The sequence below is a fragment of the Nycticebus coucang genome, chromosome 12 (genome assembly GCF_027406575.1).
Source record: "Nycticebus coucang isolate mNycCou1 chromosome 12, mNycCou1.pri, whole genome shotgun sequence".
Taxonomy (NCBI): Eukaryota; Metazoa; Chordata; class Mammalia; order Primates; family Lorisidae; genus Nycticebus; species Nycticebus coucang.
The window spans coordinates 54,883,648-54,955,459 of NC_069791.1; the positions used below are offsets into that span (position 1 = coordinate 54,883,648).

Below are 71,812 nucleotides of genomic sequence, written 5' to 3' on the forward strand. Positions count from 1 at the left end.
ATGATGGAGCCAGTGGATATATCTGCACTCCAAGGAAAAACCATTCAAACGACTGACCAGAATGAGGGTGACGTGTACCACGGGCTCTCATAAAAATAACTGATCCATATAACATCCGAACTCAAACCCTTGATATCATTAGACCATAGTCTTTCCAACAAAGCATCTCTTTGTGCATGAATTGATTCATTTATTAAGCATTTGACCTCATACTGCGTGCCAGACCACATCCTCAGGACTGTGGATACAAAATCGGATGGAAGAGGCACTGCCATGGAGTCACAAATAGTGCAAACAACCCCTCTTATGAAGGTGCATGTGTGCACAGCACTCTATGTAGGCGTGATTACCAGGACCCAGATGGAAGGAGGATGCAGGAGAGGCCTCAGGGAAGAGATTCTGTCAGGTAGGACAGAATCCTGGAAGGACACAGGACACACTGGAAAAGAGTGACTTCACAAAGAAGGGAAATGAAGCCGGAGGAGACCAGAGGGCAGGAGACCAATTATGTCATTGCAGTCACTGCAGAAAGAGAGGGGAAGACCTGAACCCTAGAGGGGAGTGGAACTTCTAGAGCTAGAAGATGGACCTCTGCATGAGGGAAGACACCTCTGCAGCCTGAAAACCACAAAACTGGGACCACAGAAGGGAAGCCATCGGCATGCCAGTCCTGTTAGCATCATTGCACAGCTCTCTGGCTGTAAACCAGACATTTCAATTCCCCTGCAAAACAGTTGGGAGAATAATGTTGGCATTGTCCACCCGACTGAGTTACTTCCATGCTCCAATAGCAAAAGGACTTGGTAAGAATAAAAAGCAAGACAAAGGAAAAGTGTCATTGAGGTCATTGTCATGGTTAAGGAAACCTCTGTAAAGTGCTCTCACAGTTCTGTAAGGACACTTCCATAGCACCGTTAAGTCATAAAAAGAAACAAGTCAACTCCTCCTTTGTGTGTACAGAGAACAGCAGCCCTTTCAGGGACTGGTGAGGTGGGTGATTCACACTGAACACATCCTTCCTACTCTTCCCAGAACTCTTTCTATGTCATCTGAATTTTCTGAGCTCAGGTAGCTGAAACACATTTGTCAATTGGTGGGTCTAATGACCTGACTGGCGGGTTACTTCCAGGGTTACCAGCGGGTGACAGTAACAAGTGAGCACTGAATAGCGCGTGCTCTTTTCTGCAGGAGAAATGCTTGCAATATGGCTTATTCCCGCCAGGTGGCACGCAAGGCTTGTGTTTGAGATTCAGCCCCGCCCTCCACCCTTTGATGGAAATTTTTCCTCCTCAAAAGCCTAAGACAATAAAATAAATAAATAAAAGCTGAATAGTAAAAATTAAAAAATAAAATAAAATAAACTATGCTACTATTTTAAAAAAAGAAAACCAAAGACAATACTATAAGCTTTGCAACTAATTTTCTAGAGGGTACAATCTATGATGGAACCAGGGCAGAGGGCCTAAAACTACGTCCATTGTGTTGGATGGAAATGAGGTGGCGAAAAGAGCATTCCAGGATTAAAAAGTGCTTGCCAGCTCAATGGAGACCTCCGTCTTGAGAGGGCTGGCCTCTTTGAGGATGGCCTCTTAAGCCTATCTGGAGACGAGCCATGGGGAAGCCAGTCTCTCCAGAAATCCATCATTGCTTCCAACACAGGAGCATACTTTCAAGCACGTGAAGGGTGGTTTTATTCTTGTAATTTTAGGGTCTATCTTCTAGCTCTGAAAGTTCTTTTCACCTGTGACGACCTGGCTTAGGAGCTTTAGAAAAGATGAGACAGAATGTGAATAGAAAAAAAAAAAAATTGACCCTGTGCACTGCCCTCCTTTCATCTAACGATTATAGTTGAATTTGGTTGAGCACTTAGTATGTGCACAAAGCAGTTCATGGGAACAAGCTGATACAATCATCACAGCAACCTAGTGGGGCTGAGTCTTATTCCCATACGGATGGGAACTGAGGCTCAGAGTGGTTAACTTCACTGAGTCCCACACAAATAAGCAGCAGAGCTATGACTCCTACCCAGTTAGAGTCCAAAGTTCAGCTTTACACTCAGGACTCTGGGGAGGGTCCAGGCTGTGTGCTCTGCTAGGTGTGGGGCTTGTGCCAGGAGTGGCAGAAAGGGACTGATGGGATATAGTTCCCAACAGTGATGGAACACGGGGGAGAGGGCCAACACGAAGGGGATGCAGTGTGCCAGGTGTTAATACTGTAATGCACAGTGCTCTAACAGCCCAGAGGGCTGCCGCTGAACGGCCTGGGAGGTCATCAAGGAAGGTTTTGACAATGTGAAAGGCATTCCAGGCACAGAAAAGGGACTGTACCAGGACACCAAGGCACCAACTTGCACAGGGTCTAGAGAGGTGAGCACAGGAATCATGAGGACAAGAAGGAGACGAAGTTTAAAACATTGGTTAGGCCGGGTGTGGTGGCTCACACCTGTAACCCTAGCACTCTGGGAGACTGCGGCGGGAGTATGAGATCGGCCTGCACTAGAGCGAGACTCCATCTCTACAAAAAATAAAACTATTAGCCAGGCATGGTGGCAGGTGCCTGTAGTCCCAGCTATTCAGGAGGCTGAGGCCGAAGTATCCATCGAACCTAAGAATTCAAGGCTGCTGTGAGCTGTGACCAGGCCACTGCCGTCTAGCCTGGAGGACAAAGCAAAGCCCTGTCTCTAAAAGCATTTGTCAGAGCTGACACTGAAAACCCATGGTTTGGCTGAGATTCCATAATGAGAGAAAAGAAATATGAAAAGAGAAAAGAAAAAGTGCAGAACCATGGTCATCCAATCTGGAGGTTGGATGTTTAAAAAACAAGGCCTAAGGTGGTGTTTTGGAGGACTGGGAAGAGGGCTTTGCTGGGGGTCGGCGGCATTCTTCTCCATTGGCTTCCTGGTCTTGAGTGATTTTCCACATTCCCAAGGTAGACTTGGGACACCCTTGATCTCATAGGGCTAAAGGGAAAGGACGGCTTCCTTTGTTAAAATGAATCAAGAAGATACCAAAAATGTGAGTGCCACTTTGGAAACTGATGGGGAAATCTGGCTTATCTGTCCAGGCTCATAGATGAACTTTCTTGAAATACAGATAATAATGGTCCCATAATAGTAAATATGTGACCACTAAAGAAAATTGCAGGGGTGCAGTGCTGGCACTATGGGTTTTAGGGACACACCATAGAAGCTTCTTCCCTTGTTTCCTTAGGGGCAAAAAGCCACATCCTGAGGGTTAGGGACTGGAGTTCTCAGCTCATATTGTCATCACTCAACTTCAGCAGGCATCTCGCCTGCCCTGGAACGTTCTTCCTGTTCACAGAAATGGCACCTGGGCTAACACATCTTTTGTCTTTTATTTTTTCTAGACTATTTATTCACTTAAGAACTCCAACATAGGGCGGCGCCTGTGGCTCAGTGAGTAGGGCGCCGGCCCCATATGCCGAGGGTGGCGGGTTCAAACCCAGCCCCGGCCAAACTGCAAAAATAAAAAAAAAAAAAAAAAAAAAAAAAAGAACTCCAACACAGGGCCTTAAAATAGATAGAAAGACCAATTACTGAATGTGAGGGGGCAGGGGACCCAAAGGAAATACAGTAACAACACTCTTTTCTTTCATTTCCTTCCCTGTTCTCTAGGTAAGAATTTCTTACACTCCAAATAGTCTTCCTGCCCATGCTATTAGTGACCCTCAAACAAACCATGTGCCCCAGCCTGACCCTTTAACATGCACTCGACCGTCTTCTCTGGCTCCCACGCTCTCTGCGGCAGAGCAGGGAGAATCTTATCTGGCTGCTGTCCCGCCAGGCTGTCGCAGCAGAGTGAGCTTGTCCACGGCCTCCATGGCTTTATCTTGCTTAAGAAGATAGATTTGGCAAAGCTAGAAATCAAAACATTTCTCTGTCCAGACCTGGCTGGCCAAGACACAATTATCTCTGACCTCTTGGACACATTTCTATGATTTTTCATATCATAGAAATAATTGCAAGCCCATAATCTTAAAAAATATTTGCATTACAGAAAGGCATGAAATGAGAAAATTTTCCCTCCTCTGCTCTCCAGAGATAAGCATGATTCCTGGTTTCTGGTTCTCATTCTTCTGAGGGGACAGATGAGGAATTTATTGAATTCTACAACCTCACACTTCTCTTCTCCCATCCATTTCTTGATTTTTGTTAAGCTAATTTTATTTTTTCCCTAGGAGTTATCGTTGGGACATTAAATAACATACTTAAAATTAGTCTAAACATAAAATATACTTAGAATTTTAAGATTAGCATTTACTCTTAGTTATGAATAGTATCTGTTAACTTCTTTCTATGGAAGATGAGGAACTCAACGTGTTAACCCTTCCTTCCCCCCAAAATCCTACCTGATGGTGTGCTTTTTTTTTTTCAGGTCAAGATGACAACTATCATATTCCACTCCAAAACACACCTTCTACCTGAAATATTTACATTAATAAGACTCTGGTTTATCTTTTTCAATGTAAGGGATAAGGATATTAAAAACAGGTCTGTAAGGGCAAATACCCTCAAATTAGCTGACACCTCCTCCTTTCTTTTCTTCAACACCTGGACCTCCACTTCAACTGTGCAGTATCACATAAAATTTCTGGATCTATCTTCTAACACCATAGAAAACTAAAAGTAGGATAAGCCATTTCTGTAGCTGTACAAGAGGAAAGGGCTTTGCCAGCCCTTAGGTATCCTCAAAAAGTCACCAATCAACACTGTCCCTCTGCCCTGCTGCGTCACCACATAGGGTTATGGTCAGGGACCCCTTGTCAAGCCAGTGGAGAACTATGATAAAAGACCCAAACACCTTCCCAGGCTAGGGAGGAGGGACAGAGGAGTACCAAGGAGGTGAGGCTTCACCATCAATGCTTGATGGTGGAGCATCTTAACAAGAAAGCACCTGGGAGGCTCGGCTAGGTCTCCCTCTCACCTTAGAGCAGATACACAGAGAAAATAAGTATGTGGGGTCTCTAGCTTTTGGTTCTGCATTGGTAGAACTCCGTGGGAAAGTCTGGGATGATGACAAAAGATTCTGTCCACAAATCCAATAAATGACTTCCTTTCTAGAAAAGAATAGTAAAACATGACATCATCTGGGGTTTACAGATGTCAGGATATACTGGGGTAAGTTAATGCAAGCTTCCACTTCAGCACATAAAAATAAGTTTAAAAATTAATATGTGGTTGGGCTTGCAAGAAAGAAAGAAAAATCCATCCACATCTGAAATAATGTTGGAAGTGAGGGCCAGAATAGTGGCATTGTCTAACTGCAGCGGTCCTGAAAGAGAGCAGGGTGAGGACAGGGCCTGAAATCAGAGCCAGAGGCTCCATCAGCGCAGACGCAGAGCAGGAGAGGAGACCCTAGGACGCGGGCTCTGGGAGCCCTATGCTGTGCTCTTTTGTAAAAAAGAAACTACAAAATAACTCATTTGCAAGGGCAGTAACCTTAACCCAACATGACTATAAAATCCTCCACCCCCTGGCCCAGGCAGCAGGCAAGCAAGTCTGTTTCCACTTGGAGTTGTGGCTGGGAGAAGGCTCCCATGAGAAAACAAAAGACTTCAGGGCCATGTTGAACAAGAGTTGAGTGTCCAAAAATACACTCTGCTCGTGATGAAGGAGGACATCCATAGAGAAATTGGTCCTGGGCCACAATACTCACACAGATGCCGCTCGTAGAAGCCAAAGTTCATGCTGCTCAGCGGTGACCCTACGGCCACATGGCCAGGATTCCCACTGAAGTGGCGAGGAAGTGAAGCTTCAGCATCAGCATCTGGTAATGGAGCATCTCAGTTCCAGGATAGATGCGCTCACCATAACACACGATGCACCACGCGGGAAACAGGGTGAGAGAGAGCCCGAAACATGTGAAACGCTAACATAACCATTTACAGGATACAAGAAATTAGGAGAGTTGCCTCATCCATGCCCAATTTCTCTAAGCACGGCTGTCCCCAAACCATCCCAGGAGAAAAGTCAGAAAGTAGAAAGGGGCCAGACACCTTGTGACACAGCAGTACCCCTGGTTGGACAGATGAGGATTCAGAATCCCAGGATGTGGCTCAAGGCTGTGTGAGGTAGTGACGGCACAGGAGCAGAGCTCGGGCTTCTGAGACTACAGATCAGCTCTTAATGTTTTAAAATTGGAGTGGGGTGGCAGCGACGGGGGTACAACTGGGGCTCCAAGAGAACCGGGGAATCACAGGACCCATGTCCATAGCTTCAGACTCCACATTAAAAAGCCTCTGTGTTAAGAACCCGTGTGGTGGAGGGATTCTGGAGGGCTGGCTGGAGCCCACTTTGTAAGGGTCAGACGCCACATTCCATTGACGGGCTCACCACCAAGCTGCCTGACCCTCCCTCCCCATCTTTCCAGCTCCTGTGATGAGGAGATGTGCATCTTCCACATTACATATTCGGAGTCTCTGCTAAAAGTGGGAATGAGAGGGACCTTGAGGCAACTATTTTTGCTGAGACCCAAGGTGGAGCACCTGGTGGTATTCTGGCTGCATTTTCCTTGGTTCCATTCAGTCCATTCTCCTTGCTTTTTGAATTACCTTTAAACTAAAAGTATCCCCTAAATCAACATTGAGTGTACACTCAAATCATCTATAAGGCTCTAAAGCACCGATTGCTGGACTCTACCCCTGGAATTTCTAATTTGGCAGGTCTGGGTGGGGCCTAAGTATGAACTTTTGGCAAGTTTCCAGGTGGCATTGATGCTGCTGGGCCATGACACTACACTTTGAGAACTGCTGGACCAAAGCAGTACTTCTCCAACTTGGGTAGGCATAGTAGGTCTGAGGTGAAGCCCAAGGGTCTACATTTCCCAACAAGCCCAAAGGCTGCTGATACTGCTGCTCCAAGGACTGTATTTTGAGTGGCAATGCTCGAAATGCTATTTTCCTGTCATTCTCCTTCCTGTGACCTGTACCTATCATAGCTCGATGTGGGAGAAAGGAAGGAGCCACTGTGACCCTTCTTGAGGGCTCTTTTCCTTCCAGAGAAGCTGTCCACACCTCCCTTCTGTCACTTATAATAATGGTGAGCCATTCAGGGAAGGCAGCCCTGAGCCCATCACATCAGTCCAGGAAGCCAAAGACATGGATGGAGTGAACCAATTGCTACTCCTGCCCTTTGGCCAGGAGATACTGAGAGAAGGTGTAGATCGAGAGATGGGGAGCTGAGACCTGGGATGGCAGGAATGGTCTGGGGACAGGGTCTAAGATGGCTCAGGTGTATCTTAGCATGAGGCTGGTACAGAATGTCCTAAGAGCTCACTAATTAATGAGAGAGAGAGAAAAAAAGAGAGGAATGGGAGGGAGGAAGGGAGAGAAGAAAGAAAGAAGAAAGGAAGGAAAGGAAGGGAAGAAAGAAGGAAGGGAAGGAGGAGGGAGGGAGAGATAGAAAAGAAGGAAGGAAGGAGGGAGGGAAGAAAGGAAGGAAGGACAGAAAGAAAGAGAGAGAGAAAGGGAAGAAGGAAGGGAGGGAGGGAGGGAAGGAAGGAAAGAAAAGAAAAAAGGAAAGAAAAGAAAGGAAAAGAAAAAAGAAAAGAGAAAGAAAGAAAGTTAGTCCTAAAATTGGTCCTTCTTTTTCTTGGGAAAGTCAGATTCTTTCCCATCCTCCACTATCTGAGGAAGGCTGGCTGGACACATCACCTTCTGTGATGGATGACTTTCCCTTGGGGGTTCGCTGTAAGCCAGCCTTCTGAGCCTTGGCCCAGGCCCAGACTGTCTGGGAGCCTGGACAGCTCCGTCTGACAGGGCGGGCACCAGGAACCAGCTCCTCTGGTGGGTTCCCAGCACCAGCTCTGGCTTTCTAATTATAACAGTCTCTTGCTCTTAGGGTGTGCACACACTTCTCAGAGCACTTGGTTCACCCATTCGTCCCTCTTAGCAACAAATATTTACTGGGTCCCTGTGATGTGCACAGCTCCTGAGGAAGGAGCTGGGGACATAAAGAGCTCTAAAAAGCTCTAGTGGCCATTCAACTACAAGAACGAGGCCATTCTTGGTACTGCCCTGCTACTCAGTCACCCTAGTACTTGGCGGCCCGGGTACTCAGGCTGTCCTGGTACCCGGCTGCCCTGGTGCTCAGCTATCCTGGTACTCAGCTGTCCTGGTACATGGCTGCTCTGGTACTCAGCTACCCTGGTACTCCGAAACAGTGGTACCTGACTTCCCTGGTGCTTGGCTGCCCTGGTACTTGGATGCCCTGGTGGTTGGATGCCCTGGTTCTAGGCTGCCCTGGTGCTCGGCTATCCTGGTACTCAGCTGCCCTGGTACTCAGGCTGTCCTGGTACTCGGCTGCCCTGTGCTCAGGCTGCCCAGGTACTCAAGCTATCCTGGTACTCAGCTGCCCGGGTACTCAGCTGCCCTGGTACTCGGCTGCCCTGGTACTCAGCTGCCCTGGTACTCAGGCTGCCCTGGTACTCGGCTGCCCTGGTGCTCGGCTATCCTGGTATTCAGCTGCCCTGGTACTCAGGCTGCCCTGGTACTCAGGCTCTCCTGGTACTCGGCGGCCTGGGTACTCAGGCTGTCCTGGTACTCGGCTGCCCTGGTACTCAGCCTGTCCTGGTATTCGGCTGCCCTGGTACTTGGCGGCCAGGATACTCAGGCTGTCCTGGTACTCAGGCTGCCCTGGTACACGGCTGCCCTGGTACACGGCTGCCCTGGTGCTTGGCTATCCTGGTACTCGGCTGCCCTGGTACTCGCCTGCCCTGGTACTCAGGCTGTCCTGGTACTCAGCTACCCTGGTACTCAGTGGCCCTGATACTCAGGCTGTCCAGGTACTCGGCTGCCCTGGTGCTCGTCTATCCTGGTACTCAGCTGCCCTAATACTCAGGCTATCCAGGTACTCGGCTGCCCTGGTGCTCGTCTATCCTGATACTAAGCTGCCCTGGTACTCGGCTGCCCTGGTACTTGGCGGCCCTGGTACTCAGGCTGCCCTGGTACTCCGCTGCCCTGGTGCTCGGCTATCCTGGTACTCAGTCTGTCCTGGTACTCAGCTGCCTTGGTACTCGGCTTCCCTGGTACTCGGCTGCCCTGGTGCTCAGCTATCCTGGTACTCAGGCTGTCTTGGTACTCAGGCTGTCCTGGTACTCAGCTGCTCTGGTGCTCGGCTATCCTGGTACTCAGGCTGTCTTGGTACTTGGCTGCCCTGGTGCTCAGCCATCCTGGTACTCAGCTGCCCTTGTACTCGGCTGCCCTGGTGCTTGGCTATCCTGGTACTCAGCTGCCCTGGTACTTGCCTGCCCTGGTGCTTGGCTATTCTGGTACTCAGCTGCCCTGGTACTCAGGCTTCCCTGGTACTCGGTGGCCTGGGTACTCAGGCTATCCTGGTACTCGGCTGCCCTGGTGCTCGGCTATCCTGGTACTCAGCTGCCCTGGTACTCAGGCTGTCCTGGTACTCAGGCTGCCCTGGTACACGGCTGCCCTGGTATTCGGCTGCCCTGGTGCTCGGCTATCCTGGTACTCAGGTGCCCTGGTACTCGCCTGCCCTGGTACTCAGGCTGTCCTGGTACTCAGCTGCCCTGGTACTCGGTGGCCCAGGTACTCAGGCTGTCCTGGTACTCGGCTGTCCTGGTACTCAGCTGCCCTGATACTCAGGCTGTCCAGGTACTCGCTGCCCTGGTGCTCATCTATCCTGGTACTCAGCTGCCCTGGTGCTCGTCTATCCTGGTACTAAGCTGCCCTGGTACTCGGCTGCCCTGGTACTCGGCGGCCCTGGTACTCAGGCTGCCCTGGTACTCCGCTGCCCTGGTGCTCGGCTATCCTGGTACTCAGTCTGTCCTGGTACTCAGTCTGTCCTGGTACTCAGTCTGCCCTGGTACTCAGGCTATCCTGGTACTCGGCTTCCCTGGTACTCGGCTGCCCTGGTGCTCAGCTATCCTGGTACTCAGGCTGTCTTGGTACTCAGGCTGTCCTGGTACTCAGCTGCTCTGGTGCTCAGCTATCCTGGTACTCAGGCTATCTTGGTACTCGGCTGCCCTGGTGCTCGGCTATCCTGGTACTCAGCTGCCCTTGTACTCGGCTGCCCTGGTGCTTGGCTATCCTGGTACTCAGCTGCCCGGGTACTCGGCTGCCCTGGTACTCAGGCTCTCCTGGTACTCAGCTGCCCTAGTGCTCGGCTATCCTTGTACTCAGCTGCCCTGGTACTCGGCTGCCCTGGTACTCAGCTACCCTGGTTCTCAGGCTGCCCTGGTACTTGCCTGCCCTGGTGCTTGGCTATTCTGGTACTCAGCTGCCCTGGTACTCAGGCTGCCCTGGTACTTGCCTGCCCTGGTGCTTGGCTATTCTGGTACTCGGCTGCCCTGGTAGCCCTGGTACTCAGCTGCCCTGGTGCTCGGCTATTCTGGTACTCAGCTGCCCTGGTATTCAGGCTGCCCTGGTACTCAGCTGCCCTGGTTCTCGGCTATCCTGGTACTCAGCTGTCCTGGTACTCAGCTGCCCTGGTTTTTGGCTATCCTGGTACTCAGCTGCCCTGGTACTCAGGCTGCCCTGGTACTCAGCTGCCCTGGTGCTCTGCTATCCTGGTACTCAGCTGCCCTGGTACTCAGGCTGTCCTGGTACTCAGCTGCCCTGGTACTCATGTTGTCCTGGTACTCGGCGGCCCGGGTACTCAGGCTGCCCTGGTACTCAGGGTGCCCCGGTGCTCAGCTGCCCTGGTGCTCAGGCTGCTCTGGTGCTCGGCTGCCCTGGTACTCAGGCTGCCCTGGTACTCAGGCTGTCCTGGTACTCGGCTGCCCCGGTGCTCGGCTGCCTTGGTACTCGGCTGCCCTTATGCTCAGCTGCCCTGGTACTCGGCTGTCCTGCTGTATTCTTTCCTCTTGACATCTATACATGTAGGAAGGCCCGAGTGAAGTGCCTTTTTCTTTCCTCAGAGGAGCACCCTGATCACAAGACATCAACAGAGAGCCCCCGACCCGGCACTGCAAAGCAGGCTCTCCCCATCAGTGTGCCGGTGCGGGTCCTGGGGTGCTCCCCCTGCTGTTAGACCTCAACAAGAGCAAGCACACATAAGAGGAGCTCCAAGGTCTGAAATGAAACAGAATACAAAGCACTCTAGTGAGGGCTGGGCACCCCAGCAGGTCCACAGGGACACTGCAGGCAGGACCACCAGTGCAGGGTAGCTCTCCCTGTGCCATGCGCAGGGTGCCTACGAGAGCGTCCACTCAGGCAGAACCAGTGAGATGGCTTCAGGTTTGTGTCCAGCCTTGTGACCTCAGCTTTTCTGACTGCCAATGTCATCAATATGCCACCACTGGGGTCCCCCACACTGCAGGTTCTATCTTCTTCTAGCAGGAAAATGACCCAGAAGCACAGTTTCTGACCCAGGAGCAGAAGGACACCCCGGCTGACACTGATGCAGGAGCTTGCTGAGGGATCTGCTGTGTGGACTCCACAGTCAGGGGAGCAGAGCAGCTGTTCTTATGGGATCTGTGCTGACCATGGCGGGTCAGTGTCACCATGGGCAGCATGATCTGAAATTCTCACTTGAGTCTGAGTGGGGCCCAGGCCTCCCAGCTGCCTCTGACCTGCAGTCAGAACAGACTACAGGGCACTGAGGAATGGTGTGGAGGCAGCTCTCCTGTCACCCGCCCCTTCCTCCAGCCCTAGTTTCAGCATATTGTGGAATTTTCAAATAATCTGAATATAATCCTTGTGTCCACTGCCAAAATTTAACAGATGTGTTTGCACCATGACACATTTGTCCAGGTACTTTTGTTACAGGCAGCTCTATAGCCTCCCTGCAGGCCCCATCTTGCTCTGGGCCCTTCCTCCCAAGAGAAAATCCATCTCTTGAAGTCAGTACCCACCCTTCTCAGGCATGGGTTCTACTTTTCTACAAATGCGTGTGCCAGTTTAAAAAGTTTGCATGGATAATATTGTAGGGCATTTTGTATTTTCCACTCAACATTATGACTTGCAAGAATATTAACATTAATTTCTACATAGTTTGTTTTTGCCATAACTGCTGTGAGAGAGATTGCCAAGCCCAGGGCTTGCTGCACTGGCTGGGCTCTGGGTTAGAAGCTTGCCTCATTACCCTGGAACTTTCCCTGAGAGTTTGAATTAGAAGCCTGGATAAGGTGTTAGTGGACTCCCGGTTTCCAGGGCTGGGTTGGAGTTGGCCCACAGCCAGGGCTGCCCAGTGGGGCACGTTGGGAGAGCAGCTTGCCCTGCTGCTGTCCTGGGAAACTGGATTCCCTATAGGGTAAGGAGAAAACTGTGGGCCTTGTTTCCTTTCCAAAACCTTGAGAAAGATGCCACCATCTAGATCAGTTGGATCCAGGGAGCTGGCAGCAGATGATCCTTGTTCCTGTTGCTGTGAAATGTTCATTCTACCTCTTCGTTTTTCTGGAGAGCAAGGATCAGACATGCAGAGCTCCCTGTTAACTCCAGAAACCCTTTAGAAGGAACAAAGATCAAGCAAAGAAAGGCCCTGAGTTTGTAACGTACCCACAGATTGCAGCATCTTGGGGCAGAGGAAACCTAATGTGTCTATTATACCTGATTTAACTTTTGGGTTTTCCATCTCTGTATCACCTTCCCCTCAGCAAAGCTGTGAATTCCCTGAGACAGGGACCTCAGGTCTTCACTATAATTGTCACCTTATGTATATATTAAATGCCTGTCCTTTGTAAAGCACATGTAGGCATATGTCTGGAGTGGAGGTGGCAAGGACTACAAATAATAGTAAAGACCCAGCCTCTCTCAGCTCACCCCAGGAGTACCCACACCTGTACCCACACTCTGATAGCCGGCAGACTCTGATGAGTGACAAGAGAATCTTATAGGGTCAAGGGTGGGAACCTAGGGACTCCAGAGGAATGTGACTGAGGGGATCCAGAGAGCTTCTCGGAGAAAGTGAGCTTAGCTAGCTATAGCCCAACTTAACCTGGAGGGTTTAATCCACTCATTTCCTGGAGTAGACTTACTCTTTGCTACACCAAGTAGAATGGCCCTTGACATTTGCAGGAGGGACCGCAGAGGGAACACTGGTGGCCAGGAACACAAATGAGAGTGCACGGCCTTCAATAGAGATTCCTGAGAAGCACTTTCAGCCACTGTTATGAGCAAGGAGGAAGGAAAATGAAGGAGTAATAAACAGGCCAGGAGGGTAGAAGCCCATACTCACTCTTTACACCTTTTGACAGAGGCTGAGTGTGCGCCCCTCCATGTGAGGAGGGCAGCAGAGGCAGCGGCCCTCAGAGGTAGGACCCAGCATGAACCACAACTGCCGCCATGTTGCCAGTCACAGAACAGCCCCAGACCGCGCTGTTCACAGGCCTGGATGGAGTGTGAGGAGCTGAGGGATTCACATAACATGCTGGAGCAGACACCCTCTCTGAGGTCAGCATGTGGCAAGTTCATGGGCAAAAGTTGTTCTAGGACTAGGGGAAGGGGTCTTCTGCTTTTCCCTAGGAGCACCCCATAAAAATGGAAGATTTGTAGATACTTGAAATCTTGGTAATAATGACAGTATTTTATAATTTACCTTGTATCTTTTCCAATGTGAACTCATTAGGTTTAAAAAAAAAATCCATGTACGGGGCGGCGCCTGTGGCTCAGTGAGTAGGGCACCAGCCCCATATGCTAAGGGTGGTGGGTTCAAAACCCAGCCCCGGCCAAACTGCAACAACAAAAAAATAGCCAGGCGTTGTGGCGGGCGCCTGTAGTCCCAGCTGCTCAGGAGGCTGAGGCAAGAGAATCACATAAGCCCAAGAGCTGGAGGTTGCTGTGAGCCATGTGACGCCACGGCACTCTACCGAGGGCAGTAAAGTGAGACTCTGTCTCTACAAAAAAAAAAAAAAAAAAATTCATGCAATTGCTATCATTTTTTTTTTTTATAGAAACTGATGAATGGAAATAAATCATCCACAGCCAGCTCACTGATAAGCTAGGGCTCCAGTCCCAGTCTTCCGATTCCCAGTCCAGTGGGATCTCTGGGATCTCCACTGTGTCGTCCCATCTCACTTGCACAGGCTATGTAATACAGAACACAATGGCCGTGAGGTCAGAGGGAACAGACTTGGGGTCCAACATGCGTGTCTCCTTAGCTTGTAAAATAGCATTCCAATAATTATGCAAAAGGATGAGGAAAGGGACATATGGAACACCCTTAAGCATAGAGAAACAACACCTCGTTTAGTTGTATTTTCACAAAGTAACAGAGCTCTAAAAGAATCATGTGACAATGAACAATTCCAGTGTTCTTGGAAGGAAAGCTAAGTCTGAGGATATTAGGAGAAGGAACTGAAATTGCCTCATTTTGAAGAAATGCCTGGGGCTTCCACATCATTAAACCTAAATCTAAACTAAGTCACACCTTCTTTAAACTTTGTCCCCTAGCCTGTCATACACTCTGATCATCCTCGGTCTCAACTGCTGATGTTGGCCAGAGTCCTGGAAGCCACGCGTCTCTCAGGGAAGCAGGTATATTCTGATCAATGTGTATGCATTTTAGGGGCATTTGGGGGTGCTCTTTTTTTGAATGGTATCTGTTTCTGTCTTAAAATCTTTCCCTAAGTAGGAAAGTAACTTCATTTATATTCTAAATGTCGCCACCTTCTTGACTTCAGGGAATAAAAAAAATGATAGGATTTGCATGTGGACTGCTTTGATGTCCTAAAACTGACCCAAAGGCCCACAAGCCTTTTACAGATTGTAGAATTAAGGCACAAAGGGAATCCCAGGTGGCCCTGCCCATCTTCTGCTTTCTGCACCTTCCTCTGCTCCTTGCTGAAGGATGTAGCAAACTAAGTGCACAGTTAAGTAAGCCTCTTGCCCCCGGGTCAGCTGTGGCTCCACCTGTCCTCCCCCTGATGCCCCATCCCACCTTCAAGGGAGCTGATGCATGAGCTCATAGGAGGGGAGCTCACGGGAGGCAGGCTGAGAAGGCAGCACCTCAGAGGTGTCACTGGAGGTTGTCACTGGGGTGAGGCAAAGCTGAGCACAGGCCACAAGGGGATGCAGCCTCTCTGCACCACGAGTCATCGAGGCTCTCGGGGAAAGTGAGTCTGCCTGATCATGCAGACTTGTAAAAATGAGAAGAGAGAGGTGCCAGGAAAGGAGGCGGGATTATAGCATGGTCGTCCCCCACCTGGACTGGAGAGAGTCCTCAGACAGAATCACTCTTCTCATTCCCAGAATGAAGTCTTGGGAGTATATGGGTGGGGGTGGGGGAGACATAGAATGAACCAGAAACCTGAACTCTGGCTGTAAGGATAGCCTGCTGGGACTGTAAATATTATTACCAGACACTGTGAGCAAATTCCCCTCCACAGTGTCCCCCAGGGTGGTCACACTAGGAAATACTGCCATCTGGTGGAAGCTCTGCCGCGTCCCCCTTCTCCAGGCCTCATGGCAAGAGCGGAGGAGTTGTCTCAAAATGGATGAAGGGCCAGGCCAGAGAGGTTCTCTACCCTTCCAGACCCGTCAGGGCTTGCCGTCATTATGGCCTAAGGCTATTGCCTCAGCTTCCGTGTTTCAAGACCAGGGTATTCATGTACCTGGGCTGCTCCTGTGCCAGCCTTGGCCTTGTACCACAGTGGATCACAGCTGTATGCCTCTACGAAGGTTGTGGCTGCACCTCGGGATGCGCTTTTCCCTGTGACCTTCCCGGCACTTCCCGTTCTGTAAGACCTGGCTGGTCATCTCGCTGTCCGTCAGTCTCCTAACGTGAGTGCTCCAGTTCTCTCACATGGCAGAAGTCACTCTGTATCCCTATGTCCCCTCCACTTGTCTGGAACATTGTTTAGCATTTAGGAGATGCTCAACCCACACTTGTTGATTTGACATCTAGCTTATGAGGTCGGACACTTATGTTTACAAACTCATCGTAGAAAAAAGTGCTACATACCTTGTTGCTGAAAATCACCACGGTCACCTTCAAGGTACTCTCCTTGGGAAGCTATACAACGAAGCCAGACTCTAGTCCACCATTCAAAACCCTTTCTCTAGGATTAGATCACAGCTTAATTGTCAGGCATCTTATGACAACAGTGCTGATGGCTGTTCCAGAAAAAGAGTTCCAGAATTGCTCTGAAGGGCAGACTAGGTGCTGACATCATTGTACAGCTTCCCTAGGGGAGTACCTTGAAGTGACCATAGTGATAGTTAGCAGTGAGGCACACAGCACCCTTTCTAGGATGAGTTCACGAACTTAATTGTCCTACTCCATATATCTGTCTAGTTACAATAAGCATGTTTCTCGAATAGGGTATCTTAATGTACAACTCTGGCTGCACACAATTCTTGGAGACCCCTTGAATTACATTTTTAAAGATGAGGTCTCCAGGCAGATCAGGGGTGGGGGCTTTCCCTGTGGACCCATGTGTGCTGGACACAGCAAGGGCAGGACTCCTATGCCTTCACATCTGTGAGTCAGTCCAGGGTCACGGGCACAGGGAAATGGGGGAAATGACCATGTGATACCCTAGGGGATACCCAGGGTGGGGTGATGAAATGATTTCGAGTCCTAAATCTGAGTTCTGACTCCATTCACTGACAACTATCCGTGGGTCAGTCACTGAGTCTCCATTCCTTCATTGGTGAAACATCATTAATAATTCAAAATGAGCTTAGCCAGCTCGACCCCAGCATGTATCCCCAGGCACAGAGGAAGAACTTAATAAGTACTTGTGGAAAGAAACAAAAAAATACCACCTTAGTGAAGCTGTGGGGAGTTAAATGAGACAGCACAAGAACTCAGTGTGCTAACTTGGCAATGCATGCCGATCCTGACCACTAGCATTTAGGGAGGGTTTGCAGTAGGAAAGGTGGGGGCTCTCAGCATCCACTCTCCCCTTCTTGTCCTCCATGACAAGGGTTCTGGGGTTCTAGCCCCTTCCTCCCCATCCCCAGGCCCTCCCCCTCTTCTTTTCCCTCTCTCCTTTCTCTGCCTCTCCCTCTCTTTCTTTTCTGTTTAGGTGATTGTCTAAGCTAAGCACGGGCACCTCTGACAGCAGAGCCCACAGGCAACATGAACCATGTTCCAACCTTAGTACCTGCTTTGCTTCCAGCTCGATGCCAGCATGTTTGTGCTCTGAGAAGCTGATCACAGCGGAACAAGCCTCTGCAACAACAAAATGCACAATATCTGCCCTCTGCTTTTCCCTTTTGTAAGTAGGTCACTGCTGCCAGAAGCTCTCAAGGCCCTAATTCTGATGCCTCCTCCGGCCAAGTGCAGCAGGGGCCTCTCCAGCGCCTTCTCTCTCTGCTCCGGTGAGCAGCCCAGGGCCACTCGGAGCAGGCTGGTCTTCCAGGCTGCGGTTGGGCTGGGAGCAGACAGAAGTAATGGGAACTTGGGAGCTGGATCCAGAGGAAAGAGGCAGAAAATCCAGCTCTGACCTAGAGTTAATCCTACCCCCACTGTTTCCGAAGCTTTGTATTTCTGGTCTTTAATTTCCTCCTCTGTTCAATGAGGAGGTTGGCTGGGTGGATTTCTAAGGTTGTGTCCAGAGTTGTAATATTAGGAAAGATTTGGCAAACACAGGCAGACTCATGTGCTTGTCCCATGATAGTCCTCATTTTCCAAGAGACAGAGGGAGCACCCCTGGCCAAGGGTCTGCATTGAACACGAGATACTGTTGACCAAGAACTGGCCATGTTGTCAGGTGCTGCAAAAACTGCTTTGTACACGTTAATTAATGTAATCCTTCTAACGGGCATATTAGGCCAGTATCATCATTCCCATTTTACAGTTAAAGAGACTGAAACACTGTTAGTAGAAGTGGTTAGCCTAGTGAGAAGGAAGGAGGACTATTTGCAAATGCAAACCTTTCCGCTTCCAAAGCCCATTCTGACACCAGGCTTTCGGGTGACCAGGGAGCACTGTGGAGAAAAAGCCCAGCACCCTGGAGACACAACAGTCTGGCACTAAAAGGAACATTGCTGTCATGTCTCACGTCTATCCACCCAGTTTCCAGTCCTTGCATTTACTCACGTATTGCCTCATTTAATATTCAGGAGCACCCCATGCCCAACGCAGGATAACCCCCTATTGACAAGGGGAAAAGCCCACTTGCTTATAGTCACTGAACTGGTAAATGAGTGGACTGCCATTAGAAGCCTGGACACCTGATTTCCACCTGGGATTTCTGCTGCTAAGTGACAGTCGTAAGAGAAAAAACACCAAGCACCCCTCTTAATCTCTCAAATCACAGACAGGATAACTGAGGCATAAGTCTAGCATAAAGATGGTGAGTCAGCCAAACAGCCAATTTCTGCCCCTCCTAGCCCCAGTCTTCCCATGCCTGCTTCCTCACTCCCAGTGTTAAACTCAGTAAAATCAAACTCTTCCCCTGGTGCACCTGGCCTTGCCCCACCCACCCCAGCTCCTGTCTCCAGTCTGCTCTACAGCCTTGTGCTGGGATTTGGTACCTGCCAGGTGGTCTCTGCTCGGGGTCACAGAGCTCTGAGCCCAGTGGGCTTCGGGCTTCAGCTGGAATTCCCCTTCCCTACTCGGAGCCAGTCCTGCTGGGGAAACTTAGGAGAGGCAAAGGTGCCCGGTGGGCTTTAGATTTAGGGAGCCGGGGCCCAAATGTCTGCCTCGTTTCTCACTGCAGGTCCCTGACCTCTCTCGGCTTCTGTCTCCTGTGTGTAATACAGAGATAATAACAGCAGGTGTTAGTCTAGGGAATAAATGAAATATGTCTATGTATTATTACTACCATTAGCTGCCCTATGGAGGTTGCTTGTAGGTTTAACTTTAATAAACGTATGTGAAAATGGGAAGCACAGAATCTGGAAAGTAAGAACATTCATTCCCTTCTTGCGCATCCACCCTCCCAGCCCTCCCCGCCTCCCTGTGGAGTCATGTTACAATTTCTAGATAGCAAAGTTGATGATAGTCCTCTGTACGCCTGGCACCCTTCACAGTGCTGGGTACTTAGCAGAAGCTCTACCAATGTCTGATTGAAACAGAGAAAAGAAAAACAAGCTGAAGAAACAGAAAGAAGAAAAAGATTTAACAATGTTAAAATGTTGTTTACCTGCCCGATAGATTTAAAAGGGCTCAAATAATAACATTATCATCACAATCCATGAGCAACACCACAGAAATAACTATGCCTTTTATAAATGCACTGGAAAAACACAAATCCTTTGTCCCCAGCTTCCCTAAGGATCCAGATTAGGAGGATCAGATCTCTCGCCCCATTGGCTCTATTTTCTGGATTTCAAATGCAGCCCTTGGCTTCCCCTGCCGCCCGCCCGACCTATAGGAAGGAGGGGCTCCACTCCCCTGAGGCCTGGCAGCTGCCCCTGCAGGCCCTTCTCTACAACTGCATTCCCCTATTTGCCTGAGATAAGGCTCTGAGGATGGAAAGGGTGGCCAGAAAAGTCCCTTTACAGGTCAGCGGTCAGCACATTCAGAAGATAAAGCCCACTGCCTTATCCCTTCACACCTGCCACAGCCAGCTGGAGGTGCCTAAACACCACCACCAAAATAGTACCCTCTTGGGAAGTGTCAGTTCACACCCTCATCACCCCTGCCTGGGTCTTTCTTCCTTCCCAATTCCCTTCCCACAGACACAGAGAGTCAGGGCAATAAGAACAGAAGAAATGACTCAGGTTAGAAAAACACTCAACAGTGTATGAGACCAGGTTTTTTTGTTTGTTTGTTTGTTTTTGACAGATTCTCACTTTGTTACCCTGGGTAGAGTACCATGGCATCTTGGCTCACAGAAACCTCAAACTCTTGGGCTCAAGAGATCCTTTTGCCTCAGCCTCTAAAGTAGCTGGGACTACAAGTGCCCATGGTGATGCCTAGCAAGTTTTTCTATTTTTAGTAGAGATCGGGGTCTTGCTCTTGCTCAGGCTGATCTTGAACTCCTGAGCTCAAGCAATCCTCCTGCCTTGGCCTCCCAGAGTTGTGGGATTACAGGCAGAGCCACAAAGTTGGGCTATCTGAGGCCTCCTCTTAGCAGAGATGCCTTCACTGGCCTTCCCCACTTCTCTCTAAGATAGGAACAGCAGGAAACAAGAGGGATCCTTTAGCCTCCCTTTGTGGTAAACATCTGAAACTAAGAGAGATTGACAATATGCTTAAGAAAACTACAGAGAGAGGACCTGAGTACAGATTTTATTTTCTTCCTCTAAAGTTACATGACTTCTATAATAGCAATGAGAATACAGTGAATTTCTATAGCTCATTTCCTTTGAAAGACCTCAGAAATTTTAATTCTTAGGCCAGGCATGGTGGCTCACACCTGTAATCCTCACACTCTGGGGCTGAGGCAGGTGGATTGTTTGAGCTCGAGAGCTTGAGACCAGCTCTTGCTTGAGCAAGAGCAAGACCCTGTCTCTACTAAAAACAGAAAAACCAGCCAGGCATTGTGGTGCATGCAGGTAGTCCAGCTACCCCAGAGGCTGAAGCAACAGTATCTCTGAAGTCCAAGAGTTTGAGGTTGCTGTGAGCTACGATGCCACAGCGCTCTGCCCAGGGAAGCAGAGTGAGACTCTGTCTCAAAAAAAAAAAAAAAAGTAAAGAAAAGAAATTTCATTTCTTAATTTTTTTAATCTTCATAATGTGTCCAATTTGAGGGCAAAGCCATATCTCCAGATTTTATAGACAAAGACAACTAAGATAAAAAATGGGATTTGATTAACTGAAGGCTCTTGCACAACACAAACGGCACAAGGAGGCCCTGTTGGTATTTTGCCTTGCTGATATTCCAACTATCCTGGTGGCTTTCTCTGGGATTTTATAGTGGGGTTTACAGTGCAATGTGCACAAATCTCACTGTCTCATCCCCAGTCTTTGGGTGCTGAGCCCTTAACATCTACTTCAATGGGTGATTTATTTTTCCAAACAACGTGAGAACTACCCATTTGAAAATCTCAATCCTCTCTGCCACTGTTCAAACAGGCACTTGTCAAAGAGCAAACGAACAGGTCTGTAATGGTTTGAAGAACAAATATCAGGACAAACTTGCTCTAACTCACCAGGAAGGTTCTCCATGTTAAAAATCTCTATCAAATGTCTTGATTATTATTATTTATCTCATTACTATTACTACAGCTATCATCTACAGAACACCAGGAACTTTCCTAAGCATTTTGCTCATGTTATCTCTTTGGTCCTCACAATCTCATCAGACAGGTATTTTTTAATCACCATTTTCCAGATAAAGAAACAAAGCTTATAGATGATAAATAGCCTGTCCAGGCTAACCTAGTTCATAAATGTCAGTGCAAGGATCAAAGCCAGATACACCATAGGACTGTAGTATTGAACTCCTGGCTGACTGTCTTAGGAAGGTTTTCTGGGTCTATTCTACCCAAATTTCATAGCATTTTCAATAATGACTTATGATCCATTTATGGATACTTTATGTGAAAGCCACGTTTTCTAGTAACATAAAACTAAGACGCTCAAGCCAGGAAGCTGAGCCTAAGACACCTATGGACTGGCAGAGGACATGTGGCATGTTCATGGATGACCATGACAGTGGCGTGTAGTTAAAATGTCATGGGAAGTCAGGCGAAGGTGATACCCCTCCCAGTTGGGAAATTGAATGTGGGGCCCATAAACACAGGATAATACGGATGGGAAAGAATCACCTTAGCTGAGAAGGATTAATTACACATCATAAAGAAAAGCTAAAGAATGCACCCAGCTCTGCAAGGTCTCACTGCAATCAGTCTTCTCCTTGAAAACATGCAGGACGCTGCTGACCAGTGGCACTCTGAAATCCCCAGTGGAAGTGCCAAGTAAGCATGATTTCCTACCCACTCTTGCCCTGAAACATGCTTTCTGCAGTGAACTGGTCAAGCTTTTTCAATGGCTGATATTACCAACAGCTACCTGTGCTGGGTGGATGGCTTGCAGCGGGGATTTTTACTGCCCTCACGGCATGCATAGTCCACCTTCGAGGCCAACCAATGGACAAATTATATCACAAATCATAGACATCTGATCATCACTGGCGTTAAAACTTAAATACATTTTCCTAATACAAAAACCTTTCCTAAGTTCTCTTTCAGTATCTAATGGGAGATCACAACCAGCTATGGAAAGGAGTTCACTTTCAAAGAAAATGATTGAAAACCTACAATGGGAAAATATGGCACAAGGACAACTTACAAATACAATTTAAGTCAGCAACTGAGGCATAGAGTCTTAGCTGCACAGACTAAGCCAGATGCACCACAGGACTACAGTATTGAACTCCCAGCTGACTGTCTCAGGAAGTACTTTGTGATAAAAGTACTTCCATGATTTTTTTCATAGATCACAAACTGACATTTATGTAATCCACAAAATAGTAAAAATTAAAGGAAATTAAGCATGAAGAGGACCTGTAGGCAAATGGAAAAAAAGAAGAGAGTACAAAGACTGGCTAAAAATGATGGAAAATATGGTTTAAAAAATGGGGTTAAGTATTAAGAAAGAAGACAAACCGCTAGTACTGTGGGAAAGTGTGTAGTCTTTGGAGGCAGGTGGGTTTAAACTAAACCCCAGCTCATCCGTTTGTTAGCTACACAGCCTCTACCATTTAGCCTCAGCATACTCATCTGTAAAATGGGACTGAAATAGTTACCCCACAAGGTTCCCATGAGGACGATACTATCTCTACTACTTCTTGTTTATTAAGCACCTGGCATAGTGTGTGGCCCAGGCCACCGTCGTTCATGTCACAAATTTTACTGAGTGGCTAGGGGCTGCAAATGTGGCATTGAGCTGAACAAAAATGGTCCCTGTTATCACAGAGTTTATAGTCTCGCAAAAAATTAATGATCAGTTTATTAGAGTAGCTGAGGAAGCAACAAAGGCATAGCATTAAAACTCATCAATTGCCTACTCGCTGAAGCTGACTAACAACTTTCTTGTGTTAACTCAATAGATTGACCAGAGTCTCAGCAAATGAACTCACCAGTGCTTTAGACATCAGGCTGCGACACAGGGAGGGAGACCGAAGGCCTGGTCTGCCGGTCTCACTGAGCAGACGTTTCATCATTGGATAAAAGGAGGAATGCAGAGGAGTTCTGTTAGATGAGCCAGCTGCATCAGAAAAAATAGCATCAGAGCTGGTACCACAAAATGGAAACATCTGGTTCTGGGAAAAGGGCTAAAGGAAATCTGGTGTCCAGCCAAGTGAACAAAGCCTACACAAGACAGCTGGATTCTGGCCGTGGGGCAGCTGCTAAATGATTGTGCACTCCCCGGATCTGTCTCAGACTTGTGACACTCATTGGACCCTGAAATCTCATCCACTTCTGCCATTCTAAGATTCAATAAATACTTACTAAAATGGAGAAATGTTTAAATGAAGTTAGTTTTTATGTCAATGGCATCAGCTTCAATAAACAATTTGAGCATCTAGTAAAACGAAGGACTGGGTGTGCCTTCGCATCATTTCAGAAGATGGAATTTCTGAACACTGGCCATCAGTAGGGATTGGCTCTTTAGTAATCCAGTACTTGATGTTCTGATAATGCTGGTTTTCAGTTATTGATTGGGGTAATAATTAGTGTTTTAAAGTATTTCTGGCTTTCTACCTTCTAGGCAGAATTGTTCTTTCTGGGTGACTTGTGATTTGTAGGGTGACTAGTTCTGGCCAATGAGTTGGGAGTAAAAATAGCATGTATCACGTCTAAGCAAGCCCATTAAGTACCAGTGCAAGACTCTTAGGGCTCCTTTTCTCTTTGGCATGGTGCCCCACAATGTTCCAGGTACTGGCCATTCTGTCACCATTGTTCCTAAGAGACTACAGTGAGCAAAGCTCTCTGCTATTTCATAATGGACAACTAAGGTGAGTAGAAAATAAAGCTCTGTATTTTATGTTCTGGGGATTGAGGGGCCAGTTTGTTACTGCAGCACAATCTAACCTATCCTCGTTGATACATTGCTTCATGTTAATATTGTGCTGATTTATTATAATAGCTTTGTGGAGGACAGACCGGAACTGTGTACTAAACTTTTCATTTTGTCAAACATGATTCCCTTCTCCCTGCCTGGACACCACTGCATTATCACTGCGAGGAACACCATTCACGGGATGCTCCTGGAAGCACCATTCCTGCACAATGCAGTGCAGCCACACGCAGCCCTGGACGTCTAACAGGAGAGACGTCTACACTCATCCCATGCACTGTTTTTACTTTTTTCCTTTTCCAAGTAATAAAAATAATCTTTTTTATTTGGAAAGTATTTTATAGTTTTAAGAAGCTCTTGCATTCAAAAGACATCACATCATTTATAAAATACCAGCTCCATTTCATAATCGAGGGCTCGGAGAGCCATGCGCCTAAGGACTGTAGAATTCCCAGTTAGCCAGCGGCCAAACTGGGACCCTGGTTTCCTGACTCCACATTTGGGGCTAATACAACTGTGCCACATTTCCTTCAGTCTCTTTACTAGGAACAGAGTTGCTTTTTATTTTTGTCTATCCTAGTCATGTTTCCCTAAAGGGGAAGAAATACTGTACCAACCAGCTCTTCATCATTATTAGTCTGCGGCAACCTGGAGAAAGTACTGTCGGGAGAAACCTTCCAGCGTGGGCCCCCAGGACAATGGAGTCACTCTGGCCAGCAGGTCTGAAAGAAAATACCATCTCTTAGGCTTGATAAACTGGAGGCCAGACATCTGGTCAGACTGAGCTCCTGGCATCCTGCCTTGGTTATCAGTCCAGGCCCTGAGGTCAGAGAGGCGGACAACCCCGTGCTACACAGAACCTCACACTCCGGGCTTGGCAAAGCATCCTGCCTCTGAACCGTGGGGACAGGGAGTGTCTCGTAGGGCAACGACCCCACAGTTACTTCCCAGCTCCTCTCCCCAAGAGTCCACGGGCTATCCTTCTCCTCCCTTTCTGTTATTTCCTTGTGTGTTTCCTTCTTTGTTTCCCCTTCTGAGAAATCTTTGCTTGGGTTGATCAGTTTCCTTGCATCAATTGGCTCTAAGTGAAAGAAATCTCTCTGTTTTCTGGGTCGCTCATACCTGACAACTGAGTTGAGCTGGGACAAAAGGACACAAAGACCTGGGCAGATAACTACCATCGAGGGACTTCAGAGGGGCTAGAGAAGCCCCTCCTGTCTCTCTTCAGTTAACAAACACACTGCACCCAGATGACAAAGCGCTTTGGAAATCACATGCATAGCCCCTGAGTTTCCAAAGTTTCCTCCTGAAGCTATGCAGTGACATCCACACCAATCATGCAGCAATGTGGCACCAGAAGGCCCCATGCATGTCCCCACATTACTGCAGAAGGCATACCAGCCAGACACAGAAGGAGGTCACTGACCACCTCTCTGGGATGTGCCCCTGGGACCCCAGTACCCACGGAGTCTCCACCCTCCTCTCCCACTTCTCCCCCAGCAGATCTCATGTGGCTGATTCTTCCCGAGAGCTTCCTTCTACCTCCGAGGGCCTGATGCTGAGTCTTTAGGCCGGGAAAGAGTATGTTTTCAGGATGTCCCCTAGCGGGTCAGCGCCATCACTCCTCTCAAGGGGTTCATTCAGGGCTGGAAAAGGAACTAGAAAAACTACAGAAGCCCTTAGAGGACCACATAGCCTATTCTCTTTCTTCTATTCTCACTTCACTCAGGGTTCCCAAAGCGAGGCTTAGGCCACGGGGTCCCTAGCAATAATCATAAGGGGCCCTGTAGTTTCAGACCTCCATGTTCCATCTACCCGACCAGGTGGATCCCGTCACACACATTCACGGCACTGTAGACTTCTCCCTCACGGCCATTCACATAGATTTGTAGGTCCATTCCATCAGTGACTCCTTTCCCAATTAGACCAAGCTATATACAGGCAGAGATCATATAGTTTTCCTTCACCTGGCAAAGAGTGGACTCTCAGTAAATATTTGCAGAATGGATGGATTAATCTTCACTGATGATACGGCATGGAGAATGAGCTTAAGCTATGGCAAGAAGAATTAGCTGAGAGCTAGCCTGAAACTGGACTGGGCATTGAGCACTGGCTCTGCACTTGCCTCCCGTGAGACCCTGAGCAAACCATCTCGATCCTGCTCCTTTATAGTTCTCAATGGTGACAAGAGTAGAGCCTACTCTCTCTGCTTGTATTGAGGAAAAGCTGAGATAATACATGCCAGACTCTACAGATAGTCTCTGGCAAATATAAATGCTAAATAAATATTAGCCAATTACAGCCTTCTTGGTGATGGAAGGAGAAGTTTTGATTTTGTTCTTTGTAAGATACAAGGGAAAAGGTTGTATGCTTCACATTTATCAAAGAGGCAGTATTGAGAGTTAAGATAAAAAAAGAGAGTGAGAGAGAGATCATCTGCTACAGCATAATTATTAAACGATGTACAGACTATGTCTAGAGATAGTGAGTTTAGAACTAGAGACAAGGTAGGTGTGGTCACCAGAACAGAAGGTAAAATTATTGATGGAGTCAGGAGGTGAACCACAGGGACCTTGAAGAGTGCATAAATGAGCCTGGGTGTCCAGGAGCAAAAGAACTTAAGTGGGAATCCAAGTAACTTCCTATTTTAATTAAAGAAAAACCCTTTAGCGGTGATGTATAAAGGCCTGATGTGTCACAATTGAGTCTGTTCATGGATTTAGAGCCCTTCCAAATCAGGAGAGCCCAGGTGAAGAATTAGCAGATGGAAGAGGACAAACTTTGCAGCCAGATGCCAAGGTTTAAATGCCAGGTAAGCCATGACTTGGACATGTTATTTAACCTCTCTGGGTTCCATATGTTTCATCTATAAAATGGAAATGATACTAGGACACCACTTTGCCAGATTTATTACAAAGATTGAATATACAGTAACACACAGATAAGTATTAGGCCTAATTAAAAACATCACCTCTAGCTAATGGACAAGTGGCTGTCCATTTGTCTCGGAAGGGGAGAGAATCTGCAATAAAAGCCAACATAAAATAATAGGACATGGCCAATGGTTTGGAACCACAGTGAAGAGGATGAAAGAAGCCTTCTGAATGGGTAGAGAGTGTGCAAGTGCTACCCGAGGGCCCCACTGGAGCTGATGCTTAGTGATTTGGCTGACCAAACAACCCTCTCTGAGATACTCCATCTCTTTCTTTGCTTTGCCAGAGTCTACAGTCCCAGGGGCAGTTCTGCCTGCCCAGCTTAACCAGGCAAGAATTAGCTCCTGTTGCTTACTAATAACACACCTAATAATGCAGACTCCTCAGTTCCACTAAGTCAGAATCTCTGCAGAGGGGGCCTGGTTATCTGGGTTTTCAGAAACATCCCAAGTGATTCTTCTTCCTACTGAAAAACTAGAGAACCCTGCTCTCGGACTCTGAGACACCTTCCAGCTCTGATCGTCTCTGGCTCTATGATTGTCTGGTTGGATGAACTCCTGAGTCTACCCCATATTGTCAAGTCTCCTGGAGACACAGTTCCCAGGGGTGAAATCCATGTCCTAGGTGTGAAGAGAACAGGGGAATAGATGCTACAGAGCCCTCCTCCCTTCCTGCCCCTCGTGCCATACTCAACTCTGTCACAGATGTGTCACCTGAGGGCACTGACATCCACCATCCTGGTAAAAGTAACCCTGTCTTTTCCAGGAGCCCTGATTACCTTGTAGAGAAAAAAAAGAAATCATGACATCCTACCCACGCTTCATGAGCAAGCATCTTTCCGGCCAAAGACAAGCATGATGTCATGGAATATGTGATTTTGGTCTCCTTAATGCAAGAGATATCATCACCCCATCCTTCCCAGAATGAGATGGGAGAAATAAATTATAGAACATCCAAATTGTTTCTAGAATGACCAGTAGCATTTTTTGCAGAGAAGAAAAGATTTATGCTTCCTTGTGTTGGCAGGCTTCCCTCAGGCTAAAGAAAATGTGTTTGTTTGGATCTGCTGAGGCCCAGGATGGCCACACAAACTTGGAGGTAGTTGTGGCTCCCTGGTCTGGAGGAGTCAGGCTACAGATCCAGCAGGAGCTGGGCAGAGTCCTAGGAAAGCCCATTTTGAGTGGACATCAGTGGCTTTGCTGAAATGGAGGTGAGCAGAAAGGAGGGGAAATCATTAGGCAGAGCAGCTTCCTTCTGTCCCATTGCAAAACCTTGTCAGTGGTCTCTCTGCCTCAACTCTTCTATATCCATTCTGGCCAGTATTCTTAAGACACTGTGTTGATCAGGCTAATTCCCCTCTTGAAATCTCCACAATTGCCTTCACCTAAAATATAGCATCAATTCCAAATTTCTCAGTCTGCTGTTCAAAGCCTACCACAGCCCTGCCACAACAGGTGTCCCCAAGTTTGGCTCCCACAATTCCCAAAATCCCTCTCAAATGTTCACAAACCTCCTGCTCAAGCAAGCATGCCCTTCACTCTCTTCCCAGGCATTTCCTATATAGCCACCTGCAGGCTTTTGCTGCTATGATGTCCCCTTTCTACTACTGGGCTCCACCTTCCCTGACCTGTTCCCTTCTCCCCACTTATTCAAATCCCTCCTCTGCCTCAAGGTGAGTCTTCACTATTATGCTATGACCACCCACCAATACAGATCTCTGATATGCTGTGTTCAACCCTTGCTGGCTGGTGAGGTGGAAGAGAAACACAGTCTAGAGGCAGATAGCTCGAGTTCTAATTCATCTCTGCCAGTGACTAGCCAAGTGGTGTGGGGCAAATCATCACCCTCTCTAAACTTAAGTGGCTCTACAACCTGGCAAGTTATTTCAGTAATTGTGAATAATGTATATAAGCAGTAGTAGCTAGTACTACCAGTGGCACCTGCTACCTTGACTCCCCAATTTGCCTCTTAGTGTCTTCAGTGTACCCCCATATCACTTAGCCCCTTCTGGCTTCTTAGAAGGGGCTAAGGAGACATTTTCTCGGGTCTCTAAGTGTTTGTGCTATAAGATTGGATTTTCTTACGTAAGAAAACCAAAGATGATGAGGCCTGAGACCTGCTTTGCACTCACCTGACAGGCCAGCTTTATAGAGCTGACAGCTTTGTAGAGCTCAGAGACAAAACCTAATACCAGGTTCATGGAGTCAACATGTGCCTCTCCTGGGGGAAGCCTGTGAGAGTTACAGTCTTGATTTGTAAGCTGTGGGAACACCAGCAGCTTGCTAAGGAAGCTACTTGGTTGTCAAAACACATCCCAGCTTCTGCTGTCAGGGGGTGTCAGCCAACATCTTGGAGAATGGCAGAGCAAGCTCTTGGGAGTTCAGTGCTGATAAATGATTTGTAAATATCACGTAGGCCCAAGGAGTGGATGTGAGTGTAGATGGAAGTCATCTCTATTTCAAAGCAATGGAAAATTGTGAAAGCTCCTGCTTTCTTGTGTAAGCTCATGTATTATATTTTTAAACTTATAAACAGTAAAAATGACTATAAATCTACTTGCTCCTACCATGCCACAGTAATAAAACCTACCCTGGACTAAAAAGGATCTCCTATTCCTTTTCTAAGACCTAGAATCTTGTTATCCCCTTTCCTCCCTCCAGGTATACTCCCTCTCTGTTCCAATGGATTCAACCAATCAACCAGCAAGTATTCATTATGCTCCACGATGTGTCCAGAGCTTTGTGGACAACAAAGAAAGATAACAGAGGAGAGCATGGCCTTCTCTCTCAAGGAACAACTTAAAATCCAGGTCAGTCCGATCTGCACCTGCCACTACTATTCAACATAACACTGGAAGTTCTAGCCAATGCAATCAGGCAAGAGAAGGTTATAAAGAGCATCCAAATGAAGGGAGAGGAAGTCAAACTCTTGCTCAAACTCTTGCCAATAATATAATCTTATACTTAGAAAACCCCAGAGATTTAACCACAAAACTCCTGCAAGTGATCAAGAAATATAGTAACATCTCAAGGTATAAAATCAATGTCCACAAATAAGTAGACTTTGTATACACCAACAATAGCTAAGTTGAAAAGCAAATTAAGGACACAATTCCCTTCACAGTAGTGTCAAAGAAAACGAAATACTTAGGAATACACCTAACAAAAGAGGTGAAGGATCTTTACAAAGAGAAAGGTATGAAACCCTAAGAAAGGAAATAGCAGAAGACATTAACAAATGGAAGGACCTGTGTGCTCTTGGCTGGGAAGAATCAACATTGTTAAAATGCCTATTCTTCCCAAAGCAATCTACAAATTCAATGCAATCCCCATTAAAATATCAATATCATACTTCATAGAAATGGAAAAATAGTACTTTGTTTTGTATAGAACTAGGAAAAAAAAAAAACACATATGGCCAAGTAACAAAAACAAACCCGGAGGCATCATTCTACTAGACTCCAGGTTATATGACAAGTCCACAGTGATCAAAACAGCATGGTATTGGCACAAAAAATAAAGACATAAACATATGGAACAGAATAGAAAACCAAGAGATGAAACCAGTCTCTAGTTGCCACCTGATCTTTGATAAACCAAACAAAAGAATACAGTGAGGAAAAAAATCCCTATTCAACAAATGGTGCTGGAAGAACTGTATAGCCACATGTAAAAAACTGAAAACTGAATCTACATCTTTCACCACCAATAAAAATTGACTCAAGATGGATAAAAGGTTTAAATATAAGACGTGAAATAATAAAATTTTTTGAAGAAAGTGTGGGAAGAACTCTCAATGATGTCAGAGTGGGGTAAGATTTTATGACAAATACTTTAGCAGCAATCACAATAACAAAAATAAACAAATGGGACTTAATTAAGTTGAAAAGCTTCTGCATAGCTAAAGACACAAGTAAAGCAAAAAGACAACCTTCAGAATGGGAAAAGATATTTGCATGGTATGAATCTGACAAAGGGTTGATAACTAGGATCTACAGAGAATTCAAATTAATCAACAAAAAAAGAGCAAACGATCCCATCTTCCCACTGGACAAGAGATATGAACAGAACCTTCTTTGAGAAATATAGACGAAGAGCTAACAAACATGAAAAAATGCTCATCATCCCCAATCATCAGAGAAATGCAAACCAAAACCACCCTGAGCTATCACCTATCTGCAATGAGACTAGCCCACCTCACAAACTCTCAAAGCTGCAGATGCTGGTGTGGATGTGGAGAGAAGGGAACACTTTTACACTGCTGGTGGGACTGCAAACTAATACAGCCTCTTTGGAAGGAAGTATGGAGAATCCTCAAGAAACTCAAATTAGACCTTCCTTTTGATCCTGCAAACCCACTACTAGGCATCTACCCAGAAGAGAAAAAAAATTATTTTATCATAAGAACATTTCACTAGATTGTTTATCACAGCTCAATTTACAATTGCCAAAATGTGGAAACAACCTAAATGCCCACCAATCCAGGAATGGATTAACAAAGTGGGGTATATGTATACTACAGAATACTATTCGGCCATTTAAAAAGATGGAGACTACATCTTTGGTGCTAACCTGGACGGAGTTGAAACACATTTTTCTTAGGGAAGTATCACAAGAATGGAGAAGCAAGAATACAATGCACTCAATACTAATATGAAGTCAGTAGATGATCATGCCCACATAAGAGAAAAACTCAAATCAAGTCAAGATGGAGGAGGAGAATGAGGGAGCAGGGGGATGGGTGTGCTCCTACTTAATGGGCATAATGTTAAGGTGTACTGCATACCCCTTGGGGCCAGGACACAATTATAAAAGAGACTTTACCTATCAAATACAAACATTATAACCTAATTCTTTGTACCCTCAATTTAACCTAAAATAATTTTAAAAAGACTCTTTAACATACAATGTAATGGTCTCATTAATGTACATTGTTTTCATAAGGATCATATTATTGTTCCTTTGTTTTAGGCTAGTCTCTTCCATCTCTGAAATATAATGTTTATTTAAAAATCCCCTCTCTAGTCCACAGCATGAGGGTGGCCTAGGCCCAGCAACAGTGATGGGTAATCACTAATTCATATCAGAGTCTTAATCTTTAGCTTTACCTTCTTAGTATTTTTCCAGAAAACACATAGTGAATCAGACCCCAATGGGGGTGGTATCAGAACAGCCCCCCATCAAGACTGCAGAACAAAGGCCTCTGTCTAGCCCTGGGAAATCCCAAGCTCCACTCAGACTCAGGTCTACTCTGGTGCCCACCAGCTGTCAACATTTGGAATCCATTTCTCACTCCCAAAAGCCACCCCAACAGAACTGACTTTACCAATGATTGGGCCCAATGGTGTGGTCAAGGGGACTCTGGGAAGTCACCCCCTCCCTAGCCAATTTTAGGGGGAAAGAAGATTGGGTAAGTTCTGGATCAAAAAGAAGAATAAACCTGAGCTGAAGGGTATCAAATTTTTTTGAAATAACCTGACATTTGGTATTTCAATAAAAGGACAAAAGGAAATAATTAGAACTGTTGGGGACTTTCTTATTTCACATTTTCATTGGTATTATCTTTATTTTGAATTATATATGGGGAAGCATCAGACCATTAACTTTCCTTCCAAACAGTGACATGTGGGGAGGGAGAGGAATGCAGTGATTAAAAAAAAATTAATAAGACATCATTGATTAACAGGATCAACAGCAGTTGTACCTGTTGTCCTTGGCAGACCAGACATAAGGTCACTCTATCCCTTACCAACATCTTTTTACTCAGAGTGCCAACTTCTCCAATCTTCCAGCTCCTTCTCTCAGGCCGTCCTCTCTTCCATCCCCATCCTGTACCTCTGCCTTTGTCTCTGAAACACTCCTCTGCATCCTTTCCTACGAGTTATTCTCCTTCATAACATTAACTGTTATCATCCATCCAGACTGCACATGTGTGGGTCAGGACAGAGCAAAGGGAACTGTCAAACCAAGACCCTTCTCCAACAGCTTTCTAGATGCCGAGGGACATCTCCATCAACTTTTCGATAATGTCATTCGATATGGGTGGCCCAGAACATTCTATTTTAAGTCAGAAGAAGAGTAAATTTAGTCCAGAAAGCCTTATTTTGTAACTGCTATGGTGAAAACCCGGTTCTAGGCACAGTGATGAATGAGAAGACCATTAGCAATGATCTTCCTTCCAGGAGTTTGAGTTTGGGTTGTAGAGAGGTAGTTAAACAACCAACCACAGATGGAGTAGAATGTATTTTTAATAAGAGCACAAAAAAAGGGGAAATGGCGTTGGCCTGGATGACTGAGGATGGTTTCTCCAAGAAGGTATACTTGGCATCATATCGGGGACAACCTTAAAATTCAAGCCAAAGGTACTGAAATGGTCCTGTTCATAAGCCTTGACATGACACAGTAATAGGAATTGTGCCCTGGAGAGATAAATTTGGGAGTCCCATGTAATGAAAGTGAAAAAAGGAAAGGAAAGGCAAGAGACCACTAGGACATTGCTATAGCTGCCTCGACATCAATTCAAAATTGGTGCCCTGGCTCAGTGCCCATAGCTCAGTGGTTAGGGGAGAAGATACACCAAGGCAGACAGGTTCGAACACAGCCCGGGCCATCTAAAACAACAATGACAACTGCAACAAAAAAATAGCTGGGAGTTGTGGCAGGCACCTGTAGTCCCAGCTACATGGGAGGCTGAGGCAAGAGAATTGCTTAAGCCCAAGAGTTTGAGGTTGCTGTGAGCTGTGATGCCATGGCATTCTACCCAAGGGTGATATGGTGAGACTCTGTCTCAAAAAAAAAAAAAAAAAAGCTGATGCTCAAATGATGTAGAGTTTGTGTGTGATGTCACTACAACTACACAACAATAAATAGCAATAACAACACTCCAGTGTACGATGTGCACTACAGAGAGAGCACCATAGAGGGTCAGCGGTCACAAGCAACTGCCAGTTGTCTAAGTTGGATATTCTGTGAGAAATAACTTCATTGCAACTGAGGCCGTGGCCACCTAAGTGCAACTGGGACCACTTTCCTCAATTGTCTAGGCGATGTCCACTTAAAAAGTACAAGTGATTGCAGTAGTGGAAAGTTTAATCAGCTGGGGAAGAAAGCAAACAAATGTGCATGGATATCCTAGGTACATTTCCTGTAATTGGCACGGATTCCTGAGAGTTACCCATTCAGGTTGTAGTCATCTCTGCTGTTTATAACACATGCCAACAGGATAGCTGTTTGGACTTTTGGAGCAAAGCTGCTGTCTAACCCTTCAGTTTTATAGTAGCAGTAATTTAGAAATTTATGATAAACATTACATTGTAATAGTATCACATTACTCAGAAATTCCTAAGTATTGGAACACAATATATAGGATTACTAAATAATGAAGCTGAAGACGGCTATAAGTAGCCTGCTTCCAGGATTCCAATCACTATAAAATGGAAGGCCTAAGACAAGAAAAAAAAAGTAAATAAATAAAAACAGGCAAAGCTCATTTTTAAAAATATAAATTTGAGAGTCAACAGATCACTATTGATCTCTCACTATATTGGAGCTCGTGGGCTCAGCCTTTGTGCAGGAAACCAAGAGAGCCATGGTGAGTCACAAGACATGATCAGCTGAGCAGAACAGTTCAATGTCTAGGAGGTAAGATACAGAATGAATAACCAGTTCAAGGGACAGAGTGACAAGTGACATGAGAGGGCTGGGGGAATTCGGGGTGTTCAGGGGGCTGGAGGATGGGGACATTAGCTCTAGGTAATCTCCCCTCACACTGCCTCTGAAAACCCCCTCTTGGGGGAATCCCGGCTCAAACAACTCTGCTGGACTTGGATCCATCCCCAAACCTTTAAGCCCAATTATATTTCTCTGGGACACGTACAGCTGGTTCTTTGCAGTTTTGTTTGTGATGATTTCTGCACACGCCTCCTAGTGCACAGGCAGGTATGGCTTGTCCGCAGCATCTGGAGAGTTTCCTGAAGGCAGAGTCTGTCTCATTACTGTCCCACCACAGCATGTACTCCTGATGGGCTCTATCAGTAGATCTGAAACACTGGTAAGGGGCAGAAGTGACTTCTTCAGTTCCTAGGATGTTGCACAGGAGAAGTTATGGAGCTCACAATGAGGGGCAGTCAATGAGTGAGCCCCTTGCTGGTGAGAGCTGAACCCCAACTCTTGCCTATACCATGCCTCTCCGCAGCTCCCAAAAGGCAGGGCCTTGCGCGGAGCAAAGACGCAGTGTCCACCTAGAGCAGCTGCTGGGAGAGGGGAGCTGCAGCCGGATGGGGGAAAACCCCAGTGTCCTCCAGAGCTCTCTGGTCCTGAAAGAACCCCGAAGGATCATTGTGTGGGAGCCTGAGCCAAGTCCCCTGTCCAGGTCTGAGAGGAGCTTCCTTTCTGAGTTTCCAGGCAACCACACGATGTGTAACATGCTCAGTTTTCCCCAGGCTCTCTCCTTGTCCCCACCACTGTCTTCTTGTCCTTAAATTTTACGATTCCTACGTCTGGCCTTAGAACAGTTATGAGGAATGATAGGACTCTAGGGCTTCTCGTCCCCTCGGTGTTCCTTCTGTCACCTGCAGGCTGCCTCAGCCAGAAGTTGCTCAAACCTGCTTTTTGGCACATACTCAGAATATGCTGGGGTCTTCCTTTAGTTAACCAAACAATCAAGGGACATCTGGGGACCTTTTCCTGCCCACACCCCTTAAATTAAATTTTAAAACTCAGATTTGAACCCATTTCTTGCCTTCTAGCAGAAACTTGTGTTGCACCGTCCTTAGTGAGGGGGTCCCACTGCATCCCTTTGGTTGTGCTGGCTGCTTCTCACTGGGGAGTGGCCGGGGATGGTGCTGGGATCGCAAATTCTGGCTGGAGTGCTCCAGTGGTCGTTGGCTTTCCCCAGCCCTCAGCTCTGCCCGAGGTATCCACCCTCTGCTTCCACAAGAAAACACAGGCTCCGCTTGCCCCAGCCTCTGTCCCACCCTATGCCTGCCTCTGCTTCACTCAAACATCTCCTCTAACTCTGCGTCTAAGTAGCACATCTTTTCTCCAATGACAACACTGCTTATTTCCTCAATTTGACAATTATCTCTTCATTCATTTGCTCACTTCATTATTGATTCTCCCCACTAGACTGGAAAGCCAAATGGGGAAGATACCTTGCCAGTTATTCCCAGAGCCCAGCACAGTTCCTGCTTCCTAGTAAACATTGGTGGAATGAATGGAGGAACAAATGAACAGATGATACCATTAAGTACACTGGGTCAGAAATGTTTTCATTTTCCCTTTCAGATGGTGAGGCACTTGTTTAGGAGGCCCAGTTCTTTCCTGTGCCATATTTCTATCAGCTATACAGGCTTGAAATGTTCAATAAATGCAAGTCTAATTGAGTAAAATCAAATCAGAGGATCCCTGTGATCAGGGATTCACAGACAGGCTGGATATAGATAAACAGACAGGGCAGGGATGAGTGTTGGGAGGCAGGGTAGGTAGGAAAACTGTCAGACAGAAGGAGCAAAGTGGAATTATTGAGAAAAATCCAGCCTAGGAGGCATGGAAATCAATTTTAATTAGGGATGCAACCTTACACTTCTTCTCTGTAAGCCTTGGTTTGCCCATCTCAAAAATGAATGGAAAGAGACCAGATTATTTGTAAGATTCCCTCCAGTTGAAACATCTCATGGTACAAAGATTGACACTAGAAAATAAATACCAAGTAAAAGGGAAGGTAACAAGCATCTTGCTCTATCTGGAGGCCTGAGGGATGGAGTTGATTTACCCCAGGCTGGGCCACATGGCCCCGACCCACATGCACACCACTGTATGAGTGTATACCATGCAAACCACGTGATCGTGTGCACACAGAAGCTGCCCCAGCTCAGGGCCTATCTCCACAGACAGAGAAGAACCAAGTAAGAAGGGCAGGTGAAGAACAACCTCCAGAAAAAAACTAAGGGTCAGAGGAGAAGGAGGCCCATGCTCTGGCAGTCTGGGCTACTTGCATCAGCAGTTCAAGGGAAACCCACTGCCCAGGTTCCTAGGCAGCGTTTCCAGGGTGTCATCTTCTTTCTCTTCTCTGGAAATAGAGCAGCCTGTCCCAAAGCCACTTTAAAAATCTAATTTCCAAGAGGATGTAAAAGTAAGATATGTCTTTTTTATGAGGTCCCCCCTGAGCTAGGAAGGGCCAGTATGGGAGCCCACCCCAGACCAGAGACTGGCATTTGCAATAAATGCAAGTTGAACTGAGCAAAATCAAATCAGGGGAGACAGAGCAGAGCTTCACAGACAGGCCCAGGAGGCAGCCCTGTGCATGACTGATAAACTGATAAACCAATATGACAGGAACGTACAGCTCTCCAGCTAAGGCTGGTGTTTAAATTCTTAAAGGATTACATTTTATATGGTTATGTAAGTACCCACAGAATAACCTCAATTTTGCCTCTTGGTTTGCTAAGCCAAAAATGTTTACTAGCTGGCCCCTTTCAGAAATTTTGCCAATCCCTGACCTAAACAATTGCTGAGTCCCCCTGCTACTAGTAAAATCAGAACTCTGACTCCAGCCCCTGGCCTTGAACTCTAAACTCCATCCCTGAATGATGATTACGGGGGCCAGGCAGCAATTCTCCTCCAGCCCACTCTCTCCTCTTCCTCATCCAGTATCCCCTCCCTGCTGCCCAGACCCCCTGCAAGGTCTCCAGAAGATTTTCTTTTCTACCTCTGTCCTCACTGAGGCTCCCACCCCTATGTCCCATCACACCATTTGGGAGCCCCCTACAAGGGACTTGGTCACATATGTCTTGGGTGAGTTGCTTTTGTGTTGCACTGACTGCTTCCCCAATGAGACTGCAAGCTGCATGAAAGCAGGGAACACATGTGGCATTTTCCCCCAGTTTCCCCCTCCCCATACCTCGGAGAGTGCTGGGCCCAGAGGGGCTGTAGTAGATGTGAGTAGGTCTGTACCACTGAGGCCAAATGAGAGAGAAGAGCACCTGCCCACCACTCAAGGCCAAACTCCACTGTGAGCAAGCCTGCCACTTGTGGAGGGGACTTGAGCACAGTGTCCCTGAGCCATGGAGCTCTGTTCCATCTATCCTAAGCCCGAGAATGCTTGTATCACTCACACTACAACAATACAAATCCCAACTCTATGGACAAATTCCTAAAGGGCTCATTTTCTGCTTCATTCTCCCCTCCAGGGAACGTCCTTGGAGTCAGAGCTTTTAAAGTATATGAAATGATTTTTTTCTCTGAACCTGTAATTGCTGAGGGTTTTGCAAGCATATGAGCAGGAGAAGGGACAACCCTCTTTCTGAGCCTAGCTTTCCAAAGCTGGTAGATTATAAACCCAGGGATGCTTTCTTGCTGTGGGAGCCAAGAAGCAACATCTGGATAAAAAGCTTGGCAGAGGCTCCTTGATTTAATCTCCTCAGGAAGGTAAAGGCTGCAGAAATCAATGACAACAGAGAAACGGGGTGGGAGGGGACAGGAAAGGGCCCCTTATCTCAGGTAGCCTGAGAAAGAGCCTTAGCATTCAGATCTTTCTCCTGCTAGTCATGTCGAAGGCAAACCAGGATGACTGGAATGTACTATGCAGCCTATTTCTAGAATCATAGCAACAGGTGCCCTGAGAATATGGAGAAGACTGAAATACTTTGAACTGTCTAGTGGATGTCCCTCCCCCGGCCCCAGGATAGTCCTCCACTGCATCACTGTCCTCAAGGATAGAAGGAGGGGACTGGGGTAATGAAAACCAGGGTTCTCTCTTAAACCACCATGGTCCTCTGTAAACCTGCCTTGCAGTATCCTCTCCTCCCACAAAAAAATAGGGACTCTCATTCTTGCATTTCCTCCATTCTATTCTTGAGGATTTCTCTGATTGTGCTCACCTATGGGAGACTTTAAAGTCGCAGCCCATTCTAATTGGCACAACATCTTGCCAGGCACCTGGACACATCTAAGACCTGGGTGTTCCTCTCACTTGGTTGCTTAAACCTAAAAGGATGGCCCTTTCAGGTCAAAGGTGGTGATATCTTTTTTGTTTTTAAGGGAAGGCAGCCTAATGGTGACTAGTCAGTCCCAGTCACCCAATTAAGTGTGCACTAAACTACAAACATTAGCTTTAAAGGCATCGAGGGTGTGGAGGCGAGACTGTGTAGACTTGAGCTCTGGCAAGATGCCCTGCTTTTAGGCAGACTGTAAATTATAAAGAAATAAAGTGTCTCTGTTTTTCTTCCTTTGCCGTAGCATGTAATGAAAAGCAACAGAGCCTGTCTGCACGATCCTTCTGTTTCCTCCTCAGATTTGCTGTTAAAAGTTCCTGACTGGATATGATACTGGGCATCCGCAGACACTTGCTTCTATTACTGTCTCCACTGTCTTACACAATTCCCAGACACTGATTTAGTAGATCCCCCCTTACCCACATAGACACCTGGACACATCCTCGGAACCAGCTGTTAAGCCCACTACTGTCCTGGGGGAGGTATGATTCTAGATCACAAACCCACACTGGTGAGGATGTAAAATGACCAGTCTTTGGATTATTAGCAGAAAAAAAGTGACAGCAGGAATCTGAAGCCCCATGGCAGACAGCTCATCCCGGAGAGAAATGACAACCAGTGTGAATGCCTACTGTGCTTATTTTGCCACAACCATTCCTGACAAGGGAACAAGGGGATTTGTTCTGAGTTTAGGGATTACTCAGGGCAAGGCCACAATCTGTAGAAAACAGCCTTTAATATGAAACAAGCAAACACTTCCATTTGGTCTGAGGCTGCAATAAAGGCACGGCATGCTCCTCTGCCACGCCATGGGGACAGTGAACCACCAGGCAGTCCCTGTGTGGCTTGTGCATCAGGGCTTCTGGGGCTGTGCTTTTGTGAACAGGCTTCATGTCTGTGCGTCAGGCTTGTTTCCCAGAGCTGTTGAGAGCCACGCTAAGGAGGGCTTCAAACCTGCAGATAGAGGAGACTTCAGAAATTCAGGGCCAGGGGACCCCAGTAGGACTATTGGGGGTCTGATCCCCCTTTTCTTTTTATTCCCTGCATACTCTAAGCTGACAAGCGGGCTCATACCACACCTCCAAGCAGCGTGGTGCAGAGGTGTCCCTAGCACAAACAGCCTGGGGCAAACAATTCCCCCACCATTGTCTATGAGACTCAGAAAGATGTTGCTGAGCAAATCATGAGCTTTCCAAGTTTTCTGCCACCCCAGGCAAAGTGTTTGCTCTGACTTCAAAACCAGAAACAGCCAAAAGTTTCAAAAAATATCAGCCATAGAAAAACTAACACTTGCTTCAACCAAGTAACCTTTTATTTCCTGGGATAAAAATAAAGAGAATAAATTATCAGAAGACTTCCTCCAACATCATTAAAATGCTTTTGGAAGAAAGTTACGAGAATTATTTAAGGCGCACAGAGAAAGTCAGATTTGCCTTTCTTCCAGAACATTCCCTGCTCTAGACGCAAAGCACTGATACCATATCCCAGGAAAGAGAGGCTTATAGACACGGAACCAGAACAGCACTGCCACCGTCTTGGCTCTCATAGAAGTATCACGGGACCACTCTCTCTTCCACAAATACAGTGTATATCCTGAAAATATATCCAAAATATCTCTATCTGAGCTACAGTACAAAAACCACTTACCATCCATAAAAATAATATTTTCCCTATTCACAAATATAATCACATGTAAAGGAAATTTGGAACACATGGATGGGGGTTATAAAATCTCTTGGGATCTGAGCTATTTAAAGTCATTTTTGTTTGGGTTATCCCTCTGCTGGGTATAGGAAACTGGGTACAAATACATCCATCTCACAGCACTCACCATTTCAACAGCTCCTGCGTCATGGAATGTGGTACTTTTTAAAAATAGGCGACCCTTGGTGTCATGGAAAAAAAGAGGAAAAATGGGGGGATCAGGGAGGGAGGGAGTGCAAGAATCAAAGGGCAGGGACAGACTAAGGTTACAGCACAGCTTCAAATACTCTGTGGTATAATGCAATACCCAGGTTGAGCAGGACTCCCTTTCATCACCCCACTGTCACCAGTCTGCCTGGATCTCCCTTTACAAATCAGTCTCCCTGCTGGTGTCCAGGCAAAGAGCATACAGGGACCTCCGCAAGTCCACGTTGCTCTTGGCCTTGAGGTTACACTTCTCAAGGGGGCAGCTGCTCCTTCGGGTACTGTCCCCATTGTCCAGGGAGCCCCCCTGAACAGTCTTGCAGAAGGAACCCTTGTTCCAGCTGGCCTTCCGCTGGCCTCCTCTGTCCAGCCCGGTTCCTTGGCTCTGGCTGCCTTGCTCTTCCTTCAAGGCTGCCTGCTCCTCGTGGTCTGTCTCCCGGTGGTAGAAGTAGTTGAAGTTGGAGACGATGACCGGCACAGGGAGAGCAATGGTGAGGACCCCCGCGATGGCGCACAGGGAACCCACAATCTTGCCCCCCACAGTGATAGGCCTCATGTCGCCATAGCCCACAGTGGTCATGGTGACCACCGCCCACCAAAAGGCATCCGGAATGCTGGAGAAGTGGGTCCCCTGGCTGTCAGCCTCTGCGAAGTAGACGGCGCTGGAGAAGAGGATGACCCCGATGAAGAGGAAGAAGATGAGCAGCCCTAGCTCCCTCATGGAGGCCTGCAAGGTCTTGCCCAGGATCTGCAGCCCCTTGGAGTGGCGGGACAGCTTGAAGATGCGGAACACCCGGACCAGGCGGATGACTCGGAGGATGGCCAGGGACATGGCCTGCTGCCCATTCTGGCCGCCCCCTCCCCCACCTCCTGGCTGCTGCTCTGCCAGCTCGGTGCCCAGGGTGATGAAGTAGGGGAAAATGGCCACAACGTCGATGATGTTCATGATGTTCCGAGAGAACTCTGCTTTGCTGGGGCAGGCGAAAAAGCGCACAAGCAGCTCAAAGGTGAACCAGATGACGCACGTGGTCTCCACGATGAAGAAGGGGTCAGCCAGAGTCCTAGGCAGGAGCGGTGCCACCGTCGGGCCAGAGGGGGGCGCCACCAGCCCGCTGCCGTTGGCCCCGGGGGCGGGCACGGGAGGCTGGGGGGGCGCTGGTGGGTGGCGGAGCAGCTCGCGTTCGTCCCTGAACTCGGGCAGGGTCTCCATGCAGAAGGTAATGATAGAGATGAGAATGACCAGAACCGAGACGATAGCGATGGCCCGCGCCGACCCAGAGCTTTCCGGGTATTCAAAGATAAGCCACACCTGGCGTTGGAACTCGTTGCGGGGCAAGGGTTTCTCCTCTTCTTTAATGAAGCCCTCGTCCTCTCTGAAGCGCTGCATGGCCTCGTCTCCCAGCTGGTAAAAGCGGATCTCGTCTGCGAACACGTCCAGGGAGACGTTGACCGGCCTCCGCAGGCGGCCCCCCGACTGGTAGTAGTAGAGGATGCCGTCGAAGCTGGGCCGGTTGCGGTCGAAGAAGTACTCGTTCCGCAGGGGGTCGAAGTAGCGCAGGCGCTTGGCGGGGTCCCCCAGGAGGGTATTGGGGAACTGCGCCAGGGTCCCCAGCTGCGTCTCAAAACGCAGCCCGGAGATGTTTATGAGGACGCGCTGGTGGTGAAGGGACGCCGCGCCCAGCGCCTGGTCCTCCGCCATGTCCAGGCCCGGGTGGCCTTCTCCCTCCTCGTCCTCCGGAGGTGGCCGTCTAGGCGGTGGCAGCTCCTCGGGCAGCGGAAGCAAAGGCCGCCCTCCGGGGTCGGTGCTCCTCGGCAAGCCGTGCCCGGCAGGCACCGCTTCGTGGGGTCCATCCGTGAGCCCAGCCGTCGGGGGACACTGGAGCTCTCCCCCTGTGGCCTGCCCGCAGCCCGTTCCGGCCTCACCTCCTCCTCTGACAGTCATGGCACCACCGTTCTCCAGGGGCACCAGGGCGATCTCCATGGCGCGGGGGCAGGGGGCATGCTGCGCCCCCGCGGACCGGCTCTGGCGCCCCGCACTCCCGCTCCGCCGCCCGCGCCTGGCGTCGGGCTCCTCTCCCGCCGTCGGCCGGCCCTGTTCTGGGGCGGGCTGGGGTTGCTGGCGCGATCCTCTCGCCTGGTCCTGACGTCAAGAAGCCGCTGCCCTGCTCTCTGCCGCTCTCTCTGCTCTGGCAGCCGGTTACCAGGCAGCCGAAAAGCCTCCTTCCCGCAGATGCAACCTTCAGCCGCCCCTCTCCGGCTGCGCCGCGCTAGGCGTCCACCCTCCCCGCTGCCCCCTCCCTTTCTCTCCCCTCCTCCCGCTTCCCCTCCGCTGCAACCCAGTCTCCCGAAAGGGCGCAGCTGGGCCCTGAGCGAGGGCAGGGAGGCGGCCGAGAAGGGCACAGCCCCGTGGAGGGAGGGTGAGGGGAGGATGGAGGAACAGGTTGTACCGAGAGCGCTGAAACTCCCAGGGCAACCAGATGAGAATAGCTCTGCATTGCAGATCACCTGGGAACTCCAGGGGAAATGAACTGCCTTGGATTGAAGGACGAGGCTTTGAGATGAGTCAGATTATTAGAGAGAGAGCAAACAGCAGTCCTTTCTACTTTGGGGAAATAACAGTATCTCTCTGGGAAGAATTACAGACTGGAGGGGGCACGAAGGAGCTACGGACCTTGGAATACACAGATCAGTGGACAAGCATCTCCCTTCCCATCTTCCTACAGACCCACAAAAAGGTACGCTGAAACCTCGCAGCGTCCCCGTGCCCTTCCCCGGGAAAAGCCCTGCTCCCAGTACAGACGGGCAGTCAGCCAGTGTAGACCGGCAGGCAGCCTGATCAGGAGAGGAGCTGTCTGGTGTCATAACCCAGCAGACTCACAGCCCCTCCTCCCTCTCCATCAAACCCCATTTGCAAAAACCAAACAGCAAAAGGGGAGGAGGAGGAAAGAAATCCTGGTGAGGGCTGATCCTGCCTGGTGCACCTTAAAGCTAGCAACTGTATCAAAGTTTGTGAAGAGTGTGAGGAGTAGGAATGTGATTTGTGAAAGGGAGTCAGGAGGTTGTCCAATCTCCAAGGCTGCAGAATTCCCTGGAGTAGAATAATAACAACCAATGTTTTGCACTTACTAGTACCAGCCCCTTCTCAGCACTTCACACAACTGACTCTGTGTATTCCTCCAGCAACATATTTTGTAAGTACTATTATTACCCTTCTTTATGAAAGAAGAAATGGAGGCCAAGAGAGAGATGGATGAACTTGCCCCAGCTCACACAGGGAGAAAATGGAGAGGCTGGGATTCAAATCCAAGCAATGAGCCTTGGGTCCCTTGCTCCTTACTCTGCTCCTCTAAAGAAATCCATAATCCCCTTTCCTGACACAGGCTCGCCCTCCCTCAACATCCGGCCCAAGAGCTTTAGCTCTCTACTGCAGGAGGCAGGAGGTTGGCTGAAATAACATATAAGTCTTGCTAGGTTAGGATATTAGGATGTCGCTGCCCTCGTCCCTGACTCTGCGAGTGGATATCAATAACCAAGGGAAATATCTTTCAAGGTGTGTCTGACAGCTCCAAACACTGTCTCCTCACGTTGCTTGGTTTTAAATGACCATGAAATGACTGTGTTTTGGAGCGTCAAATACAAGAGAGTGGGTGTGAATTTGGTATGTGGAAATGTTTTTATTGCATGTGACATGCATGTGGTTGGCTGTCGATGCAGAAGTATGAATGAGTAAGAAATACGAATGTGGGAATCAGTGTGTGGAGAAATCACCGGTAAACAGGGCCTTGTACTCCCTTCCCCCAGACCTCTGCCATCCCTGCTACCACTTTGCTGGGCTTTTGCTCTTCTCTGGCTCTAGGCTTGCCAGTCAGGATTAGGTCTTCTCCCGGGAAGCCTGAGACTTACTGAGCCTGCAGAGGGTGAGGTTAGAGAGATCTGTGACCACTGTGTCTACTGATGGGTGCTATATTGGCTTACATGGGCTGTCCTTGGGCTCCCTAAAGGAATGAGATGTCTGGAGCTTGTCTTTCTGGGGCTCTCAGGGAGACTGTTTTCTGAAGAATAAGAGTACAACATAAACAGTCCTGGGAAAGCACATAAGCCAGGCCTCCTTTAATGTGTATTTTCTTAAATCTGCTTCCCATGCATTTGCCAGTTCTTACAGGTTTCTTGCCAAATTACCTTCAGATGTCACATATGGTATCTGGGGAGGTCCACTACGTAGATCTTCCTTAAAGAAAGAACTTGCTTTTCGGCCTCAGAAGGGCAGTCAGCTCACAGCCTTCAGCTATTGGACCTCCGGCTCTGCCTCAGCTTTCCTGCAGAGGCCACACACCTCCTCCAGGCAGTCCTCTGTCAAATGACAGTGCATAGTAGCATGACAGGACCTGGCCATGTCTTTTCCATGCAGACCTCTGCTATTGGGCAGTCTTTGCTCAGGACTCACCAGTGGGTTGGCCAAGACTTTGAGAGCTCTGAGTTGTAGTCTGAGACTCTCTGTCTAGCCCTTTTTCATCCCTTTTCCTTTCATGTCATCATCATGCTTTCTCTAATGAATTGTGCTTTCCATCCCTTTTCTTTTCTTTTGTGACAGGATATCGTTTTATTCCCTGGACTAGAGTGCAGTGAAATTATCATAGCTCACTGAACCTCAAACTTTTGGGCTTAAGCGATCCTCCTGCCTCAGCCTCCTAAATAGCTAGGACTACAGGCACCTGCTACCATGCCTGGCTAATTTTTCTATTTTTTTTTTTTTTTTTTTAGAGATAGGGTCTCTGTCTTTCTCAGCTGGTCCCAAATCTACTGTGTTCACCCTTCCTATCCTTTTTATCTTTTTAAAATATTCACACAGTAAACCTCTTGCACTCTTTACTGTATCTCTGTGTCTTTTTCCAAGAGGTCGCATCACATAACTGAATGCTACTTTCGTTTATATCTAACACTAGGCTATAAGCTCTTTTGTAGCTTAACCTGCGCCATCCCCTGAGGGTATTGTTAAAATGCAGACTCTGGACTAAGGTGGGGCTCAGACTGCATTTTGAGCAAACTTGCTAATGGTACAAATACCCCTGTCTACAAAGCACACTTAGACTAGCAACCAGACAAATTCCCAATACTATCTGTCAAGGAAGGAGATACACAGAGGAATACACCAGAATGTGATATGCAGAGGAACAGTAATTGAAGATTTTCTCTTAATTCATAGGACTGGTCCTAGCAGACCACAGAAGGAGTTGTAAAGGGTGCAGGCCCAAAGAGAAAAGGCTATTAGAAGAAGTAATTACAAGTAAAGAATTACTTTAAAGGGAAGACATCAGAAGAAGGAGAAAGAATCCTAAATACAAACTTCGTTAACCAATTCCAAAAACACTGACAGAGTACCTGCTATGTGTGAGGCATTGTTCAGGTGCTGAATATATTGATGACTGAGGCAAACATGTCCTAATCTCCTGGAGGTACATCCTGAGCATCTAATTTTACATTAATTATTTAATTACAGTTTTGAGGAGTGCATCTAGACTATAGGGTGCTGTGAGAATAGTGAGGAGCCTGACCCCTTCTAGGGTGCAGGGAAGCTTTCCTGAGGTGATGATGGGGTAGGCACTATTCCAGGGAGAAGGAAGAGTATGTCCTAAGGCCCAAGAGAAGGAAGGGGCAGGGCTAGTGAGAGGAACGGAAAGAAAACGTAGTGGACACAGAGGGCGAAGGATGGGATCTGCCAGACTGGGCCAGAGAGGTGGGCAGAGGTCAGATCATGCGGAACTTGCTGGGTCATGTTTTATGACCTCCTCAGCCTAATGTAATAAAATCTCCTTTCTTCCACCCTCAGATAATTTTCTTGTGTCTCTCTTAAAACAGATGTACTAATACAGTTCTATTCTATCTCTCCATGTTTGCTTTAGTCCCTTCTCCCCTCCATCTCTGTTAGAATATATCATCATCTTTGTTTCTGTTGGATGTGTCTAGCCATCAGCTATCCATCTAGCCCAGCGTGGGGAATCTATGGCCCCAAGGCCACATATGGCCCTCCAGATCCCCAAGTGTAGCCCCTCAACTGAATCCAAACTTCACAGAACAGATCCTTTTATTAAATGCTATCTACCACATCATCTCTGTCTCCTATCTATTTACCTAGGTAGCTAGTGAGCTATCTATCTATCTATCTATGACAAGTAGGTAGATAGCTTGGTAGGTAGATGATAGATAGGCAAATAGAAGAATAGATGAAAGAGAGAGAGGGAGATTTTGAAATTGGGGACCATGCTTTATTCCTCTTTGACTTTGCTTTATAACACCAAACGTGGCGCCATGTCCGTAATATGCATTTCAATAAATATGCACTGAATGCAGTCAAAGTAAGAGAAAAATTCACCCATCAGAGCAGGGAGGGAGAGGAAACTAAGGGACAGGAACTAAAAGATGGTTTCTGAGTTTATCTAAATACATGAAGTGGTTGTGCAGGCGGGAACCTAACCAGAAAAATGTAAGACTCATTTGGATGGCCAAATAGAGGAAGTGATGAATTTAACCTGCTTTGGCCCTTTTTTCAGGTTACCTGATAGTGCACAGACTACCTTGATTTTATGGGTTAAAAAAAAATGTAATATTCTGGATTGAGAAATGTAATTCCTCATGTTTGAGACCTTGAGCTAGTGCAGCTCTATTTATTATGTAAGAGTAAACCAAAAGCATAGAGACCTGCTGCATTATCATCTAGGTCAGGGGAAAAGATTTCCCTATTGGACAAAATTGTAAGGGACAGGAGGAGGCAGAAACGGAGTCTGTTCTAATTATGCCACTAGTCTTCCCTGTCCAACATGGATTTTACTCCTCCACCAGGGAGGGGCTTACGGACATGGGAGCTGCATCAGAAATGTGATGGGAGGCTCCTGGCAATAGTCTGGACTGACATACCCTCCAATCAGGTGAAGATACTGACCAGTCAGTCCAAGCCGCAGGACACAGGTAACTTCTGCTCCATCCTTGCAAGGGGAAGACAGGCTGTCACTGAGGGGACCACGTGTAGAATGCATCTCTAGCCAGCTCCAGCAGGGTTCCGCCTGTGAAACCCCAGGTGTGGCTGAGAAAGCTTGGGTTTTAAAGAAAAAGAACTACACTTCGAGCTTTTTTCACAGTCTCTTTCTTATATTCAATAAATCAGTCATTCCAAATTATGCTCATCACACCTGTGCCCTCCCTGCCTGAACCACCCCCCCATTAAAAAAAGGAAATTGAACAAAGCCCCCATTGTATCTTTTCCACGGGAGACACTGTCACCCACAGATTAGAGATGACTTGTTTTCTCCATCCTCCAATTCAGCTGCCTCACATGTTCTAAGGAAACATAAAAGTGTTGGAAGTGAGAGAGGAGGTCTCAGGACTTCTTAGGCTGGACCAAGAAGAGCTAAACGGAAGGAGGCTTGGTCAAAATAAACCACATTAAGGTACTTTTCTTCAAAATAAATAGATAAATAAATTAGAAAAAATGAATAGGTCTTTGGTAGGCTGGGTCTTACTGCTGAATATTACTGAGTATAATTCCATGGTACTTCACTGTTGAATAGTACATTGCAAGCATATGTTATCAAGCAATAATTGGTAAGGGGGTGTTAATCAGCAAAAGGATGAAGTTGTGTCTTGCCTGATCCTCCCCCCCAGATGTATTCACCTCCTAGATCTGTAGTGGAAAACATTTTAATGAGAGGAGCAGGTGCTCTTCCTTTCCCTCCCTTTCCATCCACACTTGCCCCTCATCTAACACCTTGGGAAGGAAGCTCGGGAAATGGTTTTATTTTCCTGTTTGGTGGGAGCTGCAAAGACAGAGTTAAAGCCAAACACGCAAACAAAACACTTGTGCGTGTGCTGGGGGTGCAGTCATTCACCAGCTGTGTCAAGAGATGGACGCAGAATGGGAGGAGGGCAGAGCAAGGCTGAGGGCTGGGGGAGAGTGAGAGCTTATGCTGAAATTGACCTAGATCCTGACAGAGACCTCAGGCAGGCTGTTAGGATTTCCTGTTTAGGATTAATATGAGAGGCCATTCACAAATCAAGGCTCACATCTGGAGCTTGGTTTCTTCCTTGCTTCCCTCCCTACGTATAATCCAGGAATAAATTCATTAATGAGTCCAGTGCATTTTCACAGACCAGATGTAGAAAGTAAAGCTCTTTCTAAAATACAGGGTCTGGGGGTTCAAGAGATGGCTTGCCCTGGCGAGCAGTGGCCTTCCCTCTCTTTCCTCCTGCGCCCACAGGCTGGTGAGGTTCGGCTGTGTGGTTAGTCTCTTTCTCCTGTCCATCTCCTCTTCCCTCAGACATCTTACAGAGGTGTCCACTCACATACTATGCAATTATGAACTAAGTGATAGCTTCATTTGTGCTGTAGAATAAGAGATGCTCACACTATTTTCTACCTTCACAATAACGACCACAAATCTTATTTCTAGCTCTCCATTTAGGAAGCCAGACCAAGGAAGGCATTACTGGGAATTTTATATTCAGAATATAGTCCACATTGCATAAGGCTATACCTAGGTAGAATATCAAGATATGTTTTAAAAGTACTTTATTTTAAAAGTGCTAAGGAAATGGAAGACAGTTCTATTATGATGTAAGCAACATCCCTTCAAAATCAGGGAAAAACCTGTGCTCACCATGCAGTTCATGTAGGCCAGGCAGGCAGAGAGCTGGGTCATAGTAGCCTTTGTATCCACTTTTCTCAATGTCCCTATCAAAATGAATTCTCTTTATTATGATTGGGCAAAAAGATGGTTTAGTTATGGAACTGGATGGATTATGGGTCAGCCACAGTTTCAGTGCGAGTGGACCAAGAGTCAGGGGGAGAGACGGGATGGCTTCCAGAGGCTTGAAATCTAGGTGTGGTCCACGGACATAGCAGGGTCAAGATAACCCATAAGTTTATTAGAAATGCAATTTCCCAATTCTGTCCTCAGACCTAATGTATTAGAATACTTAGAGATGAGGCCCCAAGAATCTGTGTTTTCACAAGCCTTCTAGGTATTCTGATGCCTGTCAAAACTCGACAACACTTCCTCAGAGGGCTTGTCCTTTCACTGAACACTGTGGTGCATGAGGAATACTGGAGCTGGGAAATGAATTCTCCTGGAAAAGACCTTGAGGTCTGGATTGGAGTTGACCTATGTAGGCTTCCGGCAAGACCTTTTACTTACATGGCACTCAGCATCTCTAGGCCTCAGTTTCTCCATCTGTAAAATAAAAACACTAATGGTCCTCCCCTTCTGTAGTTGCTTTAAGTATTAAACATCTCATGAATCATAAGTACTCAAATAAATATTACTTGGTATTGTGGCTAGTCTGAAGAATTTGATAGCTGAAGAATACCTGCACAGGCCCCGAAGCATCTGCATTATTTGCCTATAGTAACCATTGGAGTGATTAGAGGCCTTTCTCTTTGCTGATCTGATGATGGAGCCATGATCTTCCAGTTTAGTGGGAAGTGTGGTAAACTGGATCACCGTGTGTTAGCCTGAGCACTGCAGATGCCCTAAGTGGTGGGTGTCGGGGTGAGAGACCCTCAGCCTCTGGCCCAGCCCTTCCTGGTTGTGTAAGTTTCCTGTCACTGCTATAACAAACTACCACAAACTTGGTGACTTAAAACAGCACAATTTTTTTATCTTGCAATTCTGGAAGTCAGAAGCCCCAAATGAAACTCTCTAGGCTAAAATCAAGGTGTCAGGAACGTTTTTTCCTTCAGGAGGCTTGGAGGAGAATTACTGTTCTTGCCTTTTCCAGCTCTTAAAGCCGCCTACCTTCCTTGGCTCATGGCCCCTTCCTCCATCGTCAGAGCCAGCAACTACATCACTTCCTTTGTCACCTCTTCTTCTTTGACTCTCCGACCTCCTTCTCCTAATGTTTAAGGACCCATGTGATTACATTGGTTCTACCCATATAATCCAAGATAATCTTCCTACTTTAAGATCATTAATTTAATCACATCTGCAGAGTCCCTTCTGCCACGTAGAGCAACATGATCACATGTTCCACGGATTAGATGTGGGGACCTTTTCCTCTGCTCCTACACAGTTCCTGCCTCTCCCAAGCATACAGATGAGGTGGCAATAGGATAGGACTTCAAGAGTTACAAGGGACCTAAAAGATTAGCTAGTTAACATCACCTCACTTCACACTCAACATTTGGAGATTTGCTTTAGAGAGGGAAAAGAGGCTGAACAACCCAAAAGCCTAGTTTTATACCCAGGCGTACAGAGCCCAGTGGGCTCACCAGCAGGCAATCTTTCTGAAGCAGAGAAAAAAACCCACAAGCAGCCTCTAAGGTCAAGTCATAATCATTCAGACACAAACTTTCTATAAGTCAAAAGGTGAATCCGAAGATGAACCATTCCCTGAGGTGCATCCACCTCCCTGTCTGTGGAAGAAGAGTTTAGCATTGTTCTTCTCTCAAAGCTGTCTGTCTACTCCTGAAAGTCTGCGTGTGTGGATGGAGTATGTACAAATGGGAAGCCCGATCTCTCTTTAATCACTGCCACTTCTCATGAATCCACAGACAGCAGGATTTCTCGCTCCCAGCAATCATTTCTTTCTCTGGTAAAGACAGTAATCTGGGGGAGGGCAGTCATCTCGGTGGAATTACCAGCCTCGCAGTGTGACATTATCAACGGTCTGAAATTACACGGTATTCACTTGCTGCTATTTTAATGTCTGCTATCTTCTATTCCTCTCTCCCCTGCCCAGTGCGGAAACCCCACCCTCCCATCCTCTTTCTTTCTGTTTATTAATCTTGGGAAATAACTTTTTTATTTTTAGCAGGCTGATGCCACTAGATCATTTTCCCAAATGATCTTGAGGATCATAATAAGGATTTTCATGCTTTCAGCTGGTGGCTTAGCCACCACCCATTGGATTTTTTAGTTGAACCTCAGAGCTTTTGTCCCTGCAAACAAAGAAGTCACTGGCAAACACCTCCACGGATGAATTGTGAACTGCCTGGCGACTCTCTGCTCTGTTCTACTAGACTGAAAGATATGGAAAACCAATTACCAGGTGGTGAGGAATGCTTTCCCAGACCTGGGAAATGAGGCAGCATTCCAGGAAATGTGTGTGTGGGGTGTGTGTGTGTGTGTATGTGTGTTTGTGTCTTTGGGGTTGTGATAAAGAGAGGTGGCTGCCAACACTCTCTCTGGGCAATGAAATGAACACTGACTTTGGGAGGCAGACTACCACGGTGGGAGTCCCACTCTGTACCTCTGGCTATTACACACATGGTTGGGGCAAGTCATCTAACCTGTCTAAATATTTTTATTTAACCTATAAAATAGGGAATACAACATTAACTTAGTAAGTTGTAACTTAGTAAGTTGACTGGTGGAACAGTCTCTACAAGTCATGCAAAATAGCAAACTGCCTTTAAACTGGGGTCTGGCGTATAATCTAATATTCTTGAGCTCTTATGATGTGCCCAACCTTGAACTATGCCTTTTACTTACACTATGACATTTGATCCTCCAAAACAACTCCAAGGAGTAGATGCTATTATTAATCTTAGGTTGTGGATATGGATACTGAGAGGTAATGCCATGAAGCAATTGTTGGCAGTTTCTTGAGTAGGAAATGATGGAGCCCTGGTAACTGTGAGCAATTGCTGTGCCGTTAGGGCACCTCCTTTGGAAAGCTGTGCGGCAGAGGGTTTTTCATTGGTGTTCTCATCCTAAATTTATTTCTTTTATTTATTTATTTAATTTTTTTTGAGACAGAGTCTCACTCTGTCACCCTGGGTAGAGATGCCAGCATCCTAACTTTCTGCACCCTTCTTCCCTCCCACCCTTGGTTAAGTTTTGTCCCTGTCAAGGCCAGATGGAGAAAATCCAATGACAAGGTACTAGTGAATGATATCCCTGAAGGGGTCCCAGGCTCACAAGAATCTCTGAAAGCTGGGACATCTGGCATCTTGTCAAAACCAAATGACTCCAAGAGGCAGCAATTTCAGACCCGGGGCAGCCCAGACAGCTACTCCTTTCTTCTGCTTCCTTTGGATCTGTGTGGGGTGCCTGTGGTTAGAGGGAGTAAGGTAAGAAGAAGGCTACCGAGAGGAAAGTTAAGGTCACCAAGACTTAGTAAGGATGCAGAGATTTTCAAAAGAAGGAGACTTTGTGGAGGCCATTAGCACTTTGCAAACACCTGGAGGCGAAGACGGGCTGGGATTTTGAGACGGAGCTGATAGTTGCCAGGATCTATAGCCAGGCCAGCTTTCGCCTATGGCAGATGTTTGTAAAGACTGGGAGCACTCAGGACCTTCCTCTGGGGGAACTTGAATCCCTCATGGGAAGGAGACAGGCTCTGATGAGAAGTCTAGACCTCTGAAGCCAGGGGGACAGTGCTATGAGGTAATGCACGTGAACCCAGCTCTGCAAACTGTGCTGGCTGTATGACCTTGCTCAAGTCATCTAACTTCCCTGTGCCTTGATTACCATATCCGTAAAATGGGAGTTATAATAGTATGATTATTTATTGGCAATAGTAACATATCAGAGTTGTTATAAAGACTAAATGAGCTCTAAGCTGCTTAGACCTGTGTCTGACACACAACAGGCACTGTACAAATGTTTATTAATAAATGAAATTTTAAACATGGAGGTGCAGTTCATGCCAGGAAGAGAGCCCAGCACGTTCCTCTATAGAAAGGCTGTAATCAGAGCCTTTCTGTGGATTTTCTGTGAATAAGGAACCTGCAGTGGCTGAGTATCAATGTGGAGGGAGCAATCATAAGCTTTGGAGTGAGACAAACCTGGGTTTAAATCCCACCGCACCACTGATGTTCTGTGTGACCTTCAACAAGCCTCTTAATCTGTCTGAGCCTCCCCTCTTTCCTTTGTAAGAGAGGATGGTGATCTCTAGCTGGCAGGGTTATCACCGGATTGACAAAAGTAACTGGCATCCAGCAAGCCCCGGGTCAGGGGTGGCTTTACTGTCGCTATGTCATCATTACCATCATCATCAATGTGCTGAGGAGGAAGAATCAGGAAAACAAAGACACCTCTCTTACCTCCCTCCCCACACCAGTCTCACACTCCCATTTTTCCCCTTACAAGATGGGTATGGCTTGTAAGTCCAGGATGCAAGCTGGACTGCAGCAGGCTTCTCTGCGTCCCTCACCAGGGTTTCCAGTGCGTTTGTGCAGCTGGCATACCCCATACACGGCAAGCAGATTCAGAGAAGCAGAGGCTCTAAGCGGTGTGCATCGTAAGGAATTTGTTACAGGGACTTGATTGTGTGTGATTACACGAGCCGGTGGAACAGTCTCTACAAGGCTGTTTCCTGTCATCCTGTGTGACTGTGGAGCTCAAGGGTCCCAAGGAAAGCATCTGGGAAGGGAAGACTGGTGTACAGTGGGAGACAAACAAAGACAAGCTGGAGCCCCCAGGACAGCTGGAGGCCGTGGCCCTTCTCACTGCCCTCAGTCTTGGTGAGGCACTTGTCCTACAGTAGAAGCTTGTGCCGTGTTACGGGGCTCAACTCTACCCGACCCAGGAATCAGAGGAGGTGGAGGAGGCTGCTGGGCAGAGTGAAGCACTTGCAGGCCTACCAGCTGCCCACACCAAGGACATGAGTCAACAGATGAGTGACAATGTGCATGAGCTACACAAGCACCTGCCCCAGCCTTCCCAGGGTGGAAATAACATGGCTGCGCTTCAATCCCGCCCTTCACACTGTGAGCAAAAACTGGGAACATGCTGGGGAAGAAATTCCAGCAAACAAGTTTCAGCCTAGCCGCCTTGACACATGTAAAGTCGCCACAGTATTCGTCCTAAACACTAGATGAGTCCCTTGGAGGGACTTCACGTTTTCACAGGCCACAGAGTTCACAACTCTAGTATAAAAAACATCATTTTGTATAATTCAATGTTTCTTCTATTTTATGCCGCACGGGATGCCTGGAAGGGCTCCTGGAAGACAGCAGCTGTGTGGCATGATGAGCACTGCTCAGACCATGTGCCTGCCCAGTTAAAGCTTGTGTTTGGTTTGTGTTTTTGTTTTCTTAACAGGAATATGCAGGAATGTGTTCCTCCACTAGGCTATGAATCCTTGCTGTCTGAACCCAGGCCTAAAAGGCGTGGGAATTCACAACCAGTAGAGAAAGAAGTCAGAAATGCAGCTATGACCTCCTGGCCAGTTACAGAAACTAGCCAGAGAAGCGGAAGTGGAGAGGGAAGAATGAAGCCCTGGCTTACAGCTTTCATGTGGAGGTCCTACATTAGTTTCATAGTAGGGCTGAGTACTTTGGGTACTTTTTCTTCCATTCTTGAGACACTTTACTAAGAAGAATATGTTCCAGCTCCACCCATGTAAACATGAGAGAGGTAAAGTCTCCATCTTTCTTTAAGGCTGCATAATATTCAGTTACAACCTAAGAATAGGGAGAAGTGGGAAAGGGAGGGGAGGGAGGGGGGAGGGAGGTGGAGGGAGGAGGATTAATGGGATTACACCTGCAGTGCATCTTACAAGGGTATATGTGAAACTTAGTAAATGTGGAATGTAAAGCTCTTAGCAAAATAACTAAGAAAATGCCAGGAAGGCTACGTTAACTAGTGTGATGAAAATGTGTCAAACGGTCTATGAACCAAGTGTATGGTGCCCCATGATCATACTAATGTACACAGCTATGATTTAATAAAAAAGTAAATTTAAAAAATAATAATAAAAAGGAAAAGAATGAGGCACTGGTGCCAGGAACTGGGCTTCACCCGGCTGCGGGGCTGCTGTCTTCAGATTGAACGCTTAAGCTTAGAAAGACCCACCTGTGTTTCCTTTTTGGTGCCTTGAGAATCTGTATGGTTTTTCCTCTTCCTTTTAAAAGTAGGCTATTTTTTCCCCTCTGGGTCTTTTTTCCATTTTTCCCTCTTGTTCTCTTGATCCCATCTTGACATTTTGCAACCGGAGAGCTAAATGGTAAATGGAATCATTACAGAAGTACTCACATGTTGGAAAGGGGCAGGTGGAAGGCCGAGGAATCATCAGTGGGTTAGTGTCACAGATGTGAGGACTATTTTCAAGCCTCCTCCTGACAAAGATTCTTTGCTTGGCCAAATTTCTGAACCAGTCCATCTTCTGCACCTCCTTCTAGGCCCTGCTGTGTTCTTTCTTATAACATTCAGTTTTAGCAAAGAACCCCTCCCATCCTCAATATCTGATCATCTTCGATCACAGTGGTTCTCAACCTTCCTCTCGTCACAATGTATTTTCATTGTTACAAAGGGGTCGCGACCCACAGGTTGAGAACCACTGCTCTATCAGGTGTCTTATCAGCCTCTTCACCTCCCCCAGGTGATGTCCAGCCACCCTGGCCGGTCTTCTACAAGCATCCCATGAGGTCAGCTCAGCTAGAATCCTTCCTCACACCACTGTTTCCGCTTAATAATTTTCCATCCCCTTATCCCCACCTCACTCCTGGGCTATCGATTTCTACTTGCCTGTGCTGTTTTCAGAGTTGAGCCCAATCTCTCTCCCCTACTGCAAGACCCCTTTGCAGTGTCCCTAGGCCTGTCTCCATGGTCCTGAATAAGGTTGTCTTCACGTCGCTTTAATATGCTTCATGGAATATTTTTTTCCTTAACACACCTTAACATCTTACTCCAAGAAACTCTTCCTATTAACCCAAAATGAGTACATGGCCTCGGCAAAAGTTAGTTCTTATGTGTGGATAATTTTTTGTATGTGTTACATTTCATTGTTTTTTAAGAAAGGGTTTTAGACTTAGGCTGGATGCCATGCTTCTTATTCAAGCCACACAGTGGAGTTACCACGGGAAGACCGGACGCAAGTAGGTATTGTAACAAGCCTCGTTTTTTTGCATTTTGACACTGATGTAAGTCTTTGTTCCAAATCCTCTTTCCCTCCAACAGCTGGACATGACTGGCTTTCTTTCTAACTTTCCCTGGAGTATAGACATGGCTAAAATGACTATCTAGAGATAGTCACTGCTAACATTTTTATGTTTACATTTTATGTATAATTCTTTTTCAAATTGGTATTTTGCTACATTTTTTAGCATTGCATTGCTAAATTATGTAGTCTTAAAAGAAGGGTTTTTACCAACCATGTGTTATTATTCTATTAAAGTATATTTGTTACATTTGAGCATTCTTATGGTCCTTACAATGGAAATCAAGTCTGGCGTTTGTATCTGGGTCTCTGAGAGCATGGTCAGTGCCTACAGCATAGCAAAGTCTCAATTGTATGTTGAATGAATGGCATGTCAACGTGGAGTCAAGTATGAATCTATGTCGATAACAAACAGCTGATGAGCGGATCAAATAAACAATCCTCAGGAAAAAAAGGAACAGACTAGGTATTCTTAATTGATCACAGAATATTAAATTTTTATAATTAAGAAAGAATAGGCATTGTTGAACACGGGGAGATACAAAGAATAGAAAAACATCCAAATTTTACCACCTAGAGATAGTCATTGTTAGCATTTTTTATGTTTATATTTTATGTGTAATTCTTTTTAAAATGGGTATTTTGCTACATTCTTAGCATTGCATTGCTAAATTATTATGTATTCTTAAAAGAAAGGTTTTTACTGACCATGTCTTATGATTCCATCAAAGCATATTTGTTACATCTGAAAACATCTCCTATGCTGAAGTCTGTACAAAAAAGGCACCAAAAGATAATGTGAACTGCCCAGCATCTCTCCCCTAGCCAGGAGGAGGACAAAGGTAGATTCTGACCTTAGACGTTCTGAGAATCCAGAGCTGCCTTCCCAGAGACTGGGTCTCTAACTTTCTAACGGCTCTGTATGGTCTTTTCAAAACAAATCCTCCCCTATTTTGTTCATGAGTCCTTGTCCTCCCTTCCCCCACTAAAATACAAGATCCTTGAAGTCAGAGTCTTTTTTTTCTTAGCTATTCTATTCCCTCACCTTCCCACCCAGCATCCTGCTGACCACCTGAAGCTTTTGCACCCAAAAGACCTCAGATCCCCATTGTGAGGGTTTCACTGTCAAAAGCCCGGATTCAAGCCAAGCATTTCCTTTGTAGCAGACATTTTCCCCAAAGCCTGTCCTGGGATCAAGGACAAAAGGCAGAGACTGCCCCCCCGTCTATAAAAAGGGGGTCCCTCCATTTATCCAGAGATCTGCAAGAAAAAGAGAGAGGGAGGGCGAGGAAAGGGATAAGTAATTTTTTTCTTCTCATTGCTGGCTCTGAGATAACTGGTCAGGTTGCAGCAGCTCCTGGGGATGAGCGGTCAGCTGAGAGAACAGTGGAGTGTGTATGCAGGCCAGAGCTTCACGGGAGCCTGGGCTGGAGGGGTCCAGGAAGACCACTGGGGATTACCAGGGGTGGTTTTCCTTCCCTTAATTAGAAGTACTCTGATGTAGGAGGTGATGGCCATGAGCCCAAACCATCAGCTGTTGGATCCCCATGGGAGGGTCCAGGGAGACAGCCCTACTATGTTATGTACTTCAAAATCTAACCAGCACCCTTTGTTATCATTTCCTTACAGTTCCTTGAGACGAAGTTCTAAAATATTAGTTGGGCCAGGTGTGGTGGCTCACCCCTGTAATCATAGCAATCTGGGAGGCCAAGCAGGTGAATTGCTTGAGTTCACAAGTTCGAGACCAGCCTGAGGAAGAGTGAGACCCTGTTTCTACTAAAAAATGAAAAACTGAGGCAAGAGACTCTCTTGAGCCCAAAAGTTTGAGGTTGCTGTGAGCTATGATGTCACAGCACTTGATGTAAGGGTGACAAAGTGAGGTTTTATCTCAAATATATATATGTATTACTTGGAATTTGGCTCTTTTACTAAATTCAAATAACTTTTTTTTTACAATCATCTTATGCTGATAAATAATATTTACAAAGCCCTCCTGAACTAGAGGTAGAGTTGTTATAACACAGTACATGTTAGAGAAATGAGGGGGTCTTCAGCCCATTACGAATATTCCTCCAGCTCCTCTTTGGGACACTGCCTTACACCAGGCACTCCCCAGCCAAAGTTGCATTTCACTCAGGGGTGACAGGGACACATCATTTTCCTTTGTGCTATGTAATCAGCCAGAGCAGCCACAAAGAACTAGATAAATATTAGCTCTGAATTTGGGTATGACTAATGTTCCCTTAGCCTGGCTGCTAAGCAAATGAACAGATCTTACTCCTATGTGTTTAAAAATATATAAGTTCCCTTAAAAAAGGTACCCCCCTCAAGGTACTCAACCTGGGCGTGGAAAATTGTGTGAGGGAAATTTTTTCTGAGTTTCCTGTCCCGAGGATACAGCCCCACCTGGCCTTGAGGTGATTAACAGGAGTGTAAAATGGAAAAATAGTCCCCAATTATACTGAGTAACCTGCAACGGTCCTTTAATGTTCTTGACTGTTCAGGCAGTGCACAGTAAGAACTTACCTAGGGATCAAAAAGAGCAGAGGGGAGAGATCATAAAGAAGAACAATCACGACGTTATAGAGACAGTTCCCAGCAAACTGCTTGCTCAGCCGATATTTGATTCTGCTGTATTATGTGACCTCAGCCATGTGTCCCTCTTTGCTGGTCCTCGATTCTCTTCTCTGTGACGAGGATGGCTGTACCCCATTTTGCTTTTTTTCCCTCTTTTTTCCCCATTTCTCTTTGGACGCTTTTAGTGGAACCACGTGTTCAGAGATTTCTCGTGGAATTCCATGGCTCCCGTTGGGACAGGAGAATTATTTGCCTGTGTGGCTTTTATTTGCCAGTGTGGCACTTTCAGAGACTTACAGAAGAGATAAGCAAATAACACAAACAGTAAGAAACACCACGGAAACATGCATGTATATGTGAAAACAAGCATTCAGGCCTGTGCACATGGCCTCTTTCTCTCCCCACGCACACACAGAGAATCATACACTTACATACATATACATGTGGGCAACTGTGAACAGACAAAAATACATACAGATGTGGCTTGGCACCTGTAGCTCGGTGATTAGGGCGCCAGCCACACGCATCAGTGCTGGTGGGTTCGAGTCCAGCCAAGGCCTGCTTAAAGCAACAATGATGGCAATAACAACAACAACAAAAAATAGCGGGCCTTTGTGACGGGCGCCTGTAGTCCCAGCTACTTGGGAGGCTAAGGCAAGAGAATCACTTGAGCCCAAGAGTTTGAGGTTGCTGTGAGCTGTGACGCCATGGCACTCTATCAAGGACAACATAGTGAGACTGTGTCTCAAAAATATATAGATAGACGGGGCGGCGCCTGTGGCTCAGCGGGTAGGGCGCCGGTCCCATATGCCGGAGGTGGCGGGTTCAAACCCAGCCCCGGCCAAAAAAAAAAAAAAAAAAAAATATATATAGATAGATACATAGATAGATAGATGTAACTATTTACATAGCCACACCCAAATCAATCAGATCCAGACTCGCTCTTGGATATTTTCAGTCATAGCGTCTCACTGTAAGGTTAGAAATTGAGCCAGCCTTGACCTCTTCCTATCCCTGTTCTTCTCCAGAGGTCATGATGGCCAGTCATAGAATCCAAGGGTCCCATGCACATTTATTGAAGCATCATGCCAAGTGTGGGAAACATCGAGAATTAGACATTCCCTCCCATGATGGGCTCACATTTACTAAAGGAAGGAAATATACAAACATTTACAAATCCATGCATGATGTGCTCTAACAGAAGTGAATACGGGAAGCTAGGTCCTTTTCTTTCCTCCTGAATTCTGGAAAGAAGGCAATTCTCCTCCTTTCTTCACAGGATGAAGTGGAGGCCCAGAGGCATCTGCTTGGAGCCCGTGGGCTGAAAGCCATGCTATCTTCTGCCAGGTCCTCTGTGGGGCAGCTCTGCTAGATTCGGTCCTTAAGTCCCGCTCCTTATCTTAGCTTCTCTCATTGCCTTTCAGGTACATCTGCTGGTAGAAGTTGAACAAAAGAATGAGGAGGCTGAGAGTGCTGAGGGAGATAATCATGCTGAACCCATCAGGGGAATGGGGCACTCAGTGAAGAGATTATAGGTGGAGTCACTGCAATGGCCAAAAATTGACCCTGGGCCAAAGAAAGCTCAGGAGGGAAGAGAGAAGGAGCTGTCAGAGGTGCTTCCCTGGGCCCTCTCCTCCTAACCCCTCTGTCCCTACAGAGGACAGCCCTCCTATGCTCAGGAAGAGGAGAAACAATGAGGCCTAGAGAAGCAATTTTTCCCCCAGCTCATGATCCTAAGACTCTTCCTGATGATTTTCTTAGTTCCCCTGTTGCCCCCACCCAGCCATGCCACAGTGGCTCTGATGATGTCCTCAGTCTACCCCTAACCCCAGGAGGGATACCTTAGGCTGTCACCACCTGGGAATGATGCATCCCAAACCATAAGGTACCCAGGCACCTGAAGGGCACAGTTAGTGACCACTGACTCACAGGACAGTGCTTAGAGGTCATCTAGCCAAGCCCCTCATTTTACAGATGAGACTGAGGCCTGAGCATGGAAGTCATTTGCTCAAAGACCCACACTCTGTCAGTGAGCTAGGGTTGGTTTCAGGATCTAAAGAGATGACTACTGAGACCCTTGTGAGTTGAGAAACTAAGGCACATCCAGGGATGAAAGCGCTTATGTCTAATCAAATACCAAGGCACTGATGTAGCCAAGAAGAGAACCCTGGAGTCAATGGGGTCTCCTCACGAGCTATGGGATGGTGAGATGTTGCTTCCACCACAAGTTGGGATGCATGCAGAGTCTGAGACCGGCCAGACCACAGTGCAGGTACATGAAGACACAGACTGAAGAATGAAGCACCCACTGAGGAAGGCTGCAGAGGAGGCTGGGGGATAAAGCAGAAGAAGTAGGGCTGGGCCTGGCTGTGGCTTGGGGGTTTTCTTTAGTGTTTCGATTCTCCAAGCTGCAGAGAGAATCTCTTCAAACTCTACAGAGAAAATCCTTGCAAAGATCCTATCACATGGGGTCTGGCATGAGCCATCTTCAGACATGCTGGACCGCTGGAGGAAACAAGGTGCGACATGAGCGTGTTTATAACTCTGTCCTCTCTGGGCTGATGGCTACAAGCATGTCCCTACCTCAACCCCAGGAAGTGTAGCCAGGAAGCTCAAGGAATCACAAACACAACACGGAAGCAGAGGCCATTCTCAGGGCTTCAGGGGAGGGGTAACTCGGGGACAAGCCTTGTTATCACAGGGATGCACATCTCCCAAGCCAGGAGTCAGCCCAGCAGAGACCTGCCCCACGAGGGCTGGGGCAAGGCTGCCCATGGCACATGTGTCACCAACCTTGGCCACCTGGCACATATGTGACTCCAGCCCACCAGGTGAAGGGCATGGGGCCATCGTGGTAGATACACAGGAAGGCGAGCTGCTCTGGCTTCTGTGCTGGTGTAGGGAAGGCCTGGGAAGGAAGACGAGATGGTGTCAGCTTTGAGGACTCTTTTCTCCACACTATTCTCCTGGGGCCTCAACTTCCCCTTGGAGAAGGACAGGGTAATTCTGCCTATTCTACTAAGGGAGAGATTAAAACTAAAGAGAAGTAACAGTCAAACCCCTGTTTAGCACTTACTGTGTGCCAGGTACTTTATATGTATAAAATAATCACTTAAACATCCCATAATACTATGTAGCTTATACTCCAATTACCTCCATTTTAAAGATAGGGAAATGAAGGCCCAGAAAGGACCTTGTCCAAGGACCCACATCTAACAGGAGGCCAAACGTAGATCTGAGTAGTCTGGCTTCAGAGACTGGGCTCTTCCCAATATCCTACCTATGCTGCCTTCCAGGGCACCCGGGAGAGAACTCAGGTGTTCAACACGCAGTCCAGGACTCAGACACCTGTATGACAAATTCCCAAATGTTCTCTGCTCGGACCTTTGCCCTGGCAAAAGACGGACAAGAAAGAGCCCCCTCTTTTCATCCCCAACACAACATTCCAACCTTTCTCACCGGCTCCCTCCTGCAGCCTTCTGCACTCACAAGCAGGCTTCCCTCTCCCGGTTAACACAGGAGGATGGCTTTTGCAGTCTGATGATTCTTGCCGCATAATATCAGTTTAAAATTTTGTTTCGCTTTCCATTTTAATTTAACCTGGAATCTGGATGCTCATGGGGGCAAATGCCTACTACCACGCAGGTGCACGGTGAGAAAGGGGCCTCACGGGAGCCCGGCGCGGGGAGATGCTACCTCAGCGCATGAGCATTCTTCCAGCAAGGCTTTTTACCCTGACGTGGGTCTCAGGCGCCGCAGCAAACCCGGAAAACATCCGACAGGGGTGCTGGATGGAAGTGTTGTATCTGGGCACGCCAGACACCAACCCAGACCCCAGTGACAGATTTAACTCCGTAGGGAAGCACGTGTGTCAGGGATCTTACTGCGTGGAGAAAAGCCACAGCCTCCCAGAAGCACGGCCAGCACGCGCTCGCCTCCTGCTGGGCAGAAAGGGGAAATTCAGTCAGACAGCGTGCCCTGACTGGCAGGGCTTGTCCAGCCCCCAAGTCCTTGCTATTCACCCCCTGAGCCCACAGTGTTTCCCTGTCTGCAGGCACATGCCAGTTAGCATCGGAAAGAGGGAGAGAAGCTCTTAGGGTGACCACATGAGGGCTCTTCCAAAGTGCTCCAGCCCAGAAGCCCTGCAATCTAATGAGCACATGGAGGGGGATCTTGTTGATGTGCCTGGGGTAGAGCACAGGCCTCTACATTCCCAGCAAGCTCCCAAGTGATGCAGATGCTGCCAGCCTCTGGACCATACTTTGCATGGAAAGGCTTTCCCATCACCAACATCCCGTGGCCTAACATCATATCACGACCTAGTGACCTGTCAGTTCTGGACAGGGTGGTTTTACCACAAGAGAGCTTTCTATGGTAACAGTAATGAACAATAATGAACAACTAACAATAATGAAATAGTGTGTGCCACCTTGTGCTGGACACTTCATATAGTACCATCTTCTTTCAATTATTTCCTTTTACAAAGTGGGCGTTATTATAACTATTTTACAGATAAGAAAGTTGAGATCCAGAAAGTAAGGTGCCTTCCATAGTCACACAGCAGGTAACTGGCAGAGCTAAGATCCAAGCTGAGGTCAAAGGTCACCTAATTCCAAACCTGTATTAACCTCTGCCTGCCAACAGAAGGCTTGAATGATGCCCCCCTGGCCAGGCTCTGGCTGTTAGGAAGGACTCCCTTGCAACCCTTCTCCTCCAGTCATAAGTCCCACTCCCTGCCACACTGGCTCTGGCAAAAGTAGCTGTCATTGTCCAGGAAAAAGGTGGCCATGAACTGGAAGGAAAGGGAAAAGGAAAAGACTGAGTCATTTCAGGGCCAGCACATGACACCTGATTTGCTCACGGTCTGGACACACCACCCCTTTGCAACGTCTGCTGACACCTGGGGAATGTCTCCTATTGACTCCATGGAGGGACTAGATCAGAGACTGGGACCTGCATAGTCTTGCTGGTCTCTAATTTTTTTTTTTTCAATGCGGTTGGATGTGGACCACAAACCCACTCTGGGTGCCTACTGTGTGTGAGACTCTTACGTAAATGCAGAGAGGGAGGTTGGGAGGGGACTAAAGCTGTCGGTCCTTTCCCTAAGGAGCTCAAAGCCTCAAAGCTCAAAGCCTGGTGATGTAGAAACAACCTTAACCTTTAAGGTTGGAGCCAGAGGAAGTGTAGGAAACAGCAAGTGTTGCAGAGTCAGGATTGAAGAATGAAAAAGCCTTAGGCCAGTGGTTCTCAACCTGTGGGTCACAATCGACAGGAACTGTATTAAAGAGCCACAGCATTGCGAAGGTTGAGAACCACTGCCTTAGGTGAAAGAGGGGAGGGGGTGTATCATGCTGAGACAAGAATGAACAGTGCCTGGACAGGTCCTAACTCCTGGGGGGCAATTGGGGAGGGTAGCAAGCAGATCGGAGGTGGGACTAAATGAGTTTCTGACCCTGGGGGAAGCAGGTTACAGAAGTGGAGCGAGAGGAGAATCATTAATAAAGCCAGGCAGGGTGGCTCACGCCTGTAATCCCAGCACTGTGGGAGGCTGAGGCAGGAGGATTGCTTGAGCTCAGGAGTTCGAGGCTTGTCTGAGAAACCCTGACTCACGGAAAAAAATGGAAAAACCCATCTGGGTGCCGTGGCGAGCGCCTGTAATCTCAGCGGCTTTGGGGGCTGAGGTAGCGGAATGCCCACAGCCTGAGTCTGAGGTTGCAGTGAGCTATGATGCCATTGCCCTCTGCTCAGGGCATAGGATAGAACTCTGTCTCAACAAAAAAAAAAAAAAGAGTCTTGGGGGAGGGCTGCCATAGGAGCTTGAATTTTGTAATTTAGTTATTTGACAACAACATGTTGGATGACACTGAGCACTTCTCCATGCTGGGCGCTGTTCTGAACTGAGTCACATTGGTAAAAGTGACAAAATGCCTCCCTCGGGGGACTTTACAGTATAGTTCTTGAGGGTTTCTGTGCAGGAAGCTGACCTGGTATAGCAGTTTCCTAAGGACCAGGTGGCAGCAGAGGGCCTTGTTATCACAATTAAATGACAAGTTTAGGGCATGTCTCACATCTCACAAGTTATTGGTATCTCCCATGTGGAACCAGATGTTATGCTGGACCTGTCTTTATAAAGGTAAGTAAAACAGAGGACCTGTATGCAAATCGTGAAACATCCGGAGAAAGACCACAGTGAGTGGGGTATGGGGTCCTGTGTATAACTAATAGGCTCTTAACGTGGGGCAGCTGGTTTGCAGGGTTGGTCAATTTCAACGGTGTAAATACTCCCACCATGATGGACTTCAAGCTCCTTCCCATGAGGTCACTGAGGAGTTGGGAAGAGATGCACATCCAGCGCTCACCAGCAGGGGGGGCAGGACATACAGTAGCAGTCTGTTCAAAGACCTCCTGGAGTCAGGGAAGGCTTCCTGGGAGGTAACAACGGACCTGAACCTAAAGGATGTACAAGGATTTGTCGGGAGCCCAGAAGATAAGAGGTTTTCTGGCAGAAACTCAGTTACAGCCTGGGGCCCTGCCAAGGACAGCATGTGGGGTCTGATGAGCAGTACTGTGTTGGATGAGGACAGCATGCAGGGAGAGGAGGGTGGAGAGGAAGGCAGGGAGCTGGGGGAACCACCCAGGGCTTCAGTGCCCATCAGGGGAGTTTATGGGATGTGTCAGAGGACCCCCAGCAGACAGTGGCACAAGCCTTCCAGAGATTCTCCTGCTGTTTTCAGTGGCTCACTCTGTCATGAGGTAGAGGGTGGGGTGCAGAGGGAGAGGAGGAGGAAGAGGTGTGACCCCAGGACCTGCTTCTCCAGGCTGCACCACTGTCTCCTCTCTGCTAGCTCACAAGAGATGGGAGGGTGTGGAGGCAGAGGATACAAGCCCAGGAGCCTGGTGCGAATTCTGCCTCTGCCCGCCACCTGCTAAGTTAATTAACCCCTCTGGGCCTCCAACAGTGTTGGCCTGAGGATTAAATAAGCTGACCCTCATAAAGTGCCCAGAGCAGTGCCTTGCCCGTGGTAAACATGGGGAGATGTCAGCGATGATTATCACCACCTTCTCTGAAAAGGAGGTTCCTGACACCCCAACCCCTGGCCCAGAGACTGGGCTACCACCCCTCCGGCCTGCCTCAGAGCACGCTGCCCTGATACACTGCATTGCAGTTGCCTGTGTCAACACCTGTCCATCTTCCCGGCTCCTGAGCCCCTGGAGGGCAGGTGTGCTTTACTCAGCAGGGATTCTGCAGGTCCCAGCACAGCTGGGCACAGAGCAGGTGTGGGGAGGACGTGACTCTGTGCAAGTGTCTGGGAGGAGCAGTGGGTTTGGGTCTCAGAAAACTGGGCAGAGTTTAACAAAGCCCAGGTAGAAACAGGAGCTGGGAGGCTTCTCTTAGGTGGGAGGGATAATGAATTCCAATCTTGCTTCCACTGACCTGCTCTCTTCCATGGAAGGAGCTGGAAAATGGGAGCTGGTGCTGGAGACAGGCAGCCTGGGATGAAACAAAGTCTGCCTCCTACACACGCCCCCAACAAGGTTTCTCAACTTCCTACATAGAAAGATCATGGTTTTATTTATCATTGGAACTCCCACTCCCCTAAAAAGAGACTCTAGAACTCTCCAGGCCCCCCACCAGCCTTACTTCATGGAATATGTACCTGAGAACCATCAGCTCCAGGCTGTGGGCAGTCAGAGGTTCTGTCACCTCAAGAAGCTCCTACTGGCCACCACCAGGGGACAGAAGACAATGAGGAAAGTGACAGGGGTGGCAAGTGCACCAGGAACCAGGAATCCACACTCAGGTCTAGATAGGCAGAGAGGAGGTGACGGCCGGGCCCAAACCCTGTTCATCCAGCTCTAGATCCCAGACTGTCTGACATCAAGGCAGGGCTGAATAAACAAAAGAAGGCTCCACCAGACAGCACCATCTCCCACCTCCATCTTCTAGGGCCCATAGCACTGACTGCAGGGCTCTGCCAGGGTCCTGGTCATCGTGAGCACCTGTAGGTAGCAGCAGGATTTGCATCTTGTCCAGACCAAAACCCCCCTAATTTGCTCTCCCCGCCCCCACCCCACAGCACCCATAGCTAATGTCTATGATGCTGGGCTCCTCAGTCTTCCCATGGGACCACCAGGTAGGGCATCTCTCTGCCACTCTTGCCCCCAACATCAGAGGGCCACACGCCGTGCACCTGTGAAGAGACCCCTCTGGACGTAGCTCTGTCCCAGTTCGCAAACCCTTGGTTGCTCTGCTTGGGATTTCCAGCCTCTGGCAGTTTCCCCCAGATCACAGGGTGCAAGGAAAAGGGGTGTGGGCAGAGAGACTGCCCACTTCCCCACCTGTGGCTCTGCAGCTCCCACTCTCCCTCAGTATCCCCGGAGCCCAGGCCCGCCCATCCCACCCATCTGCCCCTTCCTCCCCAAACCCCCAGCCCCGTAACTCACTCCTGTGGCTCCTCCCAGGTCCTTGGGTCAGTGACAGAAGCCGCTCTGGCTGCTTTGGTGTTGTTGGCAGTGGTGAGTCCAGGAGAAGTGTCCTCGGGCTCCAGGGTGTAGGCCTGAGTCATGGGTGGCCCCATGCTCCCAGAAGCTCTCTACCCCTGTGCTCTGATCTGTCGGCCCCAGCCCCAGCACAGGCGCGCGCACACACACACACACACGCATGCTCACCAGGAACTAAGGCACTGACTGCAGGTCCTGACTGCTAAGGTCTGTCCACACCTGCCACTTTCAGGCCCAAGGAAGAAAAGGAACAAGAAGCAGCCAGGGTGGGAAGGGGGCACCAAGGAAGGACGGCAGCAGCTCCAAAGAGGGGTGGGGAGAAACTCAGGGGTGGGCAGCACCCAGCAGGAGGCAGAGACAGACCACGACCAGACAGACCAGACTGTCCCCACGACCCAATGGCACAGTCTTCCTTCCTGGCAAAGGCCGTACTATGGGAGAAGTGTCTCACACCTCCACCAGGGGAGTCCCCTCCTGTGTCTCAGGTTTCAATCTCCCCTGCTCCTTCCCACAAGGCTACTGATTAAGCAAGTGTCTTTCTTCATGGGTTAAGTGTTCATGTGCCCTCCAGCTCCCCACTCACCAAAGGGCCAAAGCAGGTGGCCCCCTTTTTCCCACCCCCTTTTTTTCTGACGTCCATTCACTTTCCTAGATTAGACTAGGGCTTTTCAGACCCTTGTGATTCAGAGCAAAGTTGTCTTGGCAGCCTACATGTGGGGGAAACAGAGGCCCTAAGAAAATGGTCAGCCCTCACAAAGAAAGTTCTCCTTTCTCTCTAAGCTTGTACAAGATTTTGTTGGAAGAGAAGAGCACCACTACTTTTTATAAGACCTTGAACATGACTAGTATAGACAGTGAAGATCAACTTGGATAATTTGGGTGTCAATACTTTGTCTCTGGCTTATACAGACAGGAGTGCTGGCCTTCCAGCCACCACCCAGGAGGGATGCCTCTCTAAGCAGTCACAATGGAGCCTTGTCTTTCACCACTGGAAAGGTGCTTTCAAGGTCATGGCCCTCAGCCTCCACAGAGCCTCTATATCAGGACCCAGGGCAATACAGTTCTCATTATCAAAATTAGGAAGGGCCATACTTCTCCAGGACAAATTTGTAGCCCATCTAGCTACAATAGAGAAATTTTCAGGTGCTGATCTCATCTTTATTATATTCTTCACATATCACATTCCTCCCACCTAGTTTAGTTTATCCTTTTGTCTATTATTATTCTAAGTCGCCTCAGAATTTGTACTGAGTGATGTGTAGAGACCATCAACATAAATAAACACACATGTATACAAGAATTCTTTGAGTGTCTATTATCTGTAACTGTGAATTAAGTGGCTTTTCCAGAGTGTGAAGCCAGTTCAGTGCATACAGTGCCCACCCCTACCTACACGGCCTCTCTTAGCTGACTCCTGACTCCTCAGGTGAACACTTGGTTCTGCTAAATTCCCATGAGCTCCTTAAACTAAACATCTCTTTAAGCCAAATCATATTTCTCAGCCACAACTGTAGGAAGCTATTTCCCAGCCTGAGAAACTTACTGCTGAGTATAATCCCCTAGAAGACAAGACGAGGAGAAAATGTGTATGTGTGAATGTGTGTGTGTGGGGGGGGGGGGTTCGCAGGGGAGGCATGTTCATGTGTGTGTTGAACACAGTGTTTTCCAAATAACTTTCTATACTCATGTCTCTGTTTACCTTGATCAGGTCTACTTGCCCCAACCATGCCCATTTCTGTCTACTTTTCTGGCTCCTGGTTTCCTTTTCCTTGAAAAATAGCAAGAGTAAGCAATAGAGTTAAGATCAAGCCAGCAAGAAACAAAGGAGCAGTGTGGACAGCCACTACTAGGGATGGAGAAGGGGGGAAAAGAGCAAAAACCGGATGCCACAGGCAAAGGAAGATGTTCTCTTTGGTGGTCGGGTGGAGAGAGGGAGAGAATCTATGCAGGGGTGAGGTAGGGAGGGGTGGCGGTCCCCTCTGCTAGTCAGCAGAACTTCTCCCTGGGCCCAAGAGAACCTGACATGAAGCCTGTCACCTTATTCCTTCAGGGTGTCCTTCCCCTGTGCTGGGCGGAAGCAGCCCCAGGCTTTGCAGGTTGAAATCAACAAACAGGAAACCCAGCCCTGGCCTCATTTCTTGCTTTTGCCCCTGGATGCTCCCAGCTCCTGATGCATGGTCAGGGCTGAGCAGGGGACAGGGAGCCTGCTGAGGCCTCTGGCAGCCTTCCCCTCCCAATCGCACTGAAATGAGAGTGCTATTGTAAGAATCACACACAGGTGCCTCAGCCTGCATTCCTGCCAACCTCACGGACCCAATAATGGGTCTCTGTGCAACGTGGGCCATTACTAGCAAGGATAACGAAATCGTTCATTTCATTAACAACAGGGCTTGGCAGATAATTGTGCAAGAGGCAATTACCAGAGATGCACATTCCAGGAAGGAATGCAGTAGGCTGATTTTCAACAGAGCTGCCGGGAGAAATATGAGGCAAGGTTGAAACCACCACTGGGCTTTCACCGCAAAGATGAGAATCTCTTTTAAGCCTGTGGTTTTATGGCTTTCCAATCAGAGATGAGAGAGAGAAAGAGAGAATTTGCTTTTTGCAGAAAGATTCCCTAGGTGACCTTGACTTTTCTCTCCTGTTTAGTAGACTGAAGGTCTAAATTCATCACCCTCTATCTCTGCTTCATCACAGCTGTTTTTTACAGTAATCTTCTCAAAACACTAATTTTGCCATATTAACCTTCTGATCAGGACGTGGAAAAACATACTCATTGTCTCCAGGTTTCAAGTTCAGCTCTGACCAGAACCCAAACCCTCTCTAGAATGTTAGCAGATGAAGGGACGAACACAGCACGTTACTCACGTACGCACGCCGTGGGAGGTTACTCGGCCCTCCAAAGGGATGTAGGGCTGACACCTGCTACCACATGGATGGACCTTGCAAACATGTCCAGTGAAGGAGGCCAGGCCCATAAGGCCTCACAGTGCATGATTCCAGGTACACAAAATGTCCAGAATAGGAAAATCCACAAACCTAAAAAGATGAGTGGTTTCCAGGGGCTGGAGGGCAAAAGCAAGGAACTTAGGAGTGACTGTGAGCGGGTGTAAGGTTTCTTTTTGAGCTCATTCAAAGTATTCTGGAATTAGACAGTTTATGATGGTCACATAACTTTGTGAATAGACTAAAACCACTGAATTGTACAATTTACAAGGGTGAGTTACCAAAATAAAACAAAAAGAAAAAAAAAGAAAAGGCTCCCTTGAATTCAAAGCGTAGGTTAAGGTGGCGGCTTTCAAAGTCAGGGGCACGTTCACTAGCACCAAACGTGTTGGCGCAGTCCTGGGGAAATCTGCTGAGGTTTTATGTGTCACGGTCCCTTCAAGGGGTTCTTTGGGTCTGGCATTCACAGACTCGGGTCTGGTGCGAGTTAGGATGACCAAGAAAGTCTTCATTCTTTTTTAACATTTCTCCTATTGACTGAATGATCAAATTAGCTCAAAATTCTGAAAGACTCTCCTCTTCCCGGCCCCTCCCACCTGTTTTAATTTGCTGAGGAAGGAGGGGGGTGCGGGGGGGGGATTTCAGGACATGGCAATGTGAAGTGATGGGTTTCTCCCAAGAGCAAGATCTCAAACACATCCAGTTTATTTCGAAGATCTGAACTGACTCCGCTCATCCCCAAATCCTCCCCAATGAATCACTTGCCTAGAATTAAGATTTCCTCAAGCATTGATTCTTATAGTAAACTCTGCAAACTTTATAGTATTATATGCACAACTACTTGGCATTTCTGAAATACTTCTGTTATTCTCAAGGCACATTGGATAAAAGAATAAAAGACACGCTGTTAGGAACTGTTGCTTTGAGCCACAAGAAAGAGACATTTACCAAGGAGTAAAACCTATGTTAGTGGCTCTCGTGAATGGGATAACAAGGCACTGTTTGTGTAATTTTAGATAGACTTACTAAATAATTGGTCATATTCCTCCCAGTCACTCCTGGAGTGATTCTATGATTCTGTTTCTCTAGTTTGCCAGTGGGTGTAGAGGGAAACACCCACTGGTAAAATTCTGATGAGATCTTATTCCTTTATTCCATTACTAACTTTTAACAATGAAGAAATCATTCAGATTAGTATTATCTTCTCCTTCCCATTAATTTTATGTATTCTTGTTTTATTTTACT

General features: G+C 47.4%; 1 protein-coding gene across 2 annotated transcripts; it reads right to left on the minus strand.

Annotated features, from left to right (window-relative positions):
• Positions 1 to 24,529: 24,529 nt before the first annotated feature.
• KCNA5 (potassium voltage-gated channel subfamily A member 5) lies at positions 24,530 to 42,923 on the minus strand. 2 transcript variants are annotated; one of them, XR_008373424.1, is made up of 2 exons: positions 40,593 to 42,837; positions 24,530 to 24,558 (listed from the first exon to the last, which is right to left on the minus strand). XR_008373424.1 is itself a non-coding variant. In XM_053557396.1 (1 exon), exon 1 carries the CDS (start codon positions 42,648 to 42,650, stop codon positions 40,833 to 40,835), a length of 1,818 nt encoding a protein of 605 aa, XP_053413371.1. In that variant the 5' UTR covers positions 42,651 to 42,923; the 3' UTR covers positions 40,052 to 40,832. The 2 variants fall into 2 exon arrangements, 1 of the variants encoding a protein (XP_053413371.1); XM_053557396.1 differs by lacking the exon at positions 24,530 to 24,558 and having other exon boundaries at positions 40,052 to 42,923.
• Between the last annotated feature and the right edge of the window lie 28,889 nt (positions 42,924 to 71,812).

What these genes read in the sequence shown, in the direction of transcription:
- KCNA5 (XM_053557396.1), bottom strand. Translation starts at nt 42,650, where the DNA reads ATGGAGATCGCCCTGGTGCCCCTGGAGAACGGTGGTGCCATGACTGTC.